We start from the raw sequence: 72,089 nt of genomic DNA, 5'->3' as shown, positions 1-72,089 counted from the left end.
CAATGGGACGGAGCGGCACATGTGAGGCTGGCTGAGGGCACATTGGACGCGTCTCGGACGAAAATCGGTATGCGGGTTTTTAATCGGTATGCGCGGCAAAAATTTTGCGATAAAAGTAATCGTTATGCGGAAAAATTGCTATGCGATGCCATCGTTATGCGGGGGTCCACTGTAATAGTAAGGGTTTGTCCTGTAAAAATATAAGGATCTTCTACAGGACGTGCTCCAATTCATTTCAATAAAATGATTGTGGAGACAAGAGTTCAAAATAGAAGTTGGTTAAAAGGATAAAAAGTTAGACCTTGAAATTTTGATAAAGAGGTGAAGGGAAGGAGTCAAAGAATTGCTACTGATAAATCTAAAGCAATAACTCCACCTAATTTGTTTGGAATAGATCGAAGAATAGCGTATGCAAATAGAAAATATCATTCAGGTTGGATATGTACTGGTGAAACCAGAGGATTAGCCGGAATAAAATTATCAGGATCACCAAGGAGGTATGGATTTAAAAGAGTTAGGAGAACTAAGATTATAAATATAACTAGAAATCCTACAATATCTTTAAATGTAAAGTAGGGATGAAAGGGAATCTTATCTAGAGAAGAGGCCACTCCTAGAGGGTTGTTAGCCCCGGAGTGATGAATAAATAAGATGTGGACAAGTGTAGCCGCAGCGATTAAAAATGGTAAGAGAAAGTGAAATGTAAAAAATCGAGTTAGGGTAGCATTATCAACTGCGAAACCTCCTCAAATTCATTGAACTAAATCTGTTCCAATATAAGGAATGGCAGAGAATAAGTTTGTAATAACGGTGGGGCCTCAAAATGATATTTGCCCCCAGGGCAGAACATAACCGAGAAAGGCGGTAGCTATTGTTATAAATAGGATCAGAACACCAACTCTCCAAGCGTGGAAAAGGGTAAATGACTCATAGTAGATACCTCGACCGATATGAGAATAAATGCAGATAAAGAAAAAGGAGGCCCCATTTGCGCGAATAATTCAAAATAGCCATCCGTAATTCACATCACGACAGATGTGTGCTACATTCGAAAAGGCTAGGTCGATGTGTGAAGTAAAATGAATGGATAAAAATAATCCAGTTGCGATTTGAGCTACTAGGCATAATCCTAAAAGAGACCCAAAATTCCAAAAAATTTAAATGTTGCTAGGAATTGGTATGTCTACAAATGCGGAATTAGCGAGTTTAAATAATGGATGGGATTTACGTAAAGGTGAAGTCATAAGTTTTGTGAAGGTGAAGGTTAAAGTAATTTAAAGAAAATATAGATATATGATGATATTAGGAATCAAAGGTCTTAGGTTGTTAGTTATAGTTTTTTGTGGGTTCTGAGCATTTATTTCGAATCATAAGCATTTACAGTGGACCCCCAGTTAACGATATTTTTTCACTCCAGAAGTATGTTCAGGTGCCAGTACTGACCGAATTTGTTCCCATAAGGAATATTGTGAAGTAGATTAGTCCATTTCAGACCCCCAAACATACACGTACAAACGCACTTACATAAATACACTTACATAATTGGTCGCATTCGGAGGTGATCGTTATGCGGGGGTCCACTGTACTAAATGTTTTATTAAGATTGGAATTTATTATATTAAATGTGTTTGGGGTTATGAGAGTTTACACGGCTAGGGTTGGTTTGGAGGGTGTATTTGTAATGTTTTTTTTAGTTATGGTTGCGTGTGAAGGGGCCTTGGGTCTATCTCTATTGGTTTCTATTGTTCGTTTGCATGGTAACGATTATTTTAGGAGATTTGGTATTTTAATATGTTAAAGTTTTTGGTATTTAATTTGGTTTTGATAAGATTTGTGATGAATTGAAGGTTGGTTCAAATTGGTTTGTTGGTCATATGCTTTATAATAAATCACGATTTTTACTTTTTTTGTAGGGGTTATATAATAGGGGCTGATTATCTAAGATATATTTTGATTGTATTAAGAGTTTGAATCATTATGTTAATAGTTTATGGAAGAACGATAGTAAAGAAGATGGAGAATTTTTATGCAGGGTTCTTGTCAGTGAACTTAATTTTGTTATTAGTTTTAATTTTAACTTTCAGGTCAGTAAATTATCTAATGTTTTATATTAGATTTGAGAGGTCGCTAGTTCCTATGCTAGTATTAATTTTAGGTTGGGGATACCAACCTGAGCGAATTCAAGCTGGAATTTACATACTATTTTATACTTTATTTGCTTCATTACCATTGTTAGTTTCTTTGTTAAGGTTATATAAAAGTATGGGGAGACTAAATATGGGGCTATTGGCAGGAATAGTTGGCTATCAAAGTGCCAGCGTATTGTGATATTTTTGCTCTGTATTTGCGTTTATAGTTAAATTACGTCTGTTTATATTTCATTTATGATTACCTAAGGCCCATGTGGAGGCCCCAGTTGCAGGATCAATAGTACTGGCTGGAGTGTTATTAAAGTTAGGGGGCTATGGTTTGATTCGGATTTTAGGGGTGTTTTCGGAGGTTAATAAAATATTTTGTTGGATGTGAATGAGCCTTGGAATTTTAGGAGGCGTTGTTAGGTTTCTTCAACACGCAAGTTATACATTTGTATCAATCAAATAACATATTACTCGGGAAGAATTTTCCAGTAAATCCTACATGTGTTAGCCCAAATCACCGAGCAGTATGTTTTAAATAAATGACCCACTGATCAGATCAGACTGGCTCCAAACCCTCGATTGGACCGAACCCTCGACTGGTCCGAACCCATGGCCAGTTGCAAACGGATTCGTTGGACAATAAAGCAGACTGTAAACGGATGGGGTTGTAGGCGCACTTATAAACACAAACAATAAATATAAAACAAACTCCAGGAGCGTACTCCGGTAAGCTGTCCTGATATACAAGTACAGTTAGAAATAGAAATACAGATAGCTAGAGCTTTATTTAAGGTTATTAATAGAGTATTCAAGAGGTTGCTAGTAGAATTATAGTAAATCAACCATTCAAATCATTATGAAGCTGTGTGTAGTCTGCAATAAATCAAACAAACAGGCTTCCACATGGATAAATTGTCATTTTTGTGGAAATTGGTGTCACGCCCCTTGTGCAGATATCCAAGGACTAGCTACAAGCAGTATTAAAACAGGGAAGTGTTTTTGGGTATGCCCAAAGGAGATAAATCTGTGGACTAAAATCACAAGGGTATTAAAAGAGGATAACATCAAAGCTTTTTTCATAGACAACATGGAAGCTTTCTACAACAGATGGGAACATAAAAAGTCTGGGCTGAATGGTACTGCCCTTGATACTGGCCACGTAGTCAGAAACTGTAAGGCTGGAGGTGATGTCCTGGTAGTCAGTAAATGTGGGGCCGATAGTGCTGTCCTGGGAGACAGTAATGGTGAAGCTGCAGGTGCTGTCCTGGGAGACAGAAATGGTGAAGCTGGAGGTGCTGTCTTGGGAGACAGTAATGGTAAAGCTGGAGATACTGTCCTTGGAGACAGTAATGGTGAAGTTGAAGATGCTGTCCTGGGAGACAGTAATGGTGAAGCTGGAGGTGCTGTCCTGGGAGACAGTAATGGTGAAGCTGGAAATTTTGTCCAGGTAGTCGGGAATTATACGCAAGAAGGAATGCATATAAATGACCTCATAGGGGACAGAAGCAGTAGTGGAAAACAAGTGTAGTCAAAGATAATATAAAACCAATATTGCAAACAAGAAATACAACAGGAAATAGAAACAAGAGGACTCCACTAGCAATAGTGAGGATATATTACCAAAAACAACTGGTGGGAGCTCCATTGTTGGTGCTAGGGAAGATAGGAATAAGACAGGTAAATATGCACCAACAGGGAATACAGTCACAGAAACCCAAGGCAAACAGAAACCAAGCCTGTGCACATACTATGCACTTGGTATCTGCAGACATGGGAAATCTGGAAAAACAGATGGGACGTGCAACTATGACCACCCTAGAAAATGCCGTGCCCATATGACAACAGGAAAATGCAAACTCCCTTCCTGTAAGCATTTTCACCCTGAAATGTGTACCTCTTCAGGCCAGCAAAGACTGTGCTATAACTTAAATTTCCAGGCACAGCATCTAAAGGGGACAAAAAGATACAAAACATCCAGGCCATGGGAAAACCTGGGTAGCCACAGCCACTCAAGAGGGAGAGGTTTTTTACTGCCAGGAAGGAAAAAAAACTGGCAGGAAGTGGCAGAAATTGTACACCAAATCCAGTCATTCCTGGAGTGGAACCACAGTCGATGGCCTCCACTCCAAACCAACAGATACAGATACTAATGCAGGAAAAAAAATCCCCCCCCCAGTACCAACAATACCACCAGTCCGATGACATTCTTCTTTGCAAATATACAGGGTCTAAAGCCAGCAACAAACAACAAAATACCTTTCATCCGTGGACTGCTTGCAGAGGCAAAGGCAATGTTCGCGGCTTTCACTGAGACCCACATAAAGAATCACTTAGACAACGAAACATGGATCGCAGGTTACAACCTATACAGATGTGACAGAGTGAACAGGCAAAAGGAAGGGGGGTTGGCCTGCACATTGCAGAGTCACTTGTTTCCACAGAACTGCTTAATGCCTCAAATGATGTAGTGGAAGTTTTAGCAGTAAAGGTCGAGAACCTAATCCTAGTCATTGTGTTAGTCTACAAGCCTCCAGATGCAACATCCCAACAATTCCAGGAACAGCTGTTAAAAATTGACCACTGTCTGGAAAATCTTCCAGCTCCTGCACCCAACATCTTGCTCCTGGGGGATTTCAACTTAAGGCACCTAAAATGGAGGAATATAGCAAATAATATTGTTGCAGTAATAACACCAGGAGGCAGCTCTGATGAAAACTCAGACTCACACGAGCTTTCAAATCTCTGCAAAAAATTCAATTTAAACTAGCAAATAATAGAGCCTACTAGAATGGAGAATACACTAGACCTCATCTTCACTAACAATGATGATCTGATAAGAAATGTCACCATATCAAAAGCAATATACTCAGATCACAACATAATTGAGGTTCAGACATGTATGGGCGGAGCCCCAGACCAACAAAATGAGATTACTCACGAGGGAGCATTCACCAAATTCAACTTCAATAACAAAAACATTAAGTGGGACCAAGTAAACCAAGTCCTAACCGATATAAGCTGGGAAGATATACTAAGCAACACAGACCCCAACTTATGCCTATAACAGATTAACTTGGTGGCACTTGATGTATGCACAAGACTTATTCCTCTAAGAAAAAGGAGGAGTAGATGTAAAATAGAAAGAGACAGGCGCTCTCTTTACAGGCGACGGAAAAGAATAACAGAGCGGCTAAAAGAGGTCAATATATCTGAAATGCGTAGTGGGACACTGGTCAGAGAAGTAGCAAACATCGAACTTAAGCTAAAGGAATCCTATAGGAGTCAGGAATCGCGGGAAGAACTAAAAGCCATAAATGAAATCGAAAGAAACCCAAAGTATTTCTTCTCCTATGCCAAATCAAAGTCGAGAACAACATCCAGTATTGGGCCCCTACATAAACAAGATGGGTCCTACACAGATGACAGCAAGGAAATGTGTAAGCTACTCAAGTCCCAATATGACTCAGTTTTTAGCAAGCCACTAACCAGACTGAGAGTCGAAGATCAACATGAATTTTTTATGAGAGAGCCACAGAATTTGGTTAACACAAGCCTATCTGATGTTATCCTGACGCCAAATGACTTCGAACAGGCGATAAATGACATGCCCATGCACTCTGCTCCAGGGCCAGACTCATGGAACTCCGTGTTCATCAAGAACTGCAAGAAGCCCCTATCACGAGCCTTTACCATCCTATGGAGAGGTAGCATGGACACGGGGCTAGTCCCACAGTTACTAAAAACAACAGACATAGCCCCACTCCACAAAGGGGGCAGTAAAGCAAGAGCAAAGAACTAGAGACCGATAGCACTAACATCCTATATCATAAAAATCTTTGAAAGAGTCCTAAGAAGCTAGATCACCACCCATCTAGAAACCTATCAGTTACACAACCCAGGGCAACATGGGTTTAGAACAGGTCGCTCCTGTATGTCTCAACTATTGGATCACTACGACAAGGTCCTAGATGCACTAGAAGACAAAAAGAATGCAGATGTAATATATACAGACTTTGCAAAAGCCTTCGACAAGTGTGACCATGGCGTAATAGCGCACCAAATGCGTGCTAAAGGAATAACAGGAAAAGTCGGTCGATGGATCTATAATTTCCTCACTAAAAGAACACAGAGAGTAGTAGTCAATACACCTGGAAAATCCTAGAGGGACTAGTACCGAACTTGCACACGAAAATCACTCACTACGAAAGCAAAAGACTTGGCAGACGATGCAACATCCCCCCAATGAAAAGCAGGGGTGTCACTAGCACGTTAAGAGACCATACAATAAGTGTCAGGGGCCCGAGACTGTTCAACTGCCTCCCAGCATACATAAGGGGGATTACCAACAGACCCCTGACAGTCTTCAAGCTGGCACTGGACAAGCACCTAAAGTCGGTTCCTGATCAGTCGGGCTGTGGCTCGTACGTTGGTTTGCGTGCAGCCAGCAGTAACAGCCTGGTTGATCAGGCTCTGATCCACCAGGAGGCCTGGTCACAGACCGGGCCGCGGGGGCGTTGACCCCCGGAACTCTCTCCAGGTAAACTCCAGGTATATATACTCAATAATTCTAGCGGCTTCAAATCAAGCGGGAGAAAGCTGGTAGGCCCACATGTGAGAGAATGGGTCTGTGTGGTCAGTGTGCACCACATAAAAAAAATCCTGCAGCACACATTGCGTAATGAGAAAAAAAAAACTCTGATCGTTTTTTTGGAATAAAACGCTGACTTTGAGGTGTATTTTCGTATAGTATTTATCGTTGTATTCGTGTTTTCATGGTCTTAGGTGATAAAATGGAAAACATATTACAGAAATAGAGATGATTTTCATTAGTTTGACGATGAAAACGACCTTGAAACTGAGCTCAAAGTAGCGGAAATGTTCGATTTTTACCAATGTTCAGGAGTAAGTAAATCACACCACACGTCCGTCCAATACACGTCAACTGGGGAGTCTAATATTCTTTCATTAGTGCACTGATATTATTTATACCATTTTTACAATAATGCAGTAGTCTGCATAACAGTAAATTTTGTATTTTTTTGTATGAATAAAAAATCAAAATAGAAAGCAACAATAATATAAGAGGGGCCTAGAGATGTGACTAATGAACAGAGCATATGTTATTTTAGTGCCACGAATGTCTACCTTGTTTATTCTGGACCCTATTTTGAAATTGGTATCTTTTTTAGTTTGTGTGAAATTGGCCAAATTGCCAATTTCTGACCATATTGGGTAGTCCAAATTAGTAAATGGGAGGTTTCTTGTACTCAGCTGATAGATAAAATGGAGTTCTAAAGAAATAGCTATGAGTTTGGTCAGCTGGAACAATGGAATTGGCAGAAAATAGGGCTCAAAGTCGGCGAAATCGCCGATATGCATATGTCGCCGAGACCGCTAACTTCGCGGGAGCATAATTCCATGAGTTTTCGACCAAATTTCGAACTTTTGGTGTCATTACCATTGGGAAAAGATTCTCTATCATTTCATAAGAAAAAAAATTGAGCGACACAGAATGACAGTTTCAGAAAGGGGCCTGAAACAGTCAAAGGGTTAATTGCTTACTCTTCTGTGGCTCACATGGGTTTGGTGTTAGGAGGACTTGTTGCTATGAGGGGTTGAGGCTTAAATGGAGCTGTAGTGGTGATGGTAGGACATGGTTTGTGTTCGTCAGGTTTATTTTGTTTGGCAAATATAGTTTACGAACGTTTAGGGAGGCGCAGTTTGATAATCAGGAAGGGCTTGCTAAATATCATACCAAGTATAGGTTTATGGTGGTTTTTATTGGCTGTAGGAAATATAGCTGCTCCCCCAACCTTGAATTTAATAATGGAAATTACGTAGTTTAATCATTAGAGTGGTGAGATGAAGAAAATTAATTATATTCAGAGTAGGGGCGTTGTCTTTTTATAGTGCCTGTTATACTTTATATATATATTCTTTAAGACAGCATGGACTGTTTTTAAATTCATTATTTTCTTGTTGTTCTGGAAAGATAAGGGAGTATTTTGTTTTGTTAATATATAGTGTCCCATTAAATATATTTATGAAAGGTTCCTTGATTTTGTGTAATTTGTAGGATAAGGTGGCTGAGATTAAAGGCGTTAGATTGTAAATCTAAATAGAAGTTAGACTTTCTTATCAATGCAAGGTAAGATTTAAAAGATTATTACTTTTTTTGACAGCTTTGAAGGATGTTAGTTTAAATTAACTTAAAATCTTAGATAACTAAAAGTATAGATGGGATAAAAAGACCAAATAAATTGATTGAAGAACATAAAGGAGACGATAGGATTTTAACCCTTTGAGGGTCGACAGGCCCTCTCCGAAACTCGTTCTCAGGGTCGGCCAAATTTAAAAAAAAATAATAATAATTTTCTCTTATGAAAAGATAGAGAATCTTTTCCCGATCATAAGGACACCAAAAGTTTGAAATTTGATGGAAAACTTACGGAATTATGCTCTCGCGAAGTTAGCGGTCTCGGGGATGTTTACGCATCGGCGATTTTGCCCACTTTGAGCCCCATTTTCGGCCAATTCCACTGTACTAGTCGACAAAAAACATAAATATTTCGCTAGAACTCCATTTTTTCTATCGAATGGGTGCAAGAAACCACCCATTTATGAAATTCAACTATCCAGTACAGTGGTCAGAATTTAGCAATTTTGCCAATTTCATACAAATTTCAAAAGATGCCAATTTCCGAATAGGGTCCAGAATAAACAAGAAAGACATTCCTGGCACTAAAATGACATTTCCTCTGGTCATTAGTCACGTCTCAAGGCCCCTCTTATATTCTTTTGCTTTCCACTTTGAATTTTTATTCTCACAAAAAATATAAGATTTACTGTTATGCAGACTACTGCATTAGTGTAAAAAATGGTATAAATATTATTGGCGCACTTGTGAAAGAATATTAGACTCACCAGTTGACGTGTATTGGACCATTGGCACGATTTGTTTACTTTTGAAATTTGGTAAAAATCGAACATTTCTGCTACTTTGAGCTCAATTTCAAGGTATCTTTCATTGTAAAACCAGTCAAAATCATCTCAATTTCTGTAATATGTCTTCCATTCTATAAAATGAGACCAAGAAAACTAGAATACAACAATAAATACCATACGAAAATACAGTGCAAAGTCGCTGTTTTATTCCAAAAAAACGGTCAAAGTTTTTTTTTTCTCATTATGAACTCACAATTTACAAAGGTAATGAACTCACAATTTACAAAGGTAATGAACTCACAATTTACAAAGGTAATGAACTCCAGGTAAGTCTGGTCACAATCATTACCTTTGTAAATTGTGAGTTCATTGCCTCTGTAACTTGCTCAGCTATCAAAACTTTGGAGTCCAGTCCCTGGACCAATTATGTACCTCTGTAATCTTTTGACTACCGCCCACAGGATGGTCTCATTATGCACTGTGTGCTGCAGGATTTTTTTTAGACTGTGCACACTGACCACATAGACCCATTCTTTCATATGAAGGCCTACCAGCTTTCTCCCACTAGATTTGAGGGCACTAGAATTTAGGTGTACTAGTACGTCAAAAACCCTGGGTCGTAAGCCATACTAGTACGTCCGAAACCCTCAAAGGGTTAAGGGTTTTGAAGGAAATGTTTCATTTTATTTGGGTAAAAGAAATTGAGATGGAGGATAGAGTAAGTCAAATGTAAAAATAAGGAGTTACTAGTGAGGAAAGAAGAAGAATTAGCAGGGGAAAATAAAAGGATGTTAAAATTATTTCTAGAATAATGATTCATTTGGGAATAAAACCTGAAAAAGGTGGCAGTCCTCCTAGAGAGTAAAGATTTATTATTGAGATAATTTTAGGAAAAGAACCATGACCAGAATTAATTAAGTGGGGAAAAAATATGTTTGGATTGATGAGAAGTAAAAGGCTACTGAAGCCGAGATCAAAGCATATATAAAAAAGTAAATTATTCAGGAGGTTTCATTGATAAGTTTAGCGAAAAGTATCCATGATATGTGATTAATAGACGAGTAAGCTAAAATCTTTCGAAGAGATGTTTGGTTGATTCCCCCAAGTGCTCCAATGATAGCGGAAGAAAGTCCCCCTAAGAAAAGAATAATGTGTGTATAATATTCTGAAGATAAATAAGAGATCAAAAATATAGGGGCCAGTTTTTGGATTGTCATGAGAATAATAATTTGGGTTCAATTAAGACCTTCCATGACTTGAGGAAATCAAAAATGGAACTGAGCTGCTCCTAATTTAAGAAGCAGGGCTAAGGAGATAAAGGAGAGTGAAATTCTCAGAATAAAAAATGTTAAGGTTGAAGATAAAATGATAATGGCTGACCCTAAAGCTTGAATTAAAAAGTATTTTAAGGAGGCCTCTGACGGTAATTGATTTTCTTTTGATGAGATTAAAGGAATAAATGATATGAGATTGAGTTCAAGACCAATCCAGGCTGAGAACCATGAGGAAGAAGAAATGGTCAGGAGGGATCCTGACAAAAGTGAAAGTATAAAAATGATTTTATAAGGTGAGAATAAAATTATAAAGAGAGATTACTCTCATAAATGAGGTATGAGCCCATTAGCTTAGATTTAGCTTATCTTTATATTATGTATGTAGAAGTGTAAAGAGCACGAAAAGTTTTGATCTTTCGAGGATTGGTGCGATTCCAATTTACATAAAAAAAGTGATAAAGGTTTACAGAAATAGGTGATAAAGGATTGGTCTTTGAATACTTAGGGGGTCTCCTCTAATATTTAGTTATTCTTAGTAGATTAAATGAGAAAGAAACTTAAGTTAATTAGAAAATAAAAAGAAAAAAAACCTAAAAGGGGGGTTATTTTGTATATATTTTTTTAAATCTGTGCTAGTATATATACTGTACATTTCTTCACATGGAAGTGGTGAATTGAGTATAATTCTATGAGTGAGCTTATGTATACCAGAACAGAAGTATAACATTGAGCACTGTACATTACGATTAATACAGTTATAAGTAGAACCCTTCGTGAGAAAGGAGATTCAACTTATATTTGTATTAATCGTCTCCTTCTAGATTCCCCCATTTCCGTGAAGATATTCCTAACAGATGGTCATGGAGGAAGATAAAACGAAGCCAGTACTTCTTTATAGTAATTTTCTGATAGATACACTGAGAGATAGGTATATCTCCTAGTAGATCATAGCAATGAACTAATTGATAAGATAGCTTGATATATACGTATGTATTGTTATGTACGAGCTTAAGGTATATAAAAGTTAGGGGTGATATAAATAATAGCTTACACGCTAGATACACTGAGAGGTAGGTATATCTCCTAGTAGATCATAGCAATGAACTAATTGATAAGATAGCTTGATATATACGTATGTATTGTTATGTACGAGCTTAAGGTATATAAAGGCTAGAGATGATATAAATAATAGCTTACACGCTAGATACACTGTGAATATCATATATATGTTAGTGAATTATATGATTTACAGGATTATGAATGATTCGGACAAATTACATTTAAAGAAATGTATATATATATAGACAATAAGGGAGATAGAAAAGTTTGTAAAGTTAAATAAGTGATTTTTATGATAATTGTAGTTTATTTATTTGGATAATTAAAACGTAAATTCAAAGTAAAGCTAAAGATTAGCATTTCACTTGTGATGAATGGTTTGAAAAACCGACAAGTTGAAGATTGAGACACTTATGCAGCATATGGGAATCTTTATTCAGGAAACGTTTCGCCACACAGTGGCTTCATCAGTCCAATACAAAGAGGAAGGCGTAAGGAGAGGAGGAGAATGAGGTAATCAGTCCCTCAGCCTGGAGTCGATGTGTTCAGTCCATCAATCTTGTAGAATGTACAGCATAGGGCCGTAGACGTGGCTTATATACTGTAGTGAGGTGACTTGAAGCAGACGGAGGCGGGATCATAGTGGTACCATCCACTAGTCGAAGCCACTGTGTGGCGAAACGTTTCCTGAATAAAGATTCGCATATGCTGCATAAGTGTCTCAATCTTCAGCATTTCACTTAGGTTGAAAAGGTTGTCGCAGGAGCGACTTATTTTGGTTACTTATGAAACCTTGCTAATTATTATAATTAGGAAAAATATTTTGAAGTTCTAGTAGATAGTTGAGGAAATAATAATTGTTGGTGATAGATAATAGTACTGTGCAGGAAAGTTGAAATATATTAAGTGAAATAAGTGGAAAGTATCAGTTAAACTAAGCACCTTGTGTATTAGGGATATTTTACATTAAATATTTATGATATTTTTCCCGAAATAAGGATAGCTAAATTGAGGGTTGAGTTTTTGTAGCAAAAAAATTCAAAACTTTGTTTTAGTAGTGGAATGTTAATCGGGCCTTAAAAGATATGTTTTTTTTTTTTTTTGAAAAAAATTTAATTTTTTCTTTGCACTAAGATAGGGCAAGGTTTAGGAATAGAGGGGGCAAGCTCTTTATTTAATTATTTTAATTATAAAAATAAATAAAAAGTATACTTAACTAGGCTTAGAGGCAGCCATGTTTACAGGGGGTTATACCTGAGGTATAAAAAAAAGAATATTTATTATTTTTTAAGTAAGTAGGAAAGACTTTTTCTAAATTTAGTTTAGAGATTTAAAGTGAATATATTAGTATATGAATTGTTTATTTTAAATAAATTTTGGAGAATTTAATGAAATTTATTAAAAGAGTGGTGAGTATAAAGGAATTCGGCAAAAGGTACTTCCTCCTGTTTATCAAAAACATGTCTATATGAGAGTTATATAAAGTCTGGCCTGCCCATTGGGAACTAAAAGGCCGCGGTATTATGACCGTGTGAAGGTAGCATAATCATTAGTCTTTTAATTGGAGGCTGGAATGAATGGTCGGACAAGAAGTAAGCTGTCTTTATCTCATAGATTGAATTTAACTTTTAAGTGAAAAGGCTTAAATGAGTTAGAGGGATGATAAGACCCTATAAAGTTTGTACATGAAGCTGGTTAAGAGTGATTTGGAATAGTAAAGTTTATTATTAGCAAGATGTTTGGTTGGGGAAACTAAGATATAAGTTATATAACTGTTTTTTGTTTAACCCTTTCAGGGTCCGTCCCGTAGATCTACGGCTGGTCGGTGAGTGTCCAAACCGTAGATCTACGCCAAAATTCTAGCGCCGTCAAATTTAGCGCGAAAGCGCTCATAGGCCTACATATGAGAGAATGGGTCTGCGCCGTGGGTGTGCGCCGTAAACAAAAAATCTAGGCGCCTGCATAGCATTGTGGGAACGCCGGCTCAGTCACCCTTGTTCACCATGTCTCGTCGCAAGTCAGCTCTCACTCCCCGGAAAATTGGGACTCTCCTCTTCCTGTCTGATAGTTCTGACACTGATGGAAGTGGAAATGAAGACGAATTCTACGGCTTTGATAAGTTAGTGACCGAAAATAATGACCAGGATATCGATAATAGTGCAGAAAACCCCGACGATCCTCGACCTTCTACCTCTGGTGTGGGCACTCGTGACTCACGGTCGGGTGTTCCTAAACGTAAGAGAAAACTGATATTTTCCCGTGGCCTGGCCTCTGACTTCAGTAATGACGATGATTCTGACGTGGATTGTGATTTTATTGCGCTCGACGATCATTCGAGTAGTGATAGTGAGGAAACATATTCACCAGTGAAGCGTCGGTATGTTCGCCACCGCATGCGCTCGGGTAGTGTACCCTATGCTGTGCCCAGGGGACGGAGTTCATCCCGGAGTACATCCCGGAGTACATCCCGTGGCCCTACACCCGTTTTAGGTAGTGATAGTGAGGATGATGTGGCTACACTTGGCATGGATGGGCCACAGACATCAGTGGATGGTGTTAGTGGGGCTGGTGGTGGTAGTGGCACCGCCATGCGTGACTCGCTGTGCCACGCGGGAACCCACGCTGCTGACTCGTCAGTTCAAGGACAAAGCGGAGCGTCACCCACCAGCCCGCCACAACCACCCGCACAACCAGCCTATGATGTCCAGTATCCACCAGCAAACCGTATCTGGGATTGGCAGCAAAATCCCAATTTTGTTCCCAGCCCTCACCACTTTGATGACTCGCAAAGTGGAATTCTACCTACCTGTCCCCTTGGAACCACGGCCAATGAACTGGAATTCTTTGAATTATTCTTTGACCAGCCATTGATGGAAATTATTGTCAGGGAAAGTAATAAGTATTTTCAGTACACCATGGCAAATACGATCTTATCACCACAGTCAAGACTACACAGGTGGAAAGAGACGACTGTTGCAGAAATGTATTTGCTTTTTGCAACAGTAATGCTTATGCCTCACGTCTATAAGCATAATATAAAAGCATACTGGTCCACAGATCGGCTAATTTGTACCCCATCCTTCAGTGAAATAATACCAGTGAACAGGTTTATCTTACTGTTACGTATGTTGCACTTCTCTGACAAAACCAGGCCTGACAGAAGTGACAGGTTATACAAGATTAGAAATGTTTTCATGTATCTCAAACAAAAGTTCAGGATATACTTTTATCCATTCAAGAATCTTGTAATTGACGAGTCTTTGATTTTGTTCAAAGGTAGACTGTCATTCAAGCAGTATATACCGAGCAAGAGGAACCGCTTTGGTATAAAAATTTTTGTACTCTGTGATTGTGACAGTGGCCTGGTGTTGGATATTGTTGTATACACGGGTAGTAAAACATTGAAAGATACCAAGATGTTATTGGGTATATCAGGTGACGTAGTGAGAAACATGATGGCACCTTATCTTGGTAAGGGCCATACATTATATACCGATAACTGGTACACAAGCCCATTACTCAGTGATTTCATGCGAGTGAACAAGACAGATGTGTGTGGCACAGTGCGTTCTAATCGTAAACATATGCCCAGGCTCAACGCAGGTGTTCGTGGTGATGACGTGCAGGTGTTTACTGCCAATGACATCATGGCATTACGGTGGCATGACAAACGAGATGTCACATTGTTGACAACCATTCACCGTAATGAAATGCAAGACAGTGGCAAAGTTGATCGAGTGACTAATGAACGTATTCGAAAACCAGTGACAGTGATTGATTATACACAAAACATGCACTTGGTTGACAAGTGTGACATGCAGATTGGTTTTGTTGACTGTGTTCGTAAGAGTTACAAGTGGTACATGAAACTTTTCTTCCATCTCATGGACATTTCAATGCTGAATGCATATAATATGTACCAAATAAAGACTGGTAACAGACCACCGTATGGTGAATTTTGTTTGTCTGTTGTCAGACAACTCATAATGAAGTACCAGGTAACAACACCTGCAATACAACATGGTCCTCGAATTCATCACAATATACCCAAGCGTTTGAGAAGAGAAGGTGATCATTTCATAATACAGCTTCCTTCAACTCAAAAGAAATTTGCTCAGAAGAGATGCATTGTCTGTGCACAAACAAAACGACGGCAACAAAGACGCAAAGACACTCAGTTTATGTGTGAGGAATGTAAGGTGCCTCTGTGCATGGTGCCTTGTTTCAAGGACTTCCACAAGCTCCAGCAGTTCTAAAACCATGTCCAGTGATTGTAAATATGTAAATATATGATAGAACATTAGTATTATACAATATTTGTGCATGTTTATTGTAATAAACAACAGTGGTAAACAATAATATGATAATAACTTTAGTGCGGTTATTGTGTTCAATACAGTGAGTTTATATATATACATTATATACAGTATTGGTCTCTCAGGCCCCAAATGTTAGTAGGAATAGAAAAAAAATGGAAAAGAAAAGAAAAAACAACTAAAACAACAAAATAATATAATACGCGTATGTGGAATTCGTCGATGTTGCCGCCACCACATCATTTTCTACAAACTTCTTGGCACTGTATCTCGGTAAGTACTGATCAGATTCTAATTTTTTTTGTTTTATTACCTTCACAAAAATATGCTCTTTAATTCTGTAAGAAAAAATAATTTTTTTTTTCAAAATTTCTTGGACACTGGTGCGTGACTTCAGATTTTGGCCTTGGACCCTGAAAGGGTTAAATCAGAGATATCTGTTTATATGATCCCTTTTTAGGATTAAAGAGTAAATTACTTTAGGGATAACAGCATAATTTTTTTTGAGAGTTCTTATCGACAAAAGAGTTTGCGACCTCGATGTTGAATTAAAAATTTCTTTGTGGTGTAGCAGTTACAGAAGAAGGTCTGTTCGACCTTTAAATTTTTACATGATTTGAATTCAGACCGGCATGAGCCAGGTTGGTTTCTATCTTCTAAGGAGTCTTAAGTTATTTTAGTACGAAAGGATTAAATAATTGAAATAGTTTTAATAAAAGTCAGAAAAAAAGCCAGATGCTTTTTCTTTAATTTCCAAAATTAATATTTTAAAAGTAAACTATTTTCTGTTTAGAATTTTGAAGGCCGTAAAGGTCTCAATGTGATATTAATAATATTAACAATAACAATTAAGGTGAGTAGTAGATATAAAATTACTAGGATAGTAAGAGGAAATGAAGGAAGAGAGTAGATGGGGCTGGTTGATAAGTTGGTTAAATTTGTTTTGCTTTCTAAAGTTAAGAATAGCGAGGATCCGAAAAATTTTGAGGGGAGAAATAAAGGGTCCAAAAAGATTAGAATAAAGAACAAAAGTAGGGATAGGATAATTAATAGGCTAGACTTTAAGTGAATTTTAAAGGCTTCGTTGGAAGCTAGAGAGGAGACGTAAATAAACAAAATTAGTATACCTCCTAAAAAAATTAGAAATAAAATATATGAAAATCAGAAGGCGGGCCTGAAGAGACCTGAAAGTATGCAGATAAGAATGGTTTGTGTGAGAAGGGTAAGCCCTATGGAAAGAGGATGTGTTAAGGTTGAGAACAGGATCGCTATTCTTAAGGTAAGAGGGAGGGTGAAATATAAAATATTATAACTGAGATGGTATAAAGTTCTAAAAATGGGCCTTCATCTTTGGTTTACAAGACCAAAATTTTTTTTTAAACTACTAGAACCTTTCAATTTAAATAGTTTAGAGTAAAACATCGGGTTGTGGTGCCAACGAGATAAGAAAGTTATTTTAAATCGTGATGTGAAGTGCTTATGGCCATTTAGTTAGTTTAGTGTTTTTATCCTTTAGGGCATTGGTTTTTATTTTATTTAGTTTAGTAAGGTTAAGTTCTGGGGCTGCTTATGTAATTGAGTGGGAGATTTTTTCTTTTAACTCTTCTTCTGTTGTGGCAACTTTGATTTATGATTGAGTAAGATTCCTATTTTTAGGGGTGGTTTTGTTTATTTCTTCTATGGTAATGTATTACAGATGGGATTACATAAGTGGAGATAAAAGGTACAGGCGATTTAAATATTTAGTTTTTGGTTTTGTTTTATCTATAGGAGCTTTGATTATTAGCCCTAATTTAATTAGAATTCTTTTAGGTTGGGATGGGTTAGGGTTAATTTCCTATGTATTGGTAATTTATTACCAAAACGAAAAATCTGCGAATGCAGGTATATTAACAGTTTTGTGGAATCAAATTGGGGATGTTGGAATTTTATTGAGTATTTCTTTACTTTTTATGTTAGGGGGCTGAAATTTTATTTTCTATGAAAGATACTTGAGTAGAGATTTTATATTATTGAAAGTTTTTGTGTTGCTGCTATAACTAAAAGAGCTCAAATTCCGTTTTCGGCTTGGCTTCCAGCAGCTATGGCTGCCCCTACTCCGGTTTCGGCTTTAGTTCATTCTTCTACGCTAGTAACAGCTGGTGTTTACATTTTGATTCGGTTTAGTGGGGCTTTGGAGGGTTCGTGTGTGCAAAGAGTTTTGTTAATTGTTTCTTGTCTAACTATATTTATAGCGGGCTTGGGGGCTAATTTTGAGTTTGATTTGAAGAAAATCATTGCTCTATCAACTTTAAGACAATTGGGTGTTATAATGAGTATTTTTTCTTTAGGGTTTGCTGACCTTTTTTTTTTTCATTTATTGACTCATGCTTTATTTAAGGCTTTATTGTTTATGTGTGCGGGGATGGTAATTCATAGGGTTAAAGAATATCAAGATATTCGGAATATGGGCAGGTTGGTGATGTGTATACCTTTAACTAGGGTTTGTATAAATTTAGCTAATCTGGCTCTATGCGGTATACCTTTTTTGGCTGGATTTTATTCCAAAGATTTGATTTTGGAAGTTGCATTTATAAGGGAAATTAATATTTTTAGATTTTTTTTATATGCTTTAAGCACTGGCTTAACAGTATGTTATACATTTTGATTAATTTATTATAGATTAAGGTGCTTCTCTAATATAAGGTATATAATATTTGTTAGGGAAAGGCATAGAATAATGTTGAGGGGTATAATAATATTAAGGATTGGGGCGGTAAGAGGAGGGTGTGTTTTAGCTTGAGTGGTATTTCCAGAACCTTATATGATTTGTTTGAGGCCCATTTTAAGATTTTGGCTTTATTAGTGAGAGAGGTTGGGACTCTTTTAGGTTATGTAATTAACATAGTTAGGGCAAGAACTAGACTTAAGTCTGTTGGGTTTTATTCTTATGTTGTGTTTATGGGGTCTATATGATTTATGACAATTTTGTCGACATTTGGGGTGTCTCGCTGGGGACTAAGAAGGGGGGATACTTTTTTCAAGGTCGGGGATAAAGGTTGGTCAGAATATTTTGGAGGTGAGGGAGGGTTTGATAGATTAATAAAAGGTTCTGGTTACCTGCAACTGAGGCAGGAGAATATGATTATAATTTATATAAAAGGATTTTTTATTTGGGTTGTTGTCATGTTTTTTATTTTTATTTAGTTTACTTATATATTTTAAATTAGAATTTTGCATTGAAGCTGCAAAGGCGGTTATTAACCTGTAGGTGATATTTATATTTTTAGAAGGAAAAAAATCTTCAGCTTTACATTGGAAATGTAATATGTTTTATACACTATAAAAAAGAGAAGTGAACGGAATTTAACCGCTCGGGAAATAAGTTACAAGCTTTTTCGCTGGCATAATTCTCTTTGACAGGAAAGAAGAATTTAAATTTCATCATTAACAGTGATATGCCTCTAATTTTGGCTTCTGTCAAAATAAATTAGAGGTTTGTGGACCAAAATTTAGGCCGAAACTGAATGCAATTTTTCGCTTTCTAATTTGAAAAAGGTTTAAGTAAACACTTTATGAATGCAAATCATATGTCATTGTTGACTACATTTCCAGCTGGATCATTCTAAGGCACCTTTATATCATTCATAATAAAGGCCGAAGAGAAGGATTAGGAGAAAAAATAATCCTGTAAATCTTCAAGAGAAGATATTTATAAAAGGGGAAATATGGGCGAGAGGAAGAATTAATGTAATTTCTACATCAAAAATTAGGAAAACTACAGCAATGAGGAAGAATCGAAGAGAAAAAGGTAATCGGCCCGAGGTCTTAGGGTCGAATTCACATTCAAATGGGGATATTTTTTCTCGATCAATAATGGGTTTTTTTTTGATAAAATTGAAGATAAGATTATAATCAGCGTTGTAACCGAAAGAGTCAGAAAAATGATTAAATTTATAGATAAAATTAATTTTTCTAAACAATTAGACTTTCTAGTTGGAAGCTAGATGTACCATTTATACTAAAAAATTATCTTCCTCATCAGTAAATAAAGACATAGAGGAATAATCAAACTACATCAACGAAATGCCAGTATCAAGCTGCAGCTTCAAACCCAAAATGATGGTTATTAGAGGAGTGGCACTTGTAAAGACGATAAAAACAAACTGTTAAAAAAGAAGTTCCGATAATTACGTGAAGCCCATGAAATCCAGTTGCTACAAAGAAGGTAGTTCCGTAAATTGAGTCTGCGATAGAGAAGGATGCTTCCAAATACTCGTATGCTTGAAGGGAAGTGAAGTAAACTCCTAGGAGAATAGTTAGACCTAAACTTTGCATGGCTTCAGAGTGATGAGAGTTAAGGATTGCGTGATGTGCTCAGGTTACTGTCGCTCCTGATGAAAGTAAAATAGTCGTATTGAGAAGGGGAACTTGGAAGGGGTTAAAAGGTTGGATGCCTTCTGGTGGTCAAAACATACCAATTTCAATTGTGGGTGCAAGCCTTCTATGAAAGAAAGCCCCAAAAAAAAGAGAAGAAAAATAATACTTCGGAGACAATAAACAGAATTATTCCCCATCGTAGACCTTTTATAACAATTTGAGTGTGGAGTCCTTGATATGTTCCTTCTCGAGTTACATCTCGCCATCATTGAATTATAGTTAAAATAATAGGAATAAACCTAAAAAAAAAGAAGATCTGGATTAAATTGATGAAATCATTTAATAAGGCCTGATGTAAGAAGTATGGCTCTGATTGATCCTGTTAAGGGTCAGGGTCTTATGTCAACTAAGTGAAAGGCATGGTGTCTGTGTGATGACATTAATTTACTTCTCTGGCGTAAAGAGTTCTGAGAACTGCAAATACATAAGATTGAATGATTGCAATGGCAGATTCTAATATAAGAAGAAGAATTTGGGCTAGAATGAGAAAAATCAATAATTTGGATGATAAAGAAGGTCCTATCCTTCCGAGTAAAGTTAGAAGGAGATGGCCTGCAATTATATTTGCTGCGAGTCGAATTGCCAATGTTCCTGGCCAAATAATGTTTCTAATTGTTTCAGTGAGAACTATAAAAGGTATAAGCACATTTGGGGTTCCTTGAGGCACTAGATGTGCAAACATATGCTGAGTGTGGTTTAATCATCCAAACAAAATAAAGGATAGCCATAAAGGTAGAGCCAAGGTCAGGGTTATTGTTAAATGTCTAGATCTAGTAAAGACATAAGGAAGGAGGCCTAGGGAGTTATTAAAAAGAATGAAACTAAATAATGATACGAATAAAAATGATAAACCTAGGTTGGAGGGTCCTAAAATTGTCTTAAATTCGTTATGGAGGGCGGATACAATTTTAAATCACAAATAAAGTCATCGAGATGGTGAAGCTCAAAAAAGAATTGGGGCAAATAGAAATCCTAAGAATGTTGATATTCAGTTTAGGTTGAGTGAGAGAATGCTTGAGGATGGTTCAAAAATGGAAAATAATCTTATCATTTTCAGGGTTTTTCTAAAAGTGTTGGTTTGTGAATGAAGGTTTCTGTTTTAATCGGAAGTTTGGAGAAGAAGTTGATGATAGAAAATAAAATATATCCTAGGATGAATATCAAAAAAAGATTAAATCATAGTAGTGGCCCTATTTGAGGCATTCAAAAATATCATAAATACGATAACTTTAGTCTGACAAACTAATGTTATTTTTTAACTAATTTTTGTCTCTAGAAGTAGGAGAACTACTTTTTTAGGTTTAAAAGACCTAAACTTTTATAATTTATCTGGAGAGAAGAACAGATAATTATGAATTTCTGGAAATTCAATTTAAGAAGGAGTCTACTGAGATCCTTTCAATTAAAATTGGTATGAATCTGTGGTTAGCCCCACAAATTTCTGAACACTGACTGTAGAATAAAAATGGCCGGTTTACTAGAAATCTAATTTGATTGAGTCGTCCCGGGATGGCATCGGCTTTTACTCCTAAAGAGGGTATCGTTCAGGAGTGGATTACGTCTGCTGCTGAAATAATAAGACGGATTTGAGTATTAAAAGGAATTGGCACTCGGTTATCAACATCTAAGAGCCGTAAGTTTGAGTTGGTGTCATAAGGTGTTATGTAGGAGTCAAACTCGATATTTAAAAAATCTGAGTATTCATAGGATCAATATCATTGATGTGCGATGGTTTTAATTGTGATTCTTGAGTTGCTAGTTTCATCTAATAAATAGAGGAGTCGTAGTGAGGGTATGGCAATGAAAATTAAGATGATAGCAGGTAGTAAAGAAACACAATGTTATTCCTGGCAGCCCAAGATGAAATAAGATTTTGTTCAGAATTTTAACCCCGGAGGATAGCCACCCAGGATAACCCAAGAAAGGCAGTGTATCATCGAGAGACTGTCTTATTTCTACTGGGGTACCTGGAGATACCTGGAGAGAGTTCCGGGGGTCAACGCCCCCACGGCCCGGTCTGTGACCAGGCCTCCTTAGGTCAGTGTCCCAGGATGCGACCCACACCAGTCGACTAACACCCAGGTACCCATTTTACTGATGGGGAACATAGACAACAGGTGGAAAGAAACACGTCCAATGTTTCTACTCTGGCTGGGAATCGAACCCAGGCCCTCGCCGTGTGAAGCGAGAGCGTTAACCATCAGGCCACCAGAGCCCTTAATCTTGTCCCCCAGGATGCAACCCACACCAGTCTACTAACACCCAGGTACCTACCTGCTAGATGAACAAGATAACAGGTGTAAGGAAACGCATCCACTGTTTCTACCCCTGCTGGGAATCGAACCCGAACCCTCAGCATGTGAAGCGAAAGCTTTGCAGATGTTATTCTTGAGCTGCCCAAGGTGAAATGATATTATTCCAGGCTGTCCAAGGTGAATTGAAGATGTTATTCCTGGCTGTCCAATGTATGAAATGTTTACTTCCCTTTCATTGTCTACCAGCTCTTGAAAATAGTTTCTATATCTATCCAGAATCTCCACCTTTCCATCTAAAACTTTCGCTTTTTCATTTTAAACTGCCAAATTCATATGCTCCCCAGCCTTTCTTAAATTATTAATCTGCCTCCAAAACCGTTAAAATTTTTCAGAAAAACTGGCTGATAGTCTGTCACCTACTTTCACTAGTTCTTCATTTGCACTCGTTCACTATTCTTTGACCTCTCTTTTCCTCTCCACGCCTGGAGAGGGTTTCAGGGGTCAACACCCCCATGGCCTGGTCTGTGACCAGGCCTCATGGTGGATCAGGGCTGGCCACACGTAGACCGACGTATGAACCACAACTCGGCGGGTCAGGTACTGACTTTAGGTTCCTGTCCAGCACCTTCTTGAAGACAGCCAGAGGTCTATTGGTAATCCCCCTTATGTATGCTGAGAGGCAGTTGAACAGTCTTGGGCCACTGACACTTTGTTCTGTTATCTTTTAGCGTGCTCGTGGCTCCCCTGCTTTTCATTGGGGGGATGTTACACTGCCTGCTGAGTCTTTCACTTTCATAGGGAGTGATTTTCCTCTAGGATATATTGTGACTTCTGATTGATATATACTAGATATATACTAGAGGGATTGGTAACAATCCCTCTGGTATATATTGTGACTTCTCTATATTAGCTCTACATTGTTATATACTATTCTTTCCCTTATCATTCCACCAGTCATTCGTCTCTCCACATGCACCCACCCTTCTATACTCACAAACTTTTGCTATACACAGGCACAACATTCTTACATCTACCCACACTTCTCTGACCTCCACCTCATTACCTGTACTTTATCTAGCCCACCTTTCTCTCAACAGCTGCTTTTACCTTCCACTGGGAGAATGGATGACATTCAGATTTGATTAAAGTGGAGCTCAAAAGCCCCTCACCAACATCAAGGAACCTCCTGAGGTGAGAAAGAAGGATAGGGAAGGAGGAAATGGGTAAAGGAGTGGGGAATAGGAGAGGATAGGATCAAAGATAAAGTGGCCCAATCACTTTTGAGTTCCACTGGTACTTTTTCAAATCAAATCATTTATTTCTTTGCGCAGTACAATATGTAGTTTACATGTAATAAAATATTGTCAAATATAAAGAAAGCTGCTAGAATTCATGAGCATTTTGGGCAGGCCAATTTGCCAATTTTATTGAAATTGAAAAAATTGAAATACATGTAAATGATTCATCTGATTGGCGTCAAAACTTGAATGCCAATATCTTGGGAATGCAATTTCTGAGTGGCTTATAACTTAAAGTACTGGTGTATTTTGGGATACTGATCTCTGTGAGATAACTAGAATACAGCCTTTCCTCACTTAATGACAGAGTTCCATTCCTGAGACCTTGTTGATAAATGAATTTGTTAAGTGAGGAGCATACTATAATGGTAGTGGGTTTATATAAATCATCTTTGATATTGTTTTAATGTCACCTTTACACCATGTATAACATTTCTGGTATATTTTTAAATGTTTATACAGTAGTGTACTGTATACTGTAATATACAGAATAGAGAAAATCAGCTCTAATATACATTATTTAGGTATGCATACTGGTCAGAGAGCCTGCCGCAAGTCTGGGTCGTCGGTAAACGAGTACGATGTTAAGTGAAGAAAGGCTGTATACCTATTCTGATTTGCTTTAAACTTTAAAAGCTGGTGTATCTTATGTAGTGGAAGGTTCGAGTGGTTTTTGGCAGTGTAGTTGTCAATTTAGTTATTTGAGAAACTGGGATAGTTTCCATGTGAAAACTTGTGAATGCCTCTTCTGATTCGCTTCATTATAATCTTTAGAAACACTACTATTTCTTTTGTTTGCATTGAGATAGATGGGGCAGGGCTATTGGGATACAGAGATACCTTTCTCAGAATGAAAAGCAACTGAACACATCCAGTTACCTGGTCAAACACGTCAAGAAATTAGAGAAAGTGCAAAGGTTTGCAACATGGCTAGTTTCGGAGCTCAGGGGTATGTCCTACGAAGAAAGGTTGAGGGAAATTAGACTGATGACATTGGAGGACAGGAGGGTCAGGGGAGACATGATAACGACATACAAAAATACTGCGTGGAATAGATAAGGTAGACAGAGACAGGTTGTTCCAGAGAGGGGACACAGAAACAAGGGGTCACAATTGGAAGCTGAAGACTCAGACGAGTCAGAGGGATGTTAGGAAGTATTTCTTCAGTCATAGAGTCGTCAGGAAGTGGAATAGCCTGGCAAGTGATGGAGGCAGGAACCATACATCTCTGGAAGCAGAGAGAGGACCTAGTAGCGATCAGTGAAGAGGCAGGGCCAGGAGCTGAGTCTCGACCCCTGCAACCACAATTAGGTGAGTACTGTATTTCCCAAATTTTTATTTGCTACAGTTATGAAGATTTGAGGACAATAAATAAATAAATAAATGAACAAATAAATTTACTTTAATGATAAATGCAAATTATAGTACAGTGGTACCTTGAATTTCGGCCAAAATTCGTTCCAAAAGGCTGTTGAAGTGCCTTTACCGAACGAATTTGTTCCCATAAGGAATAACGTAAATTAGATTAGTTCGTTTCAGACCCCAAAAAATACACTTACATAACTGTTCGAGTTGGGAGCTGTTCGAAATTCGAGATAGCACTGTACTAATCTTCTTTCAACAAAACGGCCGGATCCCACCAAAGCAGGGTAGCCCAGACAAGAAAAACAAAAGTTTCTCTTTTTGACTTTAGTAATGCATACAGGAGAAGGGGTCACTAGCCCCTTGCTTCCAGCATTTCAGTCGCCTCTTATGACACGCATGGCTTACGGAGGAAGAATTCCATTCCACTACCCCATGGAGATAAGAGGAAATAAACAAGAACAAGAACTAATAAGAAAATAGAAAAAACCCAGAGGGGTGTGTGTATATATATGTTTGTATATGCATGTGTAGTGTGACCCAAGTGTAAGTAGAAGTAGCAAAATGTACCTGAAATCTTGCGTGTTTACGAGACAGAAAAAAGACACGAGCAATCCTACCAGCATGTAAAACAATTACAGGCTTTCATTTTACACTCACTTGGTAGGATGGTAGTACCTCCCTGGGTGGTTGCTGTCTACCAATCTACTACCTAGATATAATACTAATACTGTATATAAAATACTAGTGGAATAAGCCTTATGTAAGCTTTTTACAAATAGGAGAATAGGGAAATATTCAGTAAGTCGGCAAAATTTATATTGTTTAAGCAATGAGGAAACCCTTGATTCACTTGGTCAAATTTGCATGTAAAGGGTAAATATACAATTATAATTACACATAGTTTTATTATGTAGTGAACATCTGTTTACTATGGTTATCTATTACTATACAAAGTTGTATTTCATTAAAACAATCATAATAAGTGTTGCTTTATCTTCCATGTCATGAAGATGGATGTAGTATTAACAAATTAACATAATGATACAGTAAACTGAGCTATGTACATCATTTTCAATAGCATTTTAGAACACAATTTCTTTAAAACAAAACAGTGAAGAGCTAATAAATCACAATAATAAAAGCAGTTACTGTACATTTCATAGATGTACTATACAAAGTATTCATGCTATAAGCAGCCAAATGTAAACATATTTCAGTATTATCATTTCCATCTTTCCTAAGGTGGGGATGCCATCACCAGGAAGGGATGAAAAATAATTGCAGAGAGAGTTGCACACAGCTAGAGTGACATCAGCCTTTCACGATTTTCTTGACAATCAGCATTATCACAAGAAACCAGAGCCGTTATTGAAAAATAAAATATTAACAGCATTTATCTCCGCTGTTACACTGACTTGGTGTGAAACATCAGAATGTCATTGATGCTCTTCTAACAGATTGTTTCCGTACAGTAATATTCATTGCTATTTCTCCGTGTTAACATGCACATCACAGTTCTCATACACTTACGGCCTTTCTCTCCTAAACCAGCATTCACTAAGCAGAATTTCCTCCCTCCTTATAAAAACTAGCATTTTCTACACAGTCCTACAAGTCACAGACTTGCATTTATTTAATAATATTGACATTTTATGTTCATCCTCAGATTATCTATTTACATCATCTGAAATTTAATTTTTAAGCATCACACAACACCAGAGCTGGAATAATAATTCTGTGTGTTCCTCTATTTGTTTCCCTTCCTATTATATTCTTCCCAGCTAAGACCTACAATGTACCAACACAATGCAATCAACTTCACTTAAACATATTACCTCTTTGTAGCTCAGACATTTTAGAAATTTACCATTCTCTCTGTATATAAAATTTCCTCTCAACTCTATAAGTATATCTTATCTCCTATTCCAATATACAATAATGTTGCATACAGCAGATACACTTCAGTTGGAAGTGCAACCAAGGAAGGTACTGTATCACTGGTTATCAACAATCTTAGCCTCTTATCCTGGCATATCTCATGAACAACAATAGTAGGAAATGGCCTCAGATAGAATTGTTTCTTTGCCTTTTTGGTTCTTTCTTCGTTTAATCTACCAGTGAAGAAATGAATGTACATTAAGGAGCGTGGGTTTATATTGGAGATGTGCTTGAAGCATCCTATTCTTTATATATGTGCTGGTATTCAGCAAGGATTATGTCATTCCATAAGCTTTAATTATGTTCATGGTAATGTCCTGAACTCTATGGGGTCATATAAGGCCTAGGGAATGGTAGGCAATTAGGTTTGATCCAAGGAAGAAGACAGGACTTCAGTTCCTTGGATAGAGCTCTTCATCAGCATCAAGGTATACCTTGATTCTGGTATCCACTAAGCTTTAACTAGACTCCTGTTATGCCCAAGCTTGCTTCTATTTCATTCCTTCAGTTATATATATATATATATATATATATATATATATATATATATATATATATATATATAATATTCAACAGCTATTAATAATACACATTCTTGCCTTGCAATTCACTTTCATGCAAACTTGACTGCTAGGTGCAATAAACTTTCTTTCACTTAGCAACTCCTCAACCAAAGATTTTTAAGACCTCCCAGATGGTAGCCCAATCCAATTTTACTTAAGTATATAAATTAAATGTTTGATTCCAGAGATAAGATCCAGTTACTTACAAGCGTGACTGAGGTGTGAGCCCCAGCAACCACAGTTGTGATGCAGCTGAACACTCAGCATCCAAGTACTTCAGCACTGTCTTGTCTGAAGACAAAAATAAAACAGCTCACTATTAAAATACTGCATTAAGGAAACTTATACCCTGTTGTATAAGCTACAATGGGCATAAAAATGGATACAGTATTGTAATGCAGTTTACTATATTACACTACTAGAAGACATGACTTACAATGCAGGTATGTTGTTACCCATAAGATAGCCTTGGCCATAAGATATGGGGGAATATATTTTTGACATATTTTTAACCTTTTTCTTTTGTTTATGCTTTATCTTACTTGTCATAAGTCGAGGCTGAGGATACTTGACCCCTGCAAACAGTCAGCTACCATGCATGTATTAAAAATCAGATACAACACATCTGAACTACATCAGCCTATTTTAAACTCAAATAAGTAATTGCACCTATGCTCACAAACATATACATGGCTACTAGAGTTTGATTACAGCAAGTGCAAAATAATGACATTAAATGGTGGTGAAAGGAGACTAGAGTCATCATATTGCAATACCTGGGTGGAAAAAACTCACAGGACTAGAAAGATAAAAAGATCTGGAGGTAAAAATCACACCTAACCTGTCTCTTGAGATACACATGAACGTAATGCCAGAAGTGTACATTACACTAGAAAACATAAGAATATCCTTCAAATCACCATTCACTACATATGTAAGATGAATCCTCGAGAATACATCACTAGTGCAAAACCTTCACCTAGCCAAGGACTTGGCAAAGCTCTGAAAAGTAGTCTGCCACTAAAGTGACATCACAGCTGGGATGCAGAAGCTACAAGGAAAGACTGAACTAATTCAACCTCATGACTCTGAAGTACACAAATTATGAGGAGGCATGCTTATGATGTACAAAATATTCTAGGAAATGGATTAGGTCAACTAAGTTACTGTTTAATACTAAAGGGTCCAAGAGGGTACAGACAAACACAGAACACCCACAAACCAAGGGCTTACCTCCTCCCTGGGCTCTTGTGTGTTCAACAATCTATCCTTGCCTCAATGCCTGCAAACTCAGCTAGATAAAACAACAACCTGATTAAGAGAAGGCAGCAATCACCTTAGATGGTTAGCCCACAAACCCATATCAGACTTCTGGACAGAGTAGTGGATTGTATAGAGTCACCTAACTCCCCTCCTGGTTAAACCTGTCATTATAAAAGAACCCTCAACAACAGATAGATGGTGCCTTACTGTTATGTATAATTTTCTCAAGATTCCCCACCTTACTCAACTTAATTAGCAGCCAGGAGACAGCAATTACATACCTAAAGACACTTAGCCATTGGCAGCAGTTTCACAGTGGCTGTGCCCTTCTCCAGGATAAAGCAGTAATGCCATCAGCACTCAAATTCCACTAGTGGCTTGCATTTTAAGATAGGTTCTCACAACATATAGACTTTAGAGGAAGAAAGCCAAATGATCAAAGGAAAGCTTTTTCCCAAAAGCAACTTTAGCTTCATGTCGTACCCTATGCACATACTGACTGCTTATTGGTAATATTAAATAAGTACAGTGGAACCTCCACTTGTGAGTGCATCCATGTGTGAGTTTTTCCAAATACAAGGAGTCACTCAACTGATTTTTTGTTTCCATATGCGAGCAAAATTTCCATAAGCAAGCGGTCCTCAAGGGAGGTTCCTTGACGCTGGTGAGGGGCTCTTGCTCTTGATCTAGGGAATTGGATTTCATTTGTTTGTTGGACTATCTTATTGAAACTTGGACAATGTATGATGGAAAGATGCTTCTTAACATGCACCAAAAATGAAAGAAATCGGACCATAAATAATGGAGTTCACTTCTCAGCCATTAGCCGCCCCTTAGCAGTACAGTGGACCCCCGAGTTTTGTGATTAATCCGTTCCAGAGAGCCTGCCGAAAGTTGAAATTCACAAAACTCGAAACCATTTTCCCCATAAGAAATAATGGAAATAAAATTAATCCATTCCAGACACCCAAAAAAGGGATGTGTAATGTCACCATGGTTGTTTAATATATTTATAGATGGGGTTGTAAAAGAAGTAAATGCTAGGGTGTTCGGGAGAGGGGTGGGATTAAATTATGGGGAATCAAATTCAAAATGGGAATTGACACAGTTACTTTTTGCTGATGATACTGTGCTTATGGGAGATTCTAAAGAAAAATTGCAAAAGTTAGTGGAGGAGTTTGGGAATGTGTGTAAAGGTAGAAAGTTGAAAGTGAACACAGAAAAGAGTAAGGTGATGAGGGTATCAAATGATTTAGATAAAGAAAAATTGGATATCAAATTGGGGAGGAGGAGTATGGGAGAAGTGAATGTTTTCAGATACTTGGGAGTTGACATGTCGGCGGATGGATTTATGAAGGATGAGGTTAATCATAGAATTGATGAGGGAAAAAAGGTGAGTGGTGCGTTGAGGTATATGTGGAGTCAAAAAACGTTATCTATGGAGGCAAAGAAGGGAATGTATGAAAGTATAGTGGTACCAACACTCTTATATGGATGTGAAGCTTGGGTGGTAAATGCAGCAGCGAGGAGACGGTTGGAGGCAGTGGAGATGTCCTAAGGGCAATGTGTGGTGTAAATATTATGCAGAAAATTCGGAATGTGGAAATTAGGAGAAGGTGTGGAGTTAATAAAAGCATTAGTCAGAGGGCAGAAGAGGGGTTGTTGAGGTGGTTTGGTCATTTAGAGAGAATGGATCAAAGTAGAATGACATGGAAAGCATATAAATCTATAGGGGAAGGAGGGGTAGGGGTCGTCCTCGAAAGGGTTGGAGAGAGGGGGTAAAGGAGGTTTTGTGGGCAAGGGGCTTGGACTTCCAGCAAGTGTGCGTGAGCGTGTTAGATAGGAGTGAATGGAGACGAATGATACTTGGGACCTGACGATCTGTTGGAGTGTGAGCAGGGTAATATTTAGTGAAGGGATTCAGGGAAACCGGTTATTTTCATATAGTTGGACTTGAGTCCTGGAAATGGGAAGTACAATGCCTGCACTTTAAGGAGGGGTTTGGGATATTGGCAGTTTGGAGGGATATGTTGTGTATCTTTATACGTATATGCTTCTAAACTGTTGTATTCTGAGCACCTCTGCAAAAACAGTGATAATGTGTGAGTGTGGTGAAAGTGTTGAATGATGATGAAAGTATTTTCTTTTTGGGGATTTTCTTTCTTTTTTGGGTCACCCTGCCTCGGTGGGAGACGGCCGACTTGTTGAGGGAAAAAAAAAAATTAAAATTAAATAAAGATTTACATACTGAAAACAATCAGAAATCAAGTACATGCATATAAAAAATAATAATAACATTACACTTACCTTTACTGAAGACTTCTGGGTGGATGGAAGACAGGAGGGGATAGGAGGAAGGTGTACACTATTGTTTGGAAAGAGAATCTCCTTCCATTAGGACTTCAGGTAGCAAGTCTTTTTCTGGGGTTACTTCCCTTCTTCTTTTAATGCCACTGGGAACACTTGAGAGTCACTGGACCCCTGTCGCACAAAATATCTGTCCAGAGAGGTCTGTTTCTGGCATTTCTTTATGATTTGCCTGAACTGGGACAGGGTTTTGTCACTGAACATGTTGCAGATATGGCTTGTTTCAGCTTGGTCAGGGTGATACTTTTCAACAAAACTTTGCAACTCATTCCACTTTGAACACATGTCCTTAATCACTGAAGAAGGCACCTCCTTCACTCTCTTTTCCTCCTCCTCTGAAGCAGGTTCCTCAGTTGTGGTCTGATGCTGTTCCAGTTGAAGCTCTTGCAGTTCATCAGTGGTTAGCTCTTCCCTGTGGTCCTCCAACTCTTCCACATCCCCGTCACTCACCTACAACCCCATGGACTTGCCCAATGCCACAACACCTTCCACAACAGGCAGAGGGTCGGCAGGGTCAGGGTCTGCCTCAAACCTTCAAAATCCCTCTGGATCGTGTTCTTCGCTTTCTTTACCAAAGGGCTTGCACTAGCTTTCCTTGGGCCCATGGTGACTTATTTAGCAGTTGCAATCACAAAAAACAATGGATTATTACGTATGAACCCGTGGGGTGATGGTCATGTGTTGGTAAACAATGGCACACTGAGCGTGAATGGCGAGGGAGACTGGCTTTGTGTGCAAGGTGAAGGGCGGACAGGTACCGGACGGTCGCCGAATCACGAGTCTAATCACGAAACTCGAGGCCAAATTCTGACGAAAAAACTTGCCGAAAGTCGAATTTCACGAAAGTCGATGCTGCCGAAACTCGGGGGTCCACTGTATTTTCATATGGTTTTTATGGTTGTATTCTCTTTTTTTGGTCTCACTTGATAGAATGGAAGATATACTACAGAAACAGATTGGTTTCACGACGAAAAGTACTTTTAAACTGAACTCAAAGTAGAAATGTTCGATTCTTTGGCGATGTTCAAGAGTAAACAAATTACGTCACTGTCCATTCCAATATGCAGCCATGAATGGAGTGACATTATTTATACAATTATTACAGTAATGAAGTAGTCTGCATAACAGTAAATCTTCTATTTTTGTGAATAAAAATTACATAACAGTAAATCTTCTATTTTTGTGTGACTAAAAATTACAAATTATGTATGTGAGTGAATTTAAGGCCAGCAAAGGTTGGTTTGAGAGATTTAAGAAGCATAGTGGCATACATAGTGTGATAAGGCATGGTGAGGCTGCCAGTTCGGACCACAAAGCAGCTGAAAAATATGTGCAGGAATTCAAGGAGTACATAGAGACTGAAGGACTGAAACCTGAACAAGTGTTTAATTGTGATGAAACAGGCCTGTTTTGGAAGAAAATGCCAAGCAGGACCTACATTACTCAGGAGGAAAAGGCACTCCCAGGACATAAGCCTATGAAAGACAGGCTTACTTTGTTGATGTGTTCCAATGCTAGTGGTGATTGCAAAGTTAAGCCTTTATTAGTGTATCACTCAGAAACTCCCAGAGCGTTCAGGCAAAAGAATGTCCTCAAGGATAATTTGTGTGTGCTGTGGAGGGCAAACAGTAAGGCATGGGTCACTAGGGACTTTTTCTATGACTGGTTACACCATGCATTTGCCCCCAATGTGAAAGATTACCTAACTGAAAAGAAATTAGAACTTAAGTGCCTCCTGGTGTTAGACAATGCCCCTGGTCATCCTACAGACGTGGTAGAGCGACTTTATGGGGACATGAAATTCATTAAGGTGAAGTTTTTGCCTGCTAATACCACTCCTCTCCTGCAGCCCATGGACCAGCAGGTTATTGCAAACTTCAAAAAACTGTACACAAAAGCTCTGTTTGAAAGGTGCTTTGTAGTGACCTCAGAAACTCAACTGACTCTAAGAGAGTTTTGGAGAGAGCACTTTAATATCCTCAATTGTGTAAACCTTATAGGTAAGGCTTGGGAGGGAGTGACTAAGAAGACCTTGAACTCTGCTTGGAAGAAACTGTGGCCAGAATGTGTAGACAAAAGGGATTTTGAAGGGTTTGAGGCTAACCCTGAGAGGATTATGCCAGTTGAGGAATCCATTGTGGCATTGGGAAAGTCCTTGGGGTTGGAGGTTAGTGGGGAGGATGTGGAAGAGTTGGTGGAGGAGGACAATGAAGAACTAACCACTAATGAGCTGATAGATCAACTTCAAGAGCAAGAGGCCAGACCTGAGAAAACTGGTTCAGAGGAGGGGAGAGAGAAATTGAAGAAGTTGCCTACTACAAAGATTAAGGAAATGTGTGCAAAGTGGCTTGAAGTGCAAACCTTTTTTGATGAAAATCACCCTCACACAGCTATTGCAAGCCGTGCTGGTGATTATTACACTGACAATGTTGTGAAACACTTTAGGGAAGTCATAAAGGAACGAGAGGTACAGGCCACTATGGACAGATATGTTGTGCGAAAGAAGTCCAGTGACTCTGAAGCTAGTCCTAGTGGCATTAAAAGAAGAAGGGAAGTAACCCCAGAAAAGGACTCGACACCTCAAGTCTTAATGGAAGGGGATTCCCCTTCTAAACACTAACACTCTCTCTCCCCTCCTCCCATCTCATCAATCATCACCAGATCTTCAATAAAAGTAAGTGTCATGTAAGTGTGCATGCCTTTTTCAGTTTGTGTGTATTAAAATTAACATTTCATGTGGTAAAAAATTTTTTTTTTTTCATACTTTTGGGTGTCTTGCACGGATTAATTTGATTTACATTATTTCTTATGGGGAAAATTCATTCGCATACCGATTATTTCGCATAACAATGACCCCTCTTGCACGGATTAAAGTCGGTATGCGGGGGTCCACTGTATATTGTAATAATAATAATACATACATATACATATACATGCACAGTTACTTTTTGCTGATGATACTGTGCTTATGGGAGATTCTAAAGAAAAATTGCAAAGGTTAGTGGATGAGTTTGGGAATGTGTGTAAAGGTAGAAAGTTGAAAGTGAACATAGAAAAGAGTAAGGTGATGAGGGTGTCAAATGATTTAGATAAAGAAAAATTGGATATCAAATTGGGGAGGAGGAGTATGGAAGAAGTGAATGTTTTTAGATACTTGGGAGTTGATGTGTCGGCGGATGGATTTATGAAGGATGAGGTTAATCATAGAATTGATGAGGGAAAAAAGGTGAGTGGTGCATTTAGGTATATGTGGAGTCAAAAAACGTTATCTATGGAGGCAAAGAAGGGAATGTATGAAAGTATAGTAGTACCAACACTCTTATATGGGTGTGAAGCTTGGGTGGTAAATGCAGCAGCGAGGAGACGGTTGGAGGCAGTGGAGATGTCCTGTTTAAGGGCAATGTGTGGTGTAAATATTATGCAGAAAATTCGGAGTGTGGAAATTAGGAGAAGGTGTGGAGTTAATAAAAGTATTAGTCAGAGGGCAGAAGAGGGGTTGTTGAGGTGGTTTGGTCATTTAGAGAGAATGGATCAAAGTAGAATGACATGGAAAGCATATAAATCTATAGGGGAAGGAAGGCGGGGTAGGGGTCGTTCTCCAAAGGGTTGGAGAGAGGGGGTAAAGGAGGTTTTGTGGGCAAGGGGCTTGGACTTCCAGCAAGCGTGCGTGAGCGTGTTAGATAGGAGTGAATGGAGACGAATGGTACTTGGGACCTGACGATCTGTTGGAGTGTGAGCAGGGTAATATTTAGTGAAGGGATTCAGGAAAACCGGTTATTTTCATATAGTCGGACTTGAGTCCTGGAAATGGGAAGTACAATGCCTGCACTTTAAAGGAGGGGTTTGGGATATTGGCAGTTTGGAGGGATATGTTGTGTATCTTTATATGTGTATGCTTCTAGACTGTTGTATTCTGAGCACCTCTGCAAAAACAGTGATAATGTGCGAGTGTGGTGAAAGTGTTGAATGATGATGAAAGTATTTTCTTTTTGGGGATTTTCTTTCTTTTTTGGGTCACCCTGCCTCGGTGGGAGACGGCCGACTTGTTGAAAAAAAAAAAAAAAAAATATATTATTATTATTATTATACTATTAATATAATAACAATAGTAATAATATAATATGTATAATAATGATACATGTATAATAATAATGTACTATATATTTTTTTTTTTATCACACTGGCCGATTCCCACCAAGGCAGGGTGGCCCGAAAAAGAAAAACTTTCACCATCATTCACTCCATCACTGTCTTGCCAGAAGGGTGCTTTACACTATAGTGTTTAAACTGCAACATTAACACCCCTCCTTCAGAGTGCAGGCACTGTACTTCCCATCTCCAGGACTCAAGTCCGGCCTGCCGGTTTCCCTGAACCCCTTCATAAATGTTACTTTGCTTACACTCCAACAGCACGTCAAGTATTAAAAACCATTTGTCTCCATTCACTCCTATCAAACACGCTCATGCATGCCTGCTGGAAGTCCAAGCCCCTCACACACAAAACCTCCTTTACCCCCTCCCTCCAACCTTTCCTAGGCCGACCCCTACTCCGCCTTCCTTCCACTACAGACTGATACACTCTTGAAGTCACTCTGTTTCGCTCCATTCTCTCTACATGTCCAAACCACCTCACCAACCCTTCCTCAGCCCTCTGGACAACAGTTTTGGTAATCCCGCACCTCCTCCTAACTTCCAAACTACGAATTCTCTGCATTATATTCACACCACACATTGCCCTCAGACATGACATCTCCACTGCCTCCAGCCTTCTCCTCGCTGCAACATTCATCACCCATGCTTCACACCCATATAAGAGCGTTGGTAAAACTATACTCTCATACATTCCCCTCTTTGCCTCCAAGGACAAAGTTCTTTGTCTCCACAGACTCCTAAGTGCACCACTCACTCTTTTCCCCTCATCAATTCTATGATTCACCTCATCTTTCATAGACCCATCCGCTGGCACGTCCACTCCCAAATATCTGAATACATTCACCTCCTCCATACTCTCTCCCTCCAATCTGATATCCAATCTTTCATCACCTAATCTTTTTGTTATCCTCATAACCTTACTCTTTCCTGTATTCACTTTTAATTTTCTTCTTTTGCACACCCTACCAAATTCATCCACCAATCTCTGCAACTTCTCTTCAGAATCTCCCAAGAGCACAGTGTCATCAGCAAAGAGCAACTGTGACAACTCCCACTTTATGTGTGATTCTTTATCTTTTAACTCCACGCCTCTTGCCAAGACCCTGGCATTTACTTCTCTTACAACCCCATCTATAAATATATTAAACAACCACGGTGACATCACACATTCTTGTCTAAGGGCTACTTTTACTGGGAAATAATTTCCCTCTTTCCTACATACTCTAACTTGAGCCTCACTATCCTTGTAAAAACTCTTCACTGCTTTCAGTAACCTACCTCCTACACCATACACCTTCAACATCTGCCACATTGCCCCCCTATCCACCCTGTCATACGCCTTTTCCAAATCCATAAATGCCACAAAGACCTCTTTAGCCTTATCTAAATACTGTTCACTTATATGTTTCACTGTAAACACCTGGTCAACACACCCCCTACCTTTCCTAAAGCCTCCTTGTTCATCTGCTATCCTATTCTCCGTCTTACTCTTAATTCTTTCAATAATAACTCTACCATACACTTTACCAGGTATACTCAACAGACTTATCCCCCTATAATTTTTGCACTCTCTTTTGTCCCCTTTGCCTTTATACATAATAATAAATAATTATAATAATAATCATTAGACGGCAGTGATTACCACAACAGTGTAGGAGTGGTTGTAGCCGCCTCCACCTGTCACATAATGACATATTTTATTCATTCTACAGTATACATCAGGTTTCTATGTTATTTATATTGTTTATTATGTCATTAAATGAATTGTGATAGATAAATAAGCTGTATAGATGATATTAGTGAAATATTGAAGTATCTTGTCGTGCCTCCTGAGAGCCGGGAACGGATTAATTGCATTTCAATTAATTTAAATGAGGAAAATTGACTCTGCAAACGAGCAAATCCAGATGCAAGCAAGCAAGGTCACAGAATGGATTAAACTCATAAGTAGAGGTTCCACTGTGCTTATAAATGAATAAAAAATATTTCTGGTCACAAATTGAACTGAGGTGGGACAAAGTTTTTAGCTTGTACATAAATGCAAAAACTCTAGTGTAACAGGTAGCACTTACCTCCACAAGATATAAAAGTTTCAATGATTTTAAAAATGGCTGGAGAGGGAACTGCCAGGTTGATGTGTGGAAAAGTGGCTTTCCTAAATGTATCACAAGTGTTACACACAACAACTCCAATTACTTCCAGTCCTGAAAATAAAATTACTAAAGCTAGCCAGTATCTTTCTCAGGTAATATTTATACTGTACATGTATTTGATACAGGAATATTTAATTCCTAAAAAAAATTGTGTGCATGTAAAATAAACTCTAGATACAAATTCTCAGCTGAGGTATTGTGAAGAAAGTTAAGATATACATCAGGGAAAACAATAAATAACTAAGCATGGTTTGTTTTAAGAATACAAAGCAACTGTTGAGAAAAATAAGACATTAAATGACTAAAGAAAAAATTAAGATGAAACATACTGAAGTTATGAAGAATCTAATAGATTACAATGAAAGTGTCAATTTACTTAGTATCATAGTCAAGTGTCTTGCCTTTGTATCATACCAAGATATGTAATATCTTAGCAGGTATTATGTAAGACATTAATCAGCAACTCTATAATATTTATTAGTTTGGCAGATCCACTAACCATGTTGGGGATGAACTGATACAACTGCTCCACCACTGGTGCCAGCATACACTGCACATGTTGTCTGCATGATCACTGGCACCATATTGTTGGTATTACTGCTCACAAACATATCACCATCAGTAAATCTATTGGTAACACTTAGAAAATTATCTTTTTTTGTAAAGTCAATACATGTATTTTTATCTTTTAAATCTGCAATCCTTATACTATCATTCTTTTGCTTAAGTACATCATCTCTCAAATTGGTCACCGGAATGCCATTATTGCATTTGTCAGTGTTCTTTAAACTAAATTTACTGCATTCTTGACAGTGTAGGTGTGTGGGCCACTGAAACATATAAAGTGGGAAGCTGACCACTTTTGACATAACACCTTGCGATAGTGTTGGGGTAGGTAGACATCTGGGAGAGAAAATTCCATAACCTGCTACTACAACTGATGACCCTGCAAATGAATTTCAGTTATTCTTTTCTGTAATGGACTGAACATTATTAAATAAAGAATTATCAACATCAAGTGTACAGTACAATATTAACTAATGAAAATATAATTTAAAATTTCTGGATAAGTGAATGAATTAATGTTAATTATTGAATAAGAACATGAATGTCTGCTAGGTAAAAAGTGGATAACGAACTTTTTTATTCCAGTAAAGGTGCCAGTGAGTCCTGAAGTAGATAGGGAAGCACTTACATAAATACACTTACATACAGTGCTGTATATATAAAAAGTGAGTCCTGGAGATGGGAAGTACAGTGCCTGCACTCTGAAGGAGGGGTGTTAATGTTGCAGTTTAAAAACTGTAGTGTAAAGCACCCTTCTGGCAAGACAGTGATGGTGAAAGTTTTTCTTTTTCGGGCCACCCTGCCTTGGTGGGAATCGGCCAGTGTGATAATAAAAAATAAAATAATCATTTCTATAACTTTCATACCACTTGAACTAATTACCTAGTCACTGTACTGACTGTTTTCATACAGGACGGCCCCACACAAACAATAGCCTCTTTTCAGCATTCCGTGTTTTCATTGGCTTTCAGCTGAGCCACTGTTCATTATGTTCAGTGCTTTTACCACTTTTTTGTCATTTTCATACAACAGCTGCATAAGGGAAGGGTGACTGGCACTATATTTTAAGGCAAGTATTGTATGTACTGTGTATTTATTTTACTTGATCTTTTTTTTTTATGCCTAGCTGTACTGAGTACTTTATATATGATGTATAAACACATTATCAGGCATTTTAGACTCATTTGAAAATAAAAAATAATCACATTTTCACCCGCTGGTGATATTTTCTTACTATACAGGGTAGCGAACCAAAGAGCCATACAAATGGGGCCCTCCTGTATTGCAATAAAACTTATTGCCTGACTGCCTTGAATCTGGCTTATCCTGTTTACCTACATACAAAACTTTCAAGTCTAGCAAACAACTTTTCCTGAATCCCTCTATAGGTATTGTGGCATGCAAAGAGTATGTTACAATTTATTCAGTGTATGTCACATTCCCATATAGGCTGCCTCCCAACCAACGAACTGGGTGCTAAGGGTTTAACAATCAATAGGGTACCCATTGTTAAATCAGTACTTTGGCTCATTGACCAATCACAAGCAAGCCCACCAAAGCTGAAGCAACATGGTTCATTTGCAGTAAGTATTGACAGACTTGCCTAGCTGCTAGTTGAGCACGGTGCACTCTCTCTGGTCTCTGCTTTGCCATCTTTCACTGTGGTGTACACTTACTGTTCCATCTGTACATATTGTACATAGTGTACAAACTTGTATACTGTATCATCTGGTGAAGGCAAATATACCTTATAGTCAGTGGCAACTCATCCATAGGAGCTGCAGAGCTGCAGTTTCCCCCCGATGCTCACTGCCAGATGTATGACTTCAACTTTATGCTGTAATAATTTGCAACCGACAAATATATTACTTTAGAGATTCTAAAGAAAAATTGCAAAGGTTAGTGGATGAGTTTGGGAATGTGTGTAAAGGTAGAAAGATGAAAGTGAACATAGAAAAGAGTAAGGTGATGAGGGTGTCAAATGATTTAGATAAAGAAAAATTGGATATCAATTTGGGGAGGAGGAGTATGGAAGAAGTGAATGTTTTCAGATACTTGGGAGTTGACATGGCAGCGGATGGATTTATGAAGGATGAGGTTAATCATAGAATTGATGAGGGAAAAAAGGTGAGTGGTGCGTTGAGGTATATGTGGAGTCAAAAAACGTTATCTATGGAGGCAAAGAAGGGAATGTATGAAAGTATAGTAGTACCAACACTTTTATATGGGTGTGAAGCTTGGGTGGTAAATGCAGCAGCGAGGAGACGGTTAGAGGCAGTGGAGATGTCCTGTTTAAGGGCAATGTGTGGTGTAAATATTATGCAGAAAATTCGGAGTGTGGAAATTAGGAGAAGGTGTGGAGTTAATAAAAGTATTAGTCAGAGGGCAGAAGAGGGGTTGTTGAGGTGGTTTGGTCATTTAGAGAGAATGAATCAAAGTAGAATGACATGGAAAGCATATAAATCTATAGGGGAAGGAAGGCGGGGTAGGGGTCGTCCTCGAAAGGGTTGGAGAGAGGGGGTAAAGGAGGTTTTGTGGGCGAGGGGCTTGGACTTCCAGCAAGCGTGCGTGAGCGTGTTAGATAGGAGTGAATGGAGACGAATGGTACTTGGGACCTGACGATCTGTTGGAGTGTGAGCAGGGTAATATTTAGTGAAGGGATTCAGGGAAACCGGTTATTTTCATATAGTCGGACTTGAGTCCTGGAAATGGGAAGTACAATGCCTGCACTTTAAAGGAGGGGTTTGGGATATTGGCAGTTTGGAGGGATATGTTGTGTATCTTTATATGTGTATGCTTCTAGACTGTTGTATTCTGAGCACCTCTGCAAAAACAGTGATAATGTGCGAGTGTGGTGAAAGTGTTGAATGATGATGAAAGTATTTTCTTTTTGGGGATTTTCTTTCTTTTTTGGGTCACCCTGCCTCGGTGGGAGACGGCCGACTTGTTGAAAAAAAAAAAAAAAAAAAAATATATTACAGGAAAAATATGTTGTATGTTGTTTTCAACATATTTATAAGTGAATTTTTATTTTTTTTGTTGAGACGAGATTAAAAAAATGATTAAAAATAGAAGTTTGATGCAGTACAATAATAAAATCGTACCTTGACTTACGAGTGCCCCAACTTAAGAGTTTTCTGAGTTACGAGCCGTCACTCAATCTATTTTTTTTGCTTTGAGTAGCGAACCAAAATCCGAGTTACAAGTGAGCTCCAGATACACCGCCACTAGTTGGCACAGCGAATGCCACAACATCCACCCAGGATCCTGCATCTCACTTGTTCAGTGCACGTGGTTACCTCACTGTGAGAGCATCTTTCTTGTGTTGTGTTTGCGTTTGTGCTCTTTGTGCAGTTATTTTGCCAAATTTTTTTTTTTCTAACCATTGGTCCTAAGAAAGTAAGTGCAAAGGACAGTGCTGAGAAGAGGAGGATGATGATGTCCATTGAATTAAAGCATGAAATCACAGAAAAACACAAACGAGGTGTGCGTATATTCGACTTGACAAGGCAGTACGAGCGTAGTACTTCTACGATATGTACCATACTAAAGCAGGAGGAGTCGATAAAGGCTATAACACCAGCCAAGGGCATTAAAATAATTTCTAAGCTGCGGACCTCTGCCCACGAAAAGATGGAGAAGCTGCTGTTGATGTGGTTGACGGAGAAGGAGCTTGCAGGAGAAACCGTGACAGAGGGTATCCTCTTCAAGAAGGTACGAGGCATTTACGCTGATTTGCTGCAGCAGACCCTAGGCACTTCAACGGACAAGGCACTGGAAGTCATTTAAAGCCAGTCGGGGCTGGTTCGACAATTTTAAAAGGAGGGCTGGCATTTGCTCTGTCATCAGGTATGGTGAGGCAGCGAGCTCGGATGAGAAGGCAGCTGAGGATTACCTCAAAATTTTTGCAGAAGTGATAGCAGCCTAAGGATACATCCCTCAACAAGTCTTCAACTATGACAAGAAGAAGATGCCAAGGAGGACTTACATAAATGCAGAGGAGAAAAGATGCTAGGCCACAAACCCATGAAGGACAGGTTAATTCTCACACTGTGCACCAATGCGAGTGGCGACTACAAAATCAAGCTGCTGCTCATATATCATTCAGAAAACCCCAGAGCCTTTAAGTTGCATAAGATTCTAAAAGAAAAACTGCAGGTTATGTGGAGGGCAAACCTGAAGGTGTGGGTCACCAGGCAGTTTTTTGTGGAGTGGGTAAACCTGGTCTTTGGTCCTGCCATTAAGAAGTATCTCCAGGAAAATAATCTACCCCTGCAAGCCCTTCTTGTCCTGGACAATGCACCTGCTCACCCACCAAACCTCAAAGACAACATTCTCAAAGGGTTCAAGTTCATAAAGGTTCTCTGCCTTCCACCCAACACTACCCCTATCCTGCAGCCCATGGATCAGCAGGTGATTTCTAATTTCAAGAAGCTCTTCACCAAGCACCTGTTTTGCCACTGCTTTGAGGTGATGGAAACCATAAACTTCACCCTTCAAGAGTTCTGGAAGGACCACTATAACATCATGATATGCCTCAGAATTATAGATATGGCCTGGCAGGGGGTTACAAGGAGGACCTTGATCTCTGCGTGGAAGAAGCTGTGGCCTGAGGTTGTGTCTGAAAGGGACTTCAAAGGATTCGAACCCGAAGCAGCAGTGGTAGAGGAGACTGTGTCCTTTGAAAAGTCCATGGGCATGGAGGTGGATGAAGGAGATGTGAACGAGCTCATCAGGGATCATTCCGAGGAACTGATGACAGAAGGGTTAAAAGAACTACAGACGCAGCAGCATATGGAGGTTTTGCAGGAAATTGGCACAGCAGAGGAGCCAGATGTGGAGGAGGTTATCTCTACAAGTGAGATAAAGGAAACGTTGGGAATCTGGGAGAGGCTTTCAGAATTTATTGAAAAGAAACACCCAAAAAAAGTTGCAACTGGTCATATGTTGGCGCTATTTAATGACACTTGCCTAACTCATTTCCAAAACATTCTGAAAGGGAGGATGAAACAAACCACCTTAGACAGATTTTTATTGTAATGTCCTGCATATGAAGGTGACGAAAGCGTGGCAAAAAAGGCAGAAATCAGTTAAAGTGAAAAAAAAAATTGTAGCAATTAAGTGCAGCAATAAAGTGTAGCATTAACCCTTTGACTGTTTACGTCGTATATATACGTCTTGCGCGCCACTGTTTCTGACGTATTTATACGCCTAAATTCTAGCGGCTTCAAATCAAGCAGGAGAAAGCTGGTAGGCCCACATGTGAGAGAATGGGTCTGTGTGGTCAGTGTGCACCACATAAAAAAAATCCTGCAGCACGCAGTGCGTAATGAGAAAAAAAAACTGACCGTTTTTTTGGATTAAAATGCCGACTTTGAGGTGTATTTTTGTATAGTATTTATTGTTGTATTCTCGTTTTCATGGTCTCAGGTGATAAAATGGAAAACATATTATAGAAATAGAGATGATTTTCATTACTTTTACTATGAAAACGACCTTGAAATTGAGCTCAAAGTAGCAGAAATGTTCGATTTTTACCAATGTTCAGGAGTAAGCAAATTACACCACACGTCCAATACACGTCAACTGGGGAGTCTAACATTCTTTTACTAGTGTACTGATATTATTTATACCATTTTTACAATAATGCAGTAGTCTGCATAACAGTAAATTTTGTATTTTTTTGTATGAATAAAAAATCAAAATAGAAAGCAATAGTAATATAAGAGGGGCCTAGAGACGTGACTAATGAACAGAGGATATGTTGTTTTAGTGCCAAGAATGTCTACATTGTTTATTCTGGACCCTATTTTGAAATTGGCATCTTTTTTAATTTGCATGAAATTGGCCAAATTGCCAAATTCTGACCACTTTATTGGGTAGATCAAATCAGTAAATGGGCGGTTTCTTGTACTCAACTGATAGAAAAAATGGAGTTCTAAAGAAATAGCTATGAGTTTGGTCAACTGGAACAATGGAATTGGCCAAAAACAGGGCTCGAAGTTGGCGAAATTGCTGATGCGTATATGTCGCTGAGACCTCTAACTTCGCGGGAGCGTAATTCCGTGAGTTTTCGACCAAATTTCGTACTTTTGGTGTCATTACCATCGGGAAAAGATTTTTTTTTTTCCAAAACTTTTGCGACATAGAATGACAGTTTCAGAAAGGGGCCTGCGACAGCCAAAGGGTTAAGAGCATAGCTATTAAGTTAAGCGATTAAGCAATGGCATTTAAAAGCACAAAACGAAACGAACTCCTCCAATCTCCTCTGCCTATCTTTTCCACCCTCCACCTCCGCCAGCATCTTCTGTTAGCCCAAGTCGTCTGATCTCCAAGGTAAATACACTTTATAAAACCAGTTTATTTCTTTACGTTCTCTTTTATTACGTTTTTATACAATATTTCTTATTTATAAATACATTTTTCTTTAGAAATCCGTAACAAAAAAAAATGGGGTGGGTTTTTTGGGGGCTGAAACAGATTAATGGCATTTCAATTAATTTCAATGAGGAAAATTTCTTTGATATACAAACAAATTGAGTTATGAGCTCGGTCACGGAACGAATTAGACTTGTAAGTCAAGGTGCCACTGTATAGGTATTACTGGTGTTACATCTGGCAGCGAGGAGCTGCATCTGATGCAGCACACACCCAGTTCCAATTGGTCTATTTAATTTTAAAAATTATTACTTTAATAATGTTTATTATGCTGTTCTACGAGGCTTGCAGTCACACAGTCCTCCCATTCTATTTTTTGATGAGCCGCCACTGCTTATAATCTACTGTTGAGCTCTGTTTGCTCCACAATCCCATTACAACCAGGTCTCACAGGCCATTCATTACCCGTGTTCATAATAGGTGTTCCTTTGCTTACATTCCAACAGCATGTCAAATCAAAAAAGAAATGTTATCATCACTTATTTCAATCAAATAAACTTTCACATGCCTCCTGGATGCTCAAAACCACCTTTACACCTTCCTTCCAACCATTTCTGGGATGCTTCCTACACCTCCTTTCACCCCTTTTGGGAAACCTGTCTTGTTCCATCCTTCTCTGAGTAATAAAACCATCTCAATTCCTCTTCCATTCTTTGAATTATTCTTTTCATACCACCACACTATCTTCTAATTTCTTCACTTATTCTCTGTATAATATTTACACATTTTAAACACAGCATATCCACTGCCTCCAGCTTCCTCCTCACATCAAGATTCAAAGTATTGGCACTGCTATACTCTAAATATATTTTTCCCTTCCACAGCCATTGATAAAGTTCCTTCTTTCCTCTCTAAGGATACTATCAACATTCCACCTACCTTTTTTTCCCTCACCTATTTTACAATTCATCTCGTTTTTCATGCACTCATCTGTCAACACATCCACCTGCAAATACCTAAATGCTTTTGCTATTATATATGGTAAATCATCCTGATTTACCAAACAAAACCCTAACTCACACACTAGTGGTAGTGTATTATCATACATGAACATCAAGCAAATGGGTCTGAATTTTGGTTTCCTTGAGGGAACACAGTATTAGTGTTAATTTGGTTTAGAAGCTTTCATAACATTGTATAAATATATAATAACGAGCACCTTAACAAATATCTTACTAAATGAGAAATATATCTTTCTGCCTCACTGAGTCTGTAGTAAAGATTTCAAGACTGGGTTTGTACAATAAATGCGACACTGCTGTTTCCCTGCCTTTTTTTCTGTATTTGTTTGCTTCTACATTCTCCCTTATGCATATATGCTTCCTGAAAGGAATTCTGAACAAAATTCATAACTGTTCCATTTTTTTGGGGATAGTCATACCTAGAATGCAAAACTTTAAGAAATGTTTCAGGAGAAATCAGTTTAACCTTTAAATAAAACAAATCTGAACAATGTATTTGACCAATAAAATTATTGCAGGTGCAGTACTTCAACCATAGGTTCTAACACCCTAAGATACAAGATGTATAAATGAAGTTCCATTTTATGAACATACTGCTGGTATTTCTCTAATTTTAGAAAGAACTGCTCAAAACTGCATTTTTTTTTTTTAACACACCAGTCATATCCCACCAAGGCGGGGTGACCTAAAAAAGAAAAACTAAAGTCTTTCTTTTTAAATTTAGTAATTTATACTGAAGATGGGGTTACCAGCCCCTTGCTCCCAGCATTTTAGTTGCCTCTCATGACACACATGGCTTACGGAGAAAGAATTCTTTTCCACTTTCCCCATGGAGAAAACTGCAATTTTCAATATTAATTTTTACCAATTCTTTTATTGTAAAGCAAATAATTTAAAATACAAGACAGCTTTAACTTCATTGTATTACAATACAGCATACCTACCTGACCTGGTACGTGAATTAAATATACATATTTTAAATTCTATTTGAAATAGTAACAAAAGAGCATTGGAAAGCAAGTTCTTGCCTTTGGGAGGTAGTTTAGAAGCCAATGGAAGGGCAAAAGGAAGTGTACTGGTTGTGGTGATGACAGCCAGATCCCAGACACTTGGCTCCTGGATGCCTGATTCAGTCTGGTGGTTCAATGTACTTGGTTGAGTTTGGTGAATCACTTGTCCTTGTAAGCTTCTACCATCTGATAAAATTATTCTGACATCCTGAAAAAATGGCATACCAACTATAATACTCCAGTTACAGTATATTATTTTGAATTTTAAGGTGAATGTGACATTCTAACATCATACCTGTTGATCACCATGAGGTACAGAAGATGTACACTACCATGGTTAAATTTTCATCTTGAGACAAAAGCATTTCCATGCAAAGCCATCAAATACAACCAAAGGATGACACAATTATGAAAAAGCTTCACAACTTAACATCTACACTGACCTTTAAGTATTATATTAACTGAAGAACTACTGTATCTACAGACTTATAAGCAGTAGTATTTCCAACACATATACATAATCTACACTGCATGAGCACTATCTCTATATTAACCCTTTCAGGGTCCAGAGGTCAAATTTCAAAGTGTGCAACCAGTGTCCAAGAATTTTCAAAAAATAATTTTGTTATTTTTTCTTATGAAATGGTAGAGAATCTTTTTCTGAAGGTAATAAAACAAAAAGTACGAAATTTGATGGAAAATTGACAAAATTATGCTCTCGCGAATTTTGATGCATCAGCGATATTTACTTATCGGCGATTTTGCGGAATTTGACTCCTATTTTAGGCCAATTACATTATTCCAGTCGACCAAATTCTTAGCTATTTCACTAGTATTACTTCTATTCTATCGATTGAGCACAAGAATTCACCAAGTCAATTGTTTCAACTACAAAATAAAGTGATAGGAAATTGGTAATTTGGCCAATTTAATGCAAAGTTCAAAATACTCCAATTTCAAAATAGGGTCCAGAATAAATTTACAATGCAGGCATTCCTGGAACTAAACTAACATTTCCTATGTACATTAGTTATGTTTTCAGGCTTCACTAATGAATTCCATTTTGGATTTTTATTCACATAATGAATTTTTATTCAAACCAAAAAAATGAAGATTTACTGTTATGCAATATTGTAATAATTGTATAAATAATATCAGCACATTTGTGAATGTATATTAGACCCACCAGCAGGCGTGTATTAGACATGCGAGGTCATTTGTTTACTCTTGAATATTGGCAAAAATTTAACATTTCCACTACTTTGAGCTCAGTTTCAAGCCATTTCCAATACTAAAACCAATCAAAATCATCTTTATTTTTGTAATATGTCTTCCATTCTATCAAATGAGACCAAGAAATCGCAAATACAACTATAAAAAACATACAAAAAACACTGCAAAGTCGCTGTTTTAATCGAAAATTACAGTCTCAGTTTTTTCTCTCATTATGCACTGTGTGCTGCAGGATTTGTTTTATGTGGTGCACACATACCACAAAGAAATATTTTCTCATATCTAGGCCAAAATTTACCGCTCACAGCTTATCAGAGTGAGCTGAGCTCATGACGTAGATCTACGGTTTGGACCCTCAACATAAAGCCGTAGATCTACGGCATGGACCCTCAAGGGGTTAAACCAGTGTTCTTTAGTTCGCCAGATAATCCACCAACCATATAATAATAATAATAACTGACTTTATTTACTGGTTGACTTATAAGTTAAAATGTTAGATAATCAAAATTTGTGAATATGGAACCCCTCAAAATTCATAGGGATGACTCTACTAACACAGCTAAAGTAAAAGAATTCAACAAAAAATATTTAGTAATTGGAATGTTTTCACAAAAAAAGTTAATTTTAGTAACTCACTCCACTAGTGGCCGGATGAGTAACATGAGCACATGTTAGGATGACTCCTGGCGAGGTATTTATTATGATGCCACTTCCGTAGCCTTTGCCACAGCAAACAGCCACAATGCCCCTATTTAAATGGTGAGCATATTCTGTGAAAATAGTAATAAGAGAACCCATTACAATGAGGTCCTCAAAGTAGCTATGCATGCATGCATATTGGGGGTTCCATTGCTAAGAGTTAGGGTATTAGACAACTTGCATGTGGTCGCCCATCCAGTTACCAATTTATGTGTGTGTGTCTTTGCTCCAACCCTACACCTGACCCTAGGACCTCAGTACACTGCACCAATTTTCACACCAATGTACCTAACCAGTATAAAAGGGAGCTGTTTGTTTCTCTGCATGGCTCAATAATAATATACTCAAATTAAGTGCTAAACCCATAAGTCATACAGCACAAACTCTCCAAACCTTCAAAGGTAAGGGTGACCCCTTACCCAGCCAGACAGGTCCATTCTCCCAGCTAACTCCTTTCCTCCCAGGGTAGACTGGTCTGCTCTCCCTGCTAATTCTTCTACCACCTCTCCTAGGTGAGACTGGTCTACTTTCCCTGCTAATTCTTCTACCTCTCCCAGGCTGGATTGGTCCACTCTCCCTGCTAACTCTCGTGGCTCAATAACAGTCCTGGACAAAACATTTTAATAAAAGCTTTCTCTAAGTGTCTATGTATATTACCCTACATTATGTTATACCTAACATGTACTATGAGATAAAAAAAATTAGGAAAACTGAAGGAAAAATATTGTCTTCTTCTTTCAACAAACCAGCCATATTGCACCAAAGCAGGGTGGCCCAAAAAGAAAAAAACAAAAGTTTCTCTTCTTGACTTCATATATACAGAAGGGGTTACTAGCCCCTTGCTCCCAGCATTTTAGTCGCCTGTTATGACATGCATTGCTTACAGAGGAAGAATTCTGCTCCACTTCCCCACAGAGATAAGAAATAAACAAGAACAAGAACTAATAAGAAAACCCAGAGGGGTGTGTGCATATATGATTGTATATGCATGTGTAGTGTGACCTAAGTGTAAGTAGAAGTAGCAAGATGTACCTGAAATCTTGCATGTTTATGAGACAGAAAAAATACACCAGCAATCCTACCATCATGTAAAACAATTACAGTTTTACACTCACTTGGCAGGATGGTAGTACCTGCCTGGATAGTTGCTATCTACCAACCTACTACAGTGGACCCCCGGTTAACGAACTTTTTTCATTCCAGTAGTATGTTCAGGTGCCAGTACTGACCGAATTTTTTCCCATAAGGAATATTGTGAAGTAGATTAGTCCATTTCAGACTCCCAAACATACACGTACAAACGCACTTACATAAATACACTTACATAATTGGTCGCATTTGGAGGTGATCGTTAAGCGGGGGTCTACTGTACCTAGGAAGGCAAAATATATCTTCATCTTTTTTTGCACATTAATCACACACAAATAATACATTTGCCTACATTAAAGCCTATGTGACAAAAGTGATCAAATATAGAAAATATCAGTACTGATGTTAACATTAGTCTGAAACATGTGGACTAGTGACAATAACCATCCACCTGTCCAGCAAGATAGCACTAGAAATCTTCTGTAGGATACCTCAAAGACACACACAGGCAGCTCAAATAGTCATTCTTCCTTTATCAATCATATCTACCTTTAAGAAAATTAATCATGCTTAATAATGGCCTATATTTTCTTGAACAAACAGGTTGTTAAGATCATTTCTAATTTGGCAGTACAATAACAATAATACATCATAGCTCACTCCTCTATATTTATCTTTAACCGTTAGTCGTTTTTCACATAACTCTCACCTGACTTAAGATATTCCTTCCTGGGAATGTGGTCAAGTGATTGCCCCAAATGCTTAATTTCTATTGACTTGTCATGCCTGAGAGACTGTCCAGCCTTTCTGTCTTCCTTATCAACCTCAGACTTTAAGGAGCAGAGTAGAGTTTGCAGAACTTGATTTGCCGACGCAAGAAGAGTGAGTCCAAGCCACTCGCCATCTCTCCAGCAGAAAGGTGAGATAACAAGTCCACATAGATGTTTCCTTGCAAGGCAAAAAAAATAATAATCGTGCTAATACAAAATAGTGGCAAATTTTTAAATGTGCTGGGAACTTTTCCATTAAACAAATCTTTCAATGCAGCAATAATGAAAAGATGAATTTCAATATTATACGTACAAGTCATCTAACAAATGTTAAATGTAACAGGGGTCTTTCCTGAGGACTTTGCCCAAAATTTGGATTCTAATTCAAATTACTGTACTAGAATTATACACATGCATGGGGAAGTACTAAATCCATAGAGCAACAATAATTTTGAGGTGAAAGACAGTAAACAGTTGTGTATACACTAGACTTACATTCCTTCTATTACTGTAAAAACTGGAGCACCCTCAGACCCCATGATGCACCTGGCATCTGTAAACATGATATTCGCAGCAATGTGGTCAACATTGCTAATGATACCACTACTGAGAGAGTTAAGGAACACACCAGGAGCCAAGGAACCAAAAGGAGAGCTCTCTACATAAACAGTCATTCCTGGAAGTATAAATCTATTTTAAACTCAAGAATATATTTGATATAGATTTAAAAAAATTGGCACAGAAACAGTGATTACGTGTGAGTGAGGTGAAAGTGCTGAATGATGATGAAAGTATTTTTCTTTTTGGGGATTTTCTTTCTTTTTTGGGTCACCCTGCCTCGGTGGGAGACGACCGACTTGTTGAAAAAAAAAAAAAATCTATTTTAAAGTATAGATCTATTTTAAAGTCAAGAGTAAATTTAATATAAAGATTTTTAAAAAAACTGGCAAGTAAATTATCATATATAAAACTATTTTATAGTATAAATCTATTTTTAACTCAAGAATAAATCTGACAAAGATTTAAAAAAAATCGGCAAGTAAATTATGATGTGCCAAATTTCACTCCCAATCTTTTAAATGCTTTTAAATACAATTCATCTAAGAGGACGTCTCCAACTGTCAATATATGACCTTTATCAGTGAATTTGATCTTGACTTACAAAACTAGTTCTTGATCAAGAGATAATACACAAGAGTGAAATGTAATAAAAAATTATTTTTAATTCCATTTATGAGTTTAAAAACTTACTCGCAGAATACTATTTTTTTTAATATGTGGATTTTAACCATGCTAGTGAAAAGTTCAGATGTTGTACTCAGTATCAACTTGATAACAGTAAGCTCGGTAAAATTCTTCTTCAAATGCTCTTAAGAGCTTTGTTAACATGGTAAACTGATTACCAGTAAATCTGCCTATAACTAAGTAAAAAATCTACCACCTTATTCTGATTTTGTTGGATTAAATAACACAGGTTTGTGTAAACATAATCTTGAAGTATTGCATTTCACTGAATTATATAAAACAAATATCATTTCTATACATTAGTAGCTCTTGTATTTAACATTTTCAATTTTTAAAACTATTAAATAATACTCTTATAAAGTTTGTTTACTCTAGCAGCACTTTTAGCTTTGGCTTGTCTTATATATACCCCTCAAGGAAGGCTCCTTGACGCTGGTGAGGGGCTCTTGATCTAGGAAATTGGATCTGTGCTCCAGTTCCCTGAATTAAGCCTGAATGCCTTCCATCCCCCCATAGGCGCTGTATAATCCTACGGGTTTAGTGCTTCCCCCTTGATTATAATAATAATAATTGTCTTATATACCAGTGTTATGGAATTCCTCAAGTTCACAATTCTTACAGAAGCTTTAATAATATATACTATCCTGGATAACTGTACAAATTCTTTCATTCTTCTTCTGCTGTAACCTACTTTATCACATAAACAATGGAGTTTATTCATGCTTTTGTGTAACACTCATCATGAATGCCATAATTCTGAATGAATTTGCCATTTAACAAATTATATTTCAAATTTAAACATCTTTGGTGAGACCTCATTTAGATTATGTTTAGTTCTAGCTGCCATATTAAAGAATGGTCATAAATGCACTTAAAAATATACAGAGAAGAATAATGATTTTTTTTTTCAACGAACTGGCCGTATCCCACCAAGGCAAGGTGACTCAAAAATAAAAATAAAAATTTTTCTTTTTAAATTTAGTAATTTATGCACGAGAAGGAGTTACTAGGCCTTTCCTCCCAATAATGAAATTAACTGCATATATTAAAAATCTGTTCTATGAAGATAAGCTGAATTTGGAGAAGCTGAAAGTGGAGAAGAATTCTTTTTCTGTCAGCCATGTGTGTCATAAGAGGTGACTAAAATGATAGGAGCAAGGAGCTAGTAACCCTTTCTCCTGTATAAATTACTAAATGTAAAAAGAAGTGCTTCTTCTTTTTCAGGTCATCCTACCTTGGCTGGAGATGGCTGGTGTGTGAAAAAAAAAATGAACAAATACCTACCAAGGCAGGATTCACAGCTATGTATTTAAGTTTGACAAATTTAGATTTAGCAGATATATGGAAGTACTAGTCTGGAAATAAAACTGTACATAACTGGAACACATTCCCAAAAGTCAATGAAGGTTGGATGGGTACACGAGTCGTTATGGTTAGGTGTGAATTGAACCTGCCTAGCATGGACCAATAGATCCACTGCAGTGTTCCACTGCTCTTCTGTCTTTAAATTGAGAAATACACACTTAAATGATTCTCTCAGAAAGCAAAAACAATCTGTATATTAATAACCATAAAATCTTGCTACATGAGAAAGACTGCAATAATGTACAATGAAGACAGTGAAGGGAGATTAAAATATTTGTACAGGATGGTACTTTAAATGTATATAGTGATGTTATATTTTAAAATGTCCAATTTCCTACTCAAAAGATAACCTTTGCAACTTCTCTTAATTTTTTTAACACACTGGCCATCTCCCACTGAGGCAGGATGACCAGAAAAATAAACACTTTCACCATTTTTTACACTATCACTGTCTTGCCAGAGGCACACAGATATGACAGCTTTGATGTCCCTTTATTTCCTGTTCATGTAATTTAGTCCGTCCCTTAAAATCAATAGCCATATATGCCACACAATATTTTTAAGTCCAACATTTGTCAAAATATTTTCATTGTAAACATACCTTTACTACTTATGCCTGTGAAAGATAGCATTTTTTGAGTAAGATAAATAACATCTTGACTAGAAGCTTCCATGATGTAGTCATGACTCTTTTCTGGTATAATCTTGAGTAGCACAAAAGTGGAGATGATGAGAGTTTCAAGAGCAGCAGCATATTTATATTTTGCAGTCTCTCTAAACTTCCATCCATCAGAAGCTGGCATAATGCTTGCAATACTTTTCTTGATCCCAGGATGAAAAAACATCAAATCAACACTGGCTGGGAAAGACAAATAGTTGGATGTTGCTTTTTGTAATGATCTGGATGGCCAAGAGATTTGACTACCATTAAGGAATATATTATTCTGCTCTCTAATGGGAAATAAGGAACCTGCATTTTCTTTTTGCATTTGGTTATTATAGTCTTTAGAATTCATTGGTTTATTAAGACACTGTTTGTTGGCTTGAGCAGACTCTAATGAAGAAGCAAATTGCTCTGCTGGTAACAGTACTTGGAAACTTGACTGAGTCGACTGAAGGACCGAGTTCAACACGTTTGCTTTGTTTCCATTGCGTGTGTAACCCTTTAATACAAGTTCTTGAACAAGTGGTTGGGCTCTTCTATCTTTCAAAATATCAATTACAATTGTGCCATGAGTAAGGACTACTCCTTTACCCATGTAAATCCCAGAACAACTGAGACTTTCTGCAGTATTTTTCTCTTGGCAGTATTCCACTATCGTTCCAAATGCTTCCATCATGCAGTATAATAATTTTTTTTTTTTAAATAAAAGTTAAACTATTTGCCTTGAAATTTCCTCACAAAAATAATTTGTTAATTTCTCTCACTTGTTAAACTCAGAAAAAATATAACTAAAATACCATTGTTCATATTGTAATATCACATTAAATGGCTACATAAAACTGATAAGTTCTGAAAAGATTCACTACAGTGCTAGGAAATCATATACATTAAGTCATATACAGCACTTTACTATTAAACTTTCACAATATATCTTTTATACAGTACAGTATATGTACATTGCAATAATTATTTTTGCACTTCCTCATCTAGAGTTTTCAGCAGCTCCCTCTCTCTCCTCTCATGAATTTTCCTTATGCAGTCCTCAATTTCCTGAAAGAAAAGTAAATTATTAATATGTATCCTAAGAATTACCACAAATTAAAAAAACAGACAATTCTGACTTAATGAACTTTGTCAATGAAATTAATTAAAAATTAATTTAACCAATGCACCTTAAGGATATTAGACAATTCTGAATTTAAAGGATTTTATCCTTTGCTTTCAAATGTTATCCAGCCACACATTTTCTCTGTTAAATCCAAAATCTGTTAAATCAAGGTTTTACTGTACAGAATGTCCTTGAAATTTCAAACAATTTTTCTCAGTGTTGAAATTTTAATCCCTCAGGCATGTAGGCTGTGAATCGGCAATTTATAGTCCAGCTTCTAAAACATGCAGGTCATACTTGCACTCTGACCATCAGAAATGGAAATTAGTCACTCTGTCTGACTTTTTGGGTTATCCTAGGTACTTTACACATATGCTGCTATGTATGATAATTCTTTGTAACTGTATCTGTGTATACCTAAATAAACTTACTTATTGAATATTCTGTGGTGTGCAGCAAGTTTTCATTGATAGGGTTAAATTTCAATCCAGTAGGGGCAGATAGGGTGAAATTTCAACCCAGAAGGGGCAGATAGGGTGAAATTTCAACCCAGAAGGGGCAGACAGGGTGAAATTTCAACCCAGAAGGGGCAGATAGGGTGAAATTTCAATCCAGTAGGGGCAGACAGGGTGAAATTTCAACCCAGAAGGGGCAGATAGGGTGAAATTTCAACCCAGAAGGGGCAGACAGGGCGAAATTTCAACCCAGAAGGGGCAGATAGGGTGAAATTTCAATCCAGTAGGGGCAGACAGGGTGAAATTTCAACCCAGAAGGGGCAGATAGGGTGAAATTTCAATCCAGAAGGGGCTACTGTGTGACAGCCAAATTATAAAGTACTCTGTATTCCATGCTTAACCCTTTGAGGGTCGACAGGCCCTCTCCGAAACTCGTTCTCAGGGTCGGCCAAATTTAAAAAAAAAAAAAAATTATTTTCTCTTATGAAAAGATAGAGAATCTTTTCCCGATCATAACGACACCAAAAGTTTGAAATTTGATAGAAAACTTACGGAATTATGCTCTCGCAAAGTTAGCGGTCTCGGCGATGTTTACGGATCGGCGATTTTGCCCACTTTGAGCCCCATTTTCGGCCAATTTCACTGTACTAGTCGATAAAAAACATGAATATTTCGCTAGAACTCCATTTTTTCTATCGAATGGGTGCAAGAAACCACCCATTTATAAATTCAACTATCCAGTACAGTGGTCAGAATTTAGCAATTTTGCCAATTTCACACAAATTTCAAAAGATGCCAATTTCGGAATAGGGTCCAGAATAAACAAGAAAGACATTCCTGGCACTAAAATGACATTTCCTCTAGTCATTAGTCACGTCTCAAGGCCCCTCTTATATTCTTTTGCTTTCCACTTTGAATTTTTATTCTCACAAAAAATATAAGATTTACTGTTATGCAGACTACTGCGTTAGTGTAAAAAATGGTATAAATATTATTGGTGCACTTGTGAAAGAATATTAGACTCACCAGTTGACGTGTATTGCACGCTTGGCACGATTTGTTTACTTTTGAAGTTTGGTAAAAATCGAACATTTCTGCTACTTTGAGCTCAATTTCAAGGCACCTTTCATTGTAAAACCAGTCAAAATCATCTCAATTTCAGTAATATGTCTTCCATTCTATAAAATGAGACCAAGAAAACTAGAATACAACAATAAATACCATACGAAAATACACTGCAAAGTCGCTGATTTATTAAAAAAAAATGGAAAAAGTTTTTTTTTTCCCATTATGCACCGTGTGCTGCAGGATTTTTTTTAGACTGTGCACACTGACCACATAGACCCATTCTTTCATATGAAGGCCTACCAGCTTTCTCCCACTAGATTTGAGGTCGCTAGAATTTATGAGTACTAGTACGTCAAAAACCCCTACGCGTAAGACGTACTAGTACGACGAAAACCCTCAAAGGGTTAAGGAGATGCAGGTTTTGTATATTTTCACGAGTGTTTCTATAAATTACATAAATAATTACTACCATAATTCACAGAAAGATAATATAATAGCATTTACATATAAAATACATATAGAGTAGTGAAAAAAAACACTAATTTATTCACTCTAGCAGGAAAGCAATTGCTTATTACTAGATTAACTTGTATTTTTGTTACTGTCATGTCCTTGCTCTTTGTAGGTTACAAAACAGAGAGAAACCTAATGTCTTATATACAATATTGTATATGAATGAGTTTCATGTTTTTTACCCAAAATGTATACTTGGTCCCAATATGAAAAAGAAATTAATGAAATATTTTCTTAAAATACTGTATATACTTTTAAGAGATTATGATTATAAAATGATACATATATATTACACTGTCACTCACTCACTGTCTTGCCAGATGCACACTGACATTACAGTTCAGATGCCTCTCCAAATTGCAATATCCCCACCCCTCCTTTGGAGTGCAGGCACTGTATTTCCCACCTTCAGGACTCAAGTCCAGCTAGGTAGTTTTCCTGAATCCCTTCATACATGTTACTTTGCTTACACTCCAACAGCATGTTAAATCATAAAAACTATTTGCCTCCACTCACTGCTATTTAACCCTTTGACTGTTTTCGACGTATAAATACGTCTTACGAGCCAATGTTTCTGACGTATATATACTCAATAATTCTAGCGGCTTCAAATCAAGCAGGAGAAAGCTGGTAGGCCCACATGTGAGAGAATGGGTCTGTGTGGTCAGTGTGCACCACATAAAAAAAATCCTGCAGCACACATTGCGTAATGAGAAAAAAAACTGATCGTTTTTTTGGAATAAAACGCCGACTTTGAGGTGTATTTTCGTATAGTATTTAACGTTGTATTCGCATTTTCATGGTCTTAGGTGATAAAATGGAAAACATATTACAGAAATAGAGATGATTTTCATTAGTTTGACGATGAAAACGACCTTGAAACTGAGCTCAAAGTAGCGGAAATGTTCGATTTTTACCAATGTTCAGGAGTAAATAAATCACACCACACGTCCAATACACGTCAACTGGGGAGTCTAATATTCTTTCACTAGTGCACTGATATTATTTATACCATTTTTACAATAATGCAGTAGTCTGCATAACAGTAAATTTTGTATTTTTTTGTATGAATAAAAAATCAAAATAGAAAGCAATAATAACATAAGAGGGGCCTAGAGATGTGACTAATGAACAGAGCATATGTTATTTTAGTGCCACGAATGTCTACCTTGTTTATTCTGGACCCTATTTTGAAATTGGCATCTTTTTTAGTTTGCGTGAAATTGGCCAAATTGCCAATTTCTGACCACCATATTGGGTAGTCCAAATTAGTAAATGGGAGGTTTCTTGTACTCAGATGATAGATAAAATGGAGTTCTAAAGAAATAGCTATGAGTTTGGTCAACTGGAACAATGGAATTGGCTGAAAATAGGGCTCAAAGTCGGCGAAATCGCCGATACACATACGTCGCCGAGACCGCTAAATTCGCGGGAGCATAATTCCATGAGTTTTCGACCAAATTTCGAACTTTTGGTGTCATTACCATCGGGAAAAGATTCTCTATCATTTCACAAGAAAAAATAATTTTTTTGTTTTCAAAAATTGAGCGACATAGAATGAGTTTCAGAGAGGGGCCTGAAACAGTCAAAGGGTTAATAGGCTCTTGCAAGCCCGAGCACTCAAAACCTTTATCTCCCTCTCTCCAACCTTACCTAGGACGATCCCTATCCCTCCTTCCCTCCACCTCAATAATCCCCCCCTCAACCCTCTGAATAATACTTTTGGTAATGACTATGGTATTAGGATATCTCTTAAACATATCTGAGATACTTTTTTTTTTTTTTTAACAAGTCGGCCATCTCCCACTGAGGCAGGGCGACCCAAAAAGAAAGAAAATCCCCAAAAAGAAAATACTTTCATCATTATTCAACACTTTCACCTCACTCACACACAATCACTGTTTTTGCAGAGGTGCTCAGAATACAACAGCTTAGAAGCATATACGTATAAAGATAAACAACATATCCCTCCAAACTGTCAATATCCCAAACCCCTCCTTTAAAGTACAAGCATTGTACTTCCCATTTCCAGGACCCAAGTCCAGCTATATAAAAATAACCAGATTCCCTGAATCCCTTCACTAAATATTACCCTGCTCACACTCCAACAGCTCGTCAGATCCCAAATACCATTTGTCTCCATTCACTCCTATCTAACACGCTCATGCACGCTTGCTGGAGGTCCAAGCACCTCGCCCACAAAATCTCCTTTACCCCCTCCCTCCAACCTTTTTAAGGACGACCCCTACCACGCCTTCCTTCCCCTACAGATTTATAAGCTCTCCATGTCATTCTACTTTGATCCATTCTCTCTAAATGACCAAACCACCTCAACAACTCCTCTTCAGCCCTCTGACTAATACATTTATTAACTCCACACCTTCTCCTAATTTCCACACTCCGAATTTTCTGCATAATACTTACACCACACACTGCCGTTAGACAGGACATCTCCACTGCCTCCAACCGTCTCCTCGCTGCAGCATTTACAACCCAAGCTTCACACCCATATAAGAGTGTTGGTACCACTATACTTTCATAAATTCAGTTCCTTGCCTCCATAGATAACATTTTTTGTCTCCACATATACCTCAACGCACCACTCACCTTTTTTCCTTCATCAGTTCTATGATTAACCTCATCCAGGGCTTAATACATAAAGATACTCTTAAACACTATTCATCAGTTCTCACCAAAGTAATAAAGAAAGCCAAACAGCTGTACTACTCCAGCAGATTCACTGACACAAGAGGAGACATAAAAAAGACCTGGAAAACACTATCTCAGATTCTGGGCACCCACAAACTGAAAAAAAACAAGAATATTGTCCTAACTAAACCTAATGAAACACCACTGCATCTCATTGAAACAGCTAACAAGATGAACAACTTCTTCTCAACCATAGGATCTAATCTTGCCAGTAAAATCCCACATACCAACGCCCATGCTGGGGACTATCTAGATGGGAATTTCCCAAATTCCTTCTATCTTGTTCCAACTGAACCCACCGAAGTCACTGAGATTATAAAGTCACTTAAAAATAACTCAGGGAACCTGTCTCATGTCCCACCATTATTGTACAAGCGAGTGACCCATGTCCTTTCGCATGCTATTTCATTACTTTTTAACAAGTCACTAGAAACTAGCACCTTCCCGAAACTACTCAAGACAGCAAGGGTTACACCAATACATAAAGGTGGTGACCCTACAGATGTAAACAACTATAGGCCAATATCAAACTTACCATTGCTATCCAAAATCTTCGAGAAACTCGTGCACAGGAGACTGTATTCATTTATAACGGCACAAAACATACTCAACCCCTGCCAATTTGAATTCAGCAATTGTAAAAATGCTAAATCTGGTTTACACAGCATTGGAAAATAAGGAATATCCACTAGGAATTTTTATTGACCTAAGAAAAGCTTTTGACACAGTAGACCACGGCATCCTGCTCCACAAACTTGACCATTACGGTATAAGAGGTCATGCAATTGCATATTTCAAATCCTACCTTACTAATAAGTATCAGTATGTCACCATTAAAGACACAGCATCATCAACACGGCCACTTGATACTGGAGTTCCACAGGGAAGTGTCCTTGGACCCCTGCACTTCCTCATTTACATCAATGATCTTCCAAACGTATCCCAACACCTGAAACCCATTCACTTTGCTGACGACACGACTTATGTCATCTCTCACCCTAATCTTGCCACCCTCAACACCATTGTTAATGGCGAGCTGCTCAAAATATCAACTTGGATGACAGCCAATAAACTTACACTTAACACTGACAAAACCTACTACAGTGGACCCCCGCATAACGATTACCTCCGAATGCGACCAATTATGTAAGTGTATTTATGTAAGTGCGTTTGTACGTGTATGTTTGGGGGTCTGAAATGGACTAATCTACTTCACAATATTCCTTATGGGAACAAATTCGGTCAGTACTGGCACCTGAACATACTTCTGGATTGAAAAAATATCGTTAACCGGGGGTCCACTGTATATTATGTTTGGTAGCAGAGCAGGTGTTGCGCAACTTAACATTAAGATCGACAGCACTCTAATTGCCAGACATAATGAGGGCCAATTCCTAGGCCTATACCTCAACAACAACCTGAATTTCAGCACCCATATCCAACACATATCAAAAAAAGTATCCAAAACAGTTGGGATCCTCTCCAAGATACGATACTACGTGCCGCAAAATGCCCTTCTTACACTATACCATTCACTCATTTATCCATACCTCACCTTTGCTATTTGTGCTTGGGGATCAACTGCAGCAATGGGTGGGTGAAGCTTATGGGAGGAGACATGGGTAGGTGATGCTTACAGGAGACATGGGTGGGTGAAGCTTATGGGAGGAGACATGGGTAGGTGATGCTTACAGGAGACATCTGGAGTTTATCTGGAGAGAGTTCCGGGGGTCAACGCCCCCGCGGCCCGGTCTGTGACCAGGCCTCCTTAGGTCAGTGTCCCAGGATGCGACCCACACCAGTCGACTAACACCCAGGTACCCATTTTACTGATGGGGAACATAGACAACAGGTGGAAAGAAACACGTCCAATGTTTCTACTCTGGCTGGGAATCGAACCCAGGCCCTCACCGTGTGAAGCGAGAGCGTTAACCACCAGGCCACCATGGGTGGGTGAAGCTTATGGGAGGAGACATGGGTAGGTGATGCTTACAGGAGACATGGGTGGGTGAAGCTTATGGGAGGAGACATGGGTTGGTGATGCTCACAGGAGGTGACATGGGTAGGTGATTAACCCTTTCAGGGTTCAAGGCCAAAATCTGAAGTCACGCACCAGTGTCCAAGAAATTTTGAAAAAAAAAAAAAATTATTTTTTCTTACAGAATTAAAGAGCATATTTTTGTGAAGGTAATAAAACAAAAAAAATTAGAATCTGATCAGTACTTACCGAGATACAGTGCCAAGAAGTTTGTAGAAAATGATGTGGTGGCGGCAACATCGACGAATTCCACATACGCGTATTATATTATTTTGTTGTTTTAGTTGTTTTTTCTTTTCTTTTCCAATTTTTTTCTATTCCTACTAACATTTGGGGCCTGAGAGACCAATACTGTATATAATTATATATATAAACTCACTGTATTGAACACAATAACCGCACTAAAGTTATTATCATATTATTGTTTACCACTGTTGTTTATTACAATAAACATGCACAAATATTGTATAATACTAATGTTCTATCATATATTTACATATTTACAATCACTGGACATGGTTTTAGAACTGCTGGAGCTTGTGGAACTCCTTGAAACAAGGCACCATGCACAGAGGCACCTTACATTCCTCACACATAAACCGAGTGTCTTTGCGTCTTTGTTGCCGTCGTTTTGTTTGTGCACAGACAATGCATCTCTTCTGAGCAAATTTCTTTTGAGTTGAAGGAAGCTGTATTATGAAATGATCACCTTCTCTTCTCAAACGCTTGGGTATATTGTGATGAATTCGAGGACCATGTTGTATTGCAGGTGTTGTTACCTGGTACTTCATTATGAGTTGTCTGACAACAGACAAACAAAATTCACCATACGGTGGTCTGTTACCAGTCTTTATTTGGTACATATTATATGCATTCAGCATTGAAATGTCCATGAGATGGAAGAAAAGTTTCATGTACCACTTGTAACTCTTACGAACACAGTCAACAAAACCAATCTGCATGTCACACTTGTCAACCAAGCGCATGTTTTGTGTATAATCAATCACTGTCACTGGTTTTCGAATACGTTCATTAGTCACTCGATCAACTTTGCCACTGTCTTGCATTTCATTACGGTGAATGGTTGTCAACAATGTGACATCTCGTTTGTCATGCCACCGTAATGCCATGATGTCATTGGCAGTAAACACCTGCACGTCATCACCACGAACACCTGCGTTGAGCCTGGGCATATGTTTACGATTAGAACGCACTGTGCCACACACATCTGTCTTGTTCACTCGCATGAAATCACTGAGTAATGGGCTTGTGTACCAGTTATCGGTATATAATGTATGGCCCTTACCAAGATAAGGTGCCATCATGTTTCTCACTACGTCACCTGATATACCCAATAACATCTTGGTATCTTTCAATGTTTTACTACCCGTGTATACAACAATATCCAACACCAGGCCACTGTCACAATCACAGAGTACAAACAATTTTATACCAAAGCGGTTCCTCTTGCTCGGTATATACTGCTTGAATGACAGTCTACCTTTGAACAAAATCAAAGACTCGTCAATTACAAGATTCTTGAATGGATAAAAGTATATCCTGAACTTTTGTTTGAGATACATGAAAACATTTCTAATCTTGTATAACCTGTCACTTCTGTCAGGCCTGGTTTTGTCAGAGAAGTGCAACATACGTAACAGTAAGATAAACCTGTTCACTGGTATTATTTCACTGAAGGATGGGGTACAAATTAGCCGATCTGTGGACCAGTATGCTTTTATATTATGCTTATAGACGTGAGGCATAAGCATTATTGTTGCAAAAAGCAAATACATTTCTGCAACAGTCGTCTCTTTCCACCTGTGTAGTCTTGACTGTGGTGATAAGATCGTATTTGCCATGGTGTACTGAAAATACTTATTACTTTCCCTGACAATAATTTCCATCAATGGCTGGTCAAAGAATAATTCAAAGAATTCCAGTTCATTGGCCGTGGTTCCAAGGGGACAGGTAGGTAGAATTCCACTTTGCGAGTCATCAAAGTGGTGAGGGCTGGGAACAAAATTGGGATTTTGCTGCCAATCCCAGATACGGTTTGCTGGTGGATACTGGACATCATAGGCTGGTTGTACGGGTGGTTGTGGCGGGCTGGTGGGTGACGCTCCGCTTTGTCCTTGAACTGACGAGTCAGCAGCGTGGGTTCCCGCGTGGCACAGCGAGTCACGCATGGCGGTGCCACTACCACCACCAGCCCCACTAACACCATCCACTGATGTCTGTGGCCCATCCATGCCAAGTGTAGCCACATCATCCTCACTATCACTACCTAAAACGGGTGTAGGGCCACGGGATGTACTCCGGGATGTACTCCGGGATGTACTCCGTCCCCTGGGCACAGCATAGGGTACACTACCCGAGCGCATGCGGCGGCGGACATACCGACGCTTCACTGGTGAATATGTTTCCTCACTATCACTACTCGAATGATCGTCGAGCGCAATAAAATCACAATCCACGTCAGAATCATCGTCATTACTGAAGTCAGAGGCCAGGCCACGGGAAAATATTAGTTTTCTCTTACGTTTAGGAACACCCGACCGTGAGTCACGAGTGCCCACACCAGAGGTAGAAGGTCGAGGATCGTCGGGGTTTTCTGCACTATTATCGATATCCTGGTCATTATTTTCGGTCACTAACTTATCAAAGCCGTAGAATTCGTCTTCATTTCCACTTCCATCAGTGTCAGAACTATCAGACAGGAAGAGGAGAGTCCCAATTTTCCAGGGAGTGAGAGCTGACTTGCGACGAGGCATGGTGAACAAGGGTGACTGAGCCGGCGTTCCCACAATGCTATGCAGGCGCCTAGATTTTTTGTTTACGGCGCACACCCATGGCGCAGACCCATTCTCTCATATGTAGGCCTATGAGCGCTTTCGCGCTAAATTTGACGGCGCTAGAATTTTGGCATAGATCTACGGTTTGGACACTCACCGACCAGCCGTAGATCTACGGGACGGACCCTGAAAGGGTTAATTATAGCTCCACTATAGCTCCACAACGATGAGAAATTTCAATTACTCAGATATGGTAAACATGAGGAAATTAAATCTTCATCAGAGTACAAAACAAATTCTGGCCACAAAATAGAGCGAAACACCAACGTCAAAGACCTGGGAGTGATTATGTCGGAGGATCTCACCTTCAAGGACCATAACATTGTATCAATCGCATCTGCTAGAAAAATGACAGGATGGATAATGAGAACCTTCAAAACTAGGGAGGCCAAGCCCATGATGACACTCTTCAGGTCACTTGTTCTATCTAGGCTGGAATATTGCTGCACACTAACAGCACCTTTCAAGGCAGGTGAAATTGCCGACCTAGAAAATGTACAGAGAACTTTCACGGCGCGCATAACGGAGATAAAACACCTCAATTACTGGGAGCGCTTGAGGTTCCTAAACCTGTATTCCCTGGAACGCAGGAGGGAGAGATACATGATTATATACACCTGGAAAATCCTAGAGGGACTAGTACCGAACTTGCACACGAAAATCACTCACTACGAAAGCAAAAGACTTGGCAGACGATGCACCATCCCCCCAATGAAAAGCAGGGGTGTCACTAGCACGTTAAGAGACCATACAATAAGTGTCAGGGGCCCGAGACTGTTCAACTGCCTCCCAGCACACATAAGGGGGATTACCAACAGACCCCTGGCAGTCTTCAAGCTGGCACTGGACAAGCACCTAAAGTCAGTTCCTGATCAGCCGGGCTGTGGCTCGTACGTTGGTTTGCGTGCAGCCAGCAGCAACAGCCTGGTTGATCAGGCTCTGATCCACCAGGAGGCCTGGTCACAGACCGGGCCGCGGGGGCGTTGACCCCCGGAACTCTCTCCAGGTAAACTCCACACAATTACAGCAAGATGTTAATTATGAAACTAAAATTTTTAATAGGGTTTAATACACAAGTTTAGATATTTATAATTGTCTGTAATTGTGTAAAGTGACTCAGGGTAACCCAGTCATGTCATTGTTTCTGCTCTTATTGTTTTAATTCACAGTGAAGTATTAAACTTATGGTGGCCATACAGTGCCAAGGAAATGGGAGGTAATTATGTTTGATCCAAGGAAAGGGAACGTAACGCCATTCTACTGGATCAAGAGCCTTTCACCAACATCAAAGTACCTCCTGCAAGGTGATCATTATATTTAGAAGTGATAAACTCGTAGGGATGATACAGTACCTGGGCAAATTAGCTTCAATCCAAGTAAATGGAGGGCATACCCACTTCCTTGGATCAAGAGCCCTTCTGCTCCTAGGCACCTTCATTGAAGGTCAGTGCGGATAATTACACCAGGAAAAACAAGATCAAGAAATAATATTCCACATTATTTAGCCTAATAACCAATAAACACTTACCTTTAATAATAACCTCTAGAAAAGATGCTGCAATAAATTATCTAAAATATCTTAATAAAGAGTTGTTGTTGTTATAAGGGTGACCAACAAGTGTGTCGTAGTTGATGTGTTGGTACATAAGGGCGCACCAGCCTGAGCCGCACTCGACCCTCCCTCCATCAACACTACATCTGATTTAGTATTATTATTATGTAAGAAGGGAGTCTATATGGAGAGAAAAAGAGAGGTTAAGAGAGTGGTGAAGTTAGTTTAATATGTTTATTATGCACCCCATACCCATCCTGTGGGCGGTAGTCAAAAGATTACAGAGGTACATAATAGGTCCAGGGACTGGACTCCAAAGTTTTGATAGCTGAGCAAGTTACAAAGGTAATGAACTAGATCTGGTCATAATCATGACCAAGTTACAAAGGTAATGAGCTCCAGGTAGAGCTGGTCACACTCATGAATAATTGCAAAGGTAATGAATCATAAACACATTAATCATGAGAGTTTACGAAGGTAATGAGCTCCAGGTAGAGCTGGTCACAATCATGACAAGTTTCAAAGGTAAGATAAGATAAGATAAGATTTCGTTCGGATTTTTAACCCCGGAGGGTTAGCCACCCAGGATAACCCAAGAAAGTCAGTGCGTCATCGAGGACTGTCTAACTTATTTCCATTGGGGTCCTTAATCTTGTCCCCCAGGATGCGACCCACACCAGTCGACTAACACCCAGGTACCTATTTGCTGCTAGGTGAACAGGACAACAGGTGTAAGGAAACGTGTCGAAATGTTTCCACCCGCCGGGAATCGAACCCGGGCCCTCCGTGTGTGAAGCGGGAGCTTTAGCCACCAGGCCACCGGGCCACCCCACATGATTACAATCATAGACAAATTACAGAGTAATGAGCAGTTAACAAGCATAGTAGGGAATTCACCCATTGCCCCAACAGATGTTGCTAGGTGCCTGTCTCTCCTCGGTAGACAGCCATTGCAAACAGCAGCAAGTTGCCCTGGGATCTGCTGCTTGCACGAGCACCATCGACCCTCCCCAAGAGGTCCAAGAAGCCAGTGACTCCGTTAGCAGCCCGATGGAGAGCTGTCCTAGGGACATGTCAGCGTCCTGGTGGACGCCAAGTTGATTGAAGATCCCAGGCCCTCGTGTGCACGGATATTGAAGCTCGAGGAACTGAGTACACACTGCCTGTGGCACACCTGGCAGCTGCCTCGCGGTCGAACTCCACGATGCTGTCCCTGTAGTGGAAGTTCCTGTGAGCCCGGCACTCCCTGCAGTGCCATCGCTGACATCGTGGGTTAGGGGAGAAGTACCCTCTACAGATGGGGTGGCGCTGGGAGTTGGGTGGGTGAGGCGGGGGAGACGGGCAGGGGTGAGGCGTTATGAGAGGGTCACTGTTTACTACACACGCCCTCCCCCTCCCCCCCAGCGGAGAGGGGGGGAGGCGCTGACTGGTCCTGACTCGACAACACCAAATCCTCTGAAACTGCACAACACTTCAACTATTTACACTGAAACGATGCACTGGGATGTCCGTTCGCTGCTCTGGTATCTTCTCAAAGCATTCACACTGAGTTCTGTTAAGTAGGGACCTGGTCAGCCTCTTTGACCAGGAGCTATCCTTGAAAATCCCGCAGCTAGCCCGCTACACTACCTGCCGTGTCAGCCAAGTTGAGCCCTGTGCTCAACAACACCAGACCCTCTAAAACTGCACAACACTTCAACTATTTACGCTGAAACGATGCACTGGGATAAAAAGAGAGCACATGAGAGAGTGGGTGAAATGTTATCAAAAAATTTTGTTGAAAATAAGAAAAAGTTTTGGAGTGAGATTAATAAGTTGAGGAAGCCTAGGGAACACGTGGATTTGACAGTTAAAAATAGGAAAGGAGAAAAAAAATATATACCACTGGTGAGGTTTGAACCCGCGATCAGAAAGTTTCAAAACTCCAGACCGTCGCGACAGTCTGGAGTTTTGAGACTCTCTGATTGCGGGTTCAAACCCCACCCGTGGTATGGTTTGTTTGCAATCGTGTCATTACGATTTCGTGAGTCATAGGAGAGTTGCTAAATGGAGAGTTAGAGGTATCGGGAAGATGGAGGGAATATTTTGAGAAATTGTTAAATGTTGATGAAGATAGGGAAACTGCGATTTCGTGTATAGGACAAGGATGAATAACATCTTGTAGGAGTGAGGAAGAGCAAGTTGCGAGTGTGGGCGACATGCATAGGGCAGCGGTTAGAATGAAATGGGGTAAAGCAGCCGGGATTGATGGGATAAAGATAGAAATGTTAAAGGCAGGTGGGGATATAGTTTTGGAGTGGTTACTGTTTTTATTTAATAAATGTTTGGAAAAGGGTAAGGTACCAAGGGATTGGCAGATAGCATGCATAATGCCTTTGTATAAAGGCAAAGGGGACAAAAGAGAGTGCAAAAATTATAGGGGAATAAGTCTGTTGAGTATATCTGGTAAAGTATATGGTAGAGTTATTATTGAAAGAATTAAGAGTAAGACGGAGAATAGGATAGCAGATGAACAAGGAGGCTTTAGGAAAGGTAGGGGGTGTGTAGACCAGGTGTTTACAGTGAAACATATAAGTGAACAGTATTTAAATAAGTGTAAAGAGGTTTTTATGGCATTTATGAATTTAGAAAAGGCGTATGACAGGGTGGATAGGGGGGCAATACGGCAGATGTTGCAAATGTATGGCATAGGAGGTAGGTTACTGAAAGCAGTGAAGAGTTTTTACGAGGATAGTGAGGCTCAGGTTAGAGTATGTAGGAGAGTGGGAGATTATTTCCCAGTAAAAGTAGACCTTAGACAAGGATGTGTGATGTCACCATGGTTGTTCAATGTATTTATAAATGGGGTTGTAAGAGAAGTGAATGCTCGGGTGTTGGCAAGAGGTGTGTGGTTAAAAGATAAAGAATGCCACAGTTGCTCTTTGCTGATGACACTGTGTTTTTGTGAGATTCTGAAGAGAAGTTGCAGAGGTTGGTAGATGAGTCTGGTAGGGTATGTAAAAGAAGAAAATTAAAAGTGAACATAGGAAAGAGTAAGGTGATGAGGATAACAAAAAGATTAGGTGACGAAAGATTGGATATCAGATTGAAGGGAGAGAGTATGGAGGAGGTGAATGTATTCAGATATTTAGTAGTGGACGTGTCAGCAGATGGGTCTATGAAGATTAGATTTTGCCACCGAAGTGGCTAGTTTATTGTGCACCCCATACCCACCCTGTGGACTGTAGCGCAAGAGCATATGGATACACAAAAGGCCTAGGAACTAGGCCCCAAAAGAGTTATTTGGTGTACATTTGGATTTATATTTACAGTTCACTTATCTGTTACAAGCAAATTTAGTTCAAACATTGATCTACAATGTTCAAACATTGATCTACAATGTTGGGGGCCGTTAGTGTACAGCAGTATTCCAGCCTAGAGGCCACAAGCGATTTGAAGAGAATCATCATGGGCTTGGCGTCCCTGGTTTTGAAGGTTCTCATTGTCCATCCTATCATTTTCCTAGCAAATGAGGTAGATACATTGTTGTGGTCTTTGAAGGCGAGATTCTCTGACATTATCACTCCCAGGTCCTTCACATTACTTTTCCGCTCTATTGTATGGTTAGAATTTGTGGTATACCCTGACACATTTTTAATTTCTTCAAGTTTTCCATATATGAGTAGTTGAAATTTCTCCTCGTTGAACTTCATATTGTTTTGAGTGGCCCATTCGAAGATTTGGTTGATGTCCGCTTGGAGTCTCGCAGTGTCTTCGATGGAGGTCACTGCCATGGTAATCCTGGTGTCATCCACAAAGGAAGACACGGAGCTATGGCTTACATCTCTGTCTATGTCAGAAATGAGGATGAGGAATAGAATGGAAGCGAGTACTGTGCCTTATGGAACAGAGCTTTTTACCATGGCCGCCTCAGACTTTACTCTGTTTACTATTACTCTTTGTGTTCTATTTATCAGGAAGTTCCGGATTAGTCCAGGAAATAAGTGAACAAACGACCGGATTCACACGGATTCGGTGGAATAAATGAAAAAGATACAAGACAAATAGACAGATCTCCATTTAAGGAAGCTATTAGTACAATATCCAATAAAACAACCAATAAAATCACATCATCAAATCCTGTATAGTCTGCAACCAAACAAATAAACAGGCTACTGCATGGATTACATTCAATTTCCGTGGAAAATTGACCCACGCCCCTTGTGCAGGTATTCAGGAATCATCTACAAGCGATATTAAACCAGGGAAGTGTTTTTGGGTATGCCCAAATGAGACTGAACTGTGGAATAAAATCACATTGATAATAAAAGATGATCATCAAAATGGCCTTCATAAAAAACATGACAGCATTCTATAAAGTTAGGAAAATAAAAAATCTGGACAAGATGATGCCATCGCCCCTGGCGCAAATACTGTCCTGGTAGATAGTAACTGTAAGAATAGAGAAATAAATGATAGTGGCCTGGAGGGGGACAGGAGCTCTAGTGGGGAAACAGGTATAGACGAGGACATGACAAAACCAATGTTACAAACTAGCAATACCACTGGAGATAGTAAACAAGGGAATGCCCCGAGAAATAGTGAAGATAAATTACCAGAAATAATTGATGAAGGCTCCATTGTTAGCACTAGTGCTGAAGATAGAAATGAGGCAGGAAGACACACACCAGTAGGGAATGCAGTAGGGAATACAGTCACGAAAATCCAAGGCAAACAGAAACTAGGTCTATGCAAATACTATGCACTTGGTATCTGCAGGCATGGAATATCTGGAAAAACAGATGGGACGTGCAACTTTGACCACCCCAGAAAATGCCGTGCCCATATGACAACAGGAAAATGCAACCTCCCTTCCTGTAAGCTTTTTCACCCTGAAATGTGTCACTCTTCAGTTCAGGAAAGACAGTGCTATAACTTATATTGCCAGGCACACCACCTAAAGGGTACAAGAAGACACAGAACATCCAGACCATGGGACAACCTGGGTAGTCACAGCCACTCCAGAGAGAGAGACTTTAGCGCCAGGAAGGAAAAAAAGCTGGCAGGAAATGACAGAAATCGTACACCAACTCCAATCATTTCTGGAGTGGAATCACAGTCGATGACCTCCACTCCAAAACAACAGATATTAGTGCCAGGAAAAAAAGACCCCCCCATATCACCAACACCACCAATCCTATGATATTCACCTTTGCAAATATACAGGGTCTAAAGCCAGCATCAAACAATAAAATACCTTTCATCCGTGGACTGCTTACAGAATCAAATGCAATGTTCGCGGTTTTCACAGAGACCCACATAAAGGACCACTTTGACAATGAAATAATATGGATCCCGGGTTACAACCTATACAGATGTGACAGAGTGAACAGGCAAAAGGTGGGGGGTTGGCTGTATATCACAGAGTCACTTATATGCTCAGAACTACTAAATGCCTCAAATGATGTAGTTGAAGTTTTAGCAGTAAAGATCGAGAACCAAAACCTGGTCATTGTGGTTGTATACAAGCCTCCGGATGCAACGTCCCAACAATTCCAGGAACAGCTTTTGAAAATTGACCACTGTCTGGAAAATCTTCCAGCTCCTGCCCCCAACATCTTGCTCCTGGGGGATTTCAACCTAAGGCACCTAAAATGGAGGAATATAGCAAATAATGTTGTAGCAGAGATAACACCAGGAGGCAGCTCAGATGAAAACTCGCACACACACGAGCTTTTAAATCTCTGCACCAAATTCACCTTAAACCAGCAAATAATAGAGCCTACAAGATTGGAGAATATGCTGGACCTCATCTTCACTAACAATGATGATCTGATACGAAATGTCATCATATCAAAAACAATATACTCAGATCACAACATAATAGAGGTCCAGACATGTATGCGCTGAGCCCCAGACCAACAAAATGTGATCAGTCACGAGGGAGCCTTCACCAAATTCAACTTCAATAACAAAAACATGAGGTCGGACCAAGTAAACCAAGTACTAAATGACATAAACTGCGAAGATAGCCTAAGAAACACGGATCCTAACCTATGTCTAGACAAATTAACTCTGTGGCACTTGAGGTATGCTCAAGGCATATTCCCTTAAGGAAAAGGAGACAATGTAAACTAGAAAAAGAAAGGTGCTCCCTATACAGGTGAAGGCAAAGAATAACAGAGTGGCTAAAAGACACCAATATATCTGCAGTACGTTGGGAGTCAGAGAAATAGCAAACATTGAACTAAAGCTAATGGAATCT

The 72,089-nt window shown here is 38.7% G+C and overlaps 1 protein-coding gene and 1 pseudogene across 1 annotated transcript; both read right to left on the bottom strand.

Annotated features, from left to right (window-relative positions):
• Window positions 1-20,530: 20,530 nt before the first annotated feature.
• Window positions 20,531-23,466, bottom strand: LOC138853490 (ATP synthase subunit a-like; annotated as a pseudogene).
• A 2,459-nt stretch (window positions 23,467-25,925) lies between these two features.
• Window positions 25,926-65,932, bottom strand: LOC128696342 (uncharacterized). Its single transcript, XM_070090320.1, has 9 exons — window positions 65,822-65,932; window positions 53,485-54,597; window positions 50,769-50,949; window positions 50,213-50,451; window positions 48,352-48,485; window positions 46,501-46,690; window positions 38,005-38,451; window positions 37,425-37,556; window positions 25,926-27,861 (listed from the first exon to the last, which is right to left on the bottom strand). Exons 2-9 carry the CDS (start codon window positions 54,221-54,223, stop codon window positions 27,773-27,775), a joined length of 2,151 nt encoding a protein of 716 aa, XP_069946421.1. The 5' UTR covers window positions 54,224-54,597; window positions 65,822-65,932; the 3' UTR covers window positions 25,926-27,772.
• Between the last annotated feature and the right edge of the window lie 6,157 nt (window positions 65,933-72,089).

The sequence above is a fragment of the Cherax quadricarinatus genome, chromosome 31 (genome assembly GCF_038502225.1).
Source record: "Cherax quadricarinatus isolate ZL_2023a chromosome 31, ASM3850222v1, whole genome shotgun sequence".
Classification (NCBI taxonomy): domain Eukaryota; kingdom Metazoa; phylum Arthropoda; class Malacostraca; order Decapoda; family Parastacidae; genus Cherax; species Cherax quadricarinatus.
This window is presented reverse-complemented; position numbering and strand designations above follow the sequence as displayed.

Coding starts and splice junctions, on each gene's coding strand:
- LOC128696342 (XM_070090320.1), bottom strand. CDS start 54,223: ATGATGGAAGCATTTGGAACGATAGTGGAATACTGCCAAGAGAAAAAT. Junction 46,691..48,351: donor CTCATCCGGCCACTAGTGGA/GTGAGTTACTAA, acceptor CCATTTTTTCAG/GATGTCAGAATAATTTTATC. Junction 37,557..38,004: donor ATCAGTTCATCCCCAACATG/GTTAGTGGATCT, acceptor TTTTATTTTCAG/GACTGGAAGTAATTGGAGTT.